At 41.1% G+C, this 72,089-nt stretch overlaps 1 protein-coding gene across 1 annotated transcript; it reads left to right on the forward strand.

The window, feature by feature from the left end:
- The first annotated feature begins 14,515 nt into the window (after positions 1-14,515).
- Positions 14,516-55,668, forward strand: LOC129838557 (deoxyribose-phosphate aldolase-like). The gene is made up of 9 exons (XM_055905612.1): positions 14,516-14,661; positions 15,762-15,859; positions 16,557-16,704; positions 17,905-18,000; positions 18,550-18,684; positions 50,046-50,174; positions 53,410-53,522; positions 53,756-53,905; positions 55,244-55,668. The coding sequence occupies exons 1-9, from the start codon at positions 14,631-14,633 to the stop codon at positions 55,298-55,300; spliced, it is 957 nt and encodes a 318-aa protein (XP_055761587.1). The 5' UTR covers positions 14,516-14,630; the 3' UTR covers positions 55,301-55,668.
- The last annotated feature ends 16,421 nt before the right edge of the window (positions 55,669-72,089 follow it).

Genomic DNA, 72,089 nt, shown 5'->3' on the forward strand with positions numbered 1-72,089 from the left:
ATGAATGTGTGTGTGCGTTTATGAATATGTGAGCGGTGGGAGGGCGGAGGTCACATGGGCGGCCGTAAGAGGGATGGCAGTCTGACTGTTTATTCTGTGACAGTGGTCTACTGAGTCACACACGGGCGGGCGGAGGCGGTGGTGACTCACATCGCTGTCCCCAAGCTCGCGTGCTGCGGCAGGACAGTGGCCAGGGGAACACAGTCATCGAGGAACAATTTCCCCTCTCTCTCTCCTTCCTTCTCCTCTCTCTCTCTCTCTCTCTCTCTCTCTCTCTCTCTCTCTCTCTCTCTCTCTCTCTCTCTCTCTCTCTCTCTCTCTCTCTCTCTCTCTCTCTCTCTCTCTCTCTCTCTCTCTCTCTCTCTCTCTCTCTCTCATAGACACACTATCTTGGCAGGACCTCAGAAAAAAGTAATCGAGGAACAATTTCTACTCTCCCTCTTTAGCTACATCTCTCTCTCTCTCGTTCCTTCTCTCCCTGTGAGTCATTTTGGTTTCAGTTTGCCCCCTGCTCCCCTCCCCTCTCCTCTCCTCCCCTCCCCTCCTCACTCCTTCCTTCCCCTCCCCTCTGATCCTCCTTGGCTGTGTAAATGACCTCATGTTAATGAAGTCCAGACTTGGACTGAGCCCCAAATTCCCTATATAGTGCACTAGTTTTAACCTGAGTCCGGTGGGTCCTGGTCTAAAGTAGTGCACTACATAGGGAATAGGGTGCCATTTGGGATGCCCCCATAATGGGTAAAGAGAACCGTGGCAGCAGAACCTCCCCCTGCAGTCGGTGCATTAAACCAGCCCTGTGGACTATGTGTGTGTGTGTGTGTGTGTGTGTGTGTGTGTGTGTGTGTGTGTGTGTGTGTGTGTGTGTGTGTGTGTGTGTGTGTGTGTGTGTGTGTGTGTGTGTGTGTGTGTGTGTGTGTGTGTGTGTGTGTGTGTGTGTGTGTGTGTGTGTGTGTGTGTGTGTGAGTGTGTGTGTGTGTATGTATGTATGTGTGTGTATGTGTATGTGTGTATGTGCGCGTGCGTGTGACCAGCCTCTAAACAGAGTAACTGTGCACCATTCACATTTCTGTCTGAATCATAGACAGGCGTGCTAGTCACAAATGCCTCCGCACATTCTCTGGCAGCTCCACCGCCATGAGTCAACGGGACTTTCTGAGCCCCCTGGGCTGTGTCCCAAACGGCATCTTATTCCCTATACAGAGCACTACTTTAGGCCAGAGCCTGGTGAAACGTCGTGCACTACATAGGGGTCAGGGTGCCATCTGAGACACGATGGATCAGGTCGGAGGTCATCTGAAGTCCGACTGTTTCTTTACTTCAGTATAAGTCTGTTATTACGTGTTCAGATGCTAACATGTCCAGTCAGTCAGCATATATAAGCACAATGACACAATTTTATAACATGTTCTACTTTGTTCTACAGGTGTGTGATTCTCACCATCTCACCTGAGGACAACAACATAAGTAGTTTTACAGGAGGTTTGTTTATTAATACAGGAGAGAGGATGTGTATTAAGTTGTTTTACAGGAGGTTTGTTTATTAATACAGGAGAGAGGATGTGTATTAAGTTGTTTTACAGGAGGTTTGTTTATTAATACAGGAGAGAGGATGTATTAAGTTGTTTTGTAAAACAACTTAATACACATCCTCTCGCCTGTATTAATAAACAAACCTCCTGTAAAACTACTTATGTTGTTGTCCTCAGGTGAGATGGTGAGAATCACACACCTGTAGAACAAAGTAGAACATGTTATAAAATTGTGTCATTGTGCTTATATATGCTGACTGACTGGACATGTTAGCATCTGAACACGTAATAACAGACTTATACTGAAGTAAAGAAACAGTCGGACTTCAGATGACCTCCGACCTGATCCAGCGTTGCCTGATGGGAGGAAATGTAATATTGCCTGATGGGAGGAAATGTATATCACGGAAATAAACAGGCGGTTGGCCTACAATGCTGACTGAGGATGAAGAGCAGAGCAATGCTTTTTCATTGTCATTCTACAGAAATAGAAAGATATTTGTTTTCGTCTGGGATTCTTCCGTATTGCACTTTGTGACATCGGCTGATGTAAAAACAATGGGGCTTTATAAATACATTTGATTGATTGTTTGTTTATATTGACGTTGTTAATATAATTTTACAGCCAAGCTGGACTGTTATGGACCATCTGTCGGGCGCCATTTTTAGCAGCTCCCCCTGCGCCACTATCCAAGGTGGCTTAGCAGTTCAGACGTCTTTTTCTGTTCCGTATTGTTCGTGTCCTGTATATATATATATTTACACCTCTCTTCACTTATCTTTTATTTATTTTATTATCCAAGAACTCAACTACAAAAGCTTTCCTGCAAAAGCGTTCCTGCAACCCGCTTCACCAATTACTAAAAAGTAATATTTACCTCAAACTGAAAATCCATCGTGGAAGCCAGCCAGGGGCTAATTCAGAAGCTAGCCTGAAAGCTAACCAGTAGCTACTCCGATAGCTAGCCAGAAGCTAATCTGTAGCTGCCCCGAAATTAGCCGGTTTGCTGGCTAGCGTTGGTTTTCAGCTGCCCTCGTGTTGTGGTCATCAGCTATTCCTCTAGCTCGATAATCTACCGGCACTTTTGTGCAACGCGACTCGGACCGGAGCATTCCGGGACTTTTCTTCTCTCTCAGTTTCCCCGGATTCCAGCCGCAGGCTCTGGTCACTTGCACCTTGACTTCGCAGCTAGCTAGCTGCAAACCGTGTGACGATTGGCTTACGTCGACCCCGGAGCATACTCAAATCATCCTGGAGCTAGCCAGCTGAGGAGTTCCATCACCATCCGGACACGTTTCTTTTGTTGCTGCTGCAGATACGGAACCCCACCGGGCCTTCACGTCTGACTGCCGACGTTATCTGCCCGAGGGATTTATCCAACTGGCACCTCCGTCCCGACGTTACCTGAACGCTCACCTGAGGCCCGCTAATCGTTAGCTGTCTTATCGGCTGCTACCTGAATAAGCATACCGGACAACTATTATTTTTTTATTTTTATTTATTTATTTATATTTTTTTTTCTCCTTGGGTCACTATATCTATTCTGCCAATTTGGATTGATCCCCTCTTCCACACGGAACCCCACTACACGGAACCCCACTAACTTACCGACGGAAACGCACGAGGTATCTACAAACAGACCTCCATCCCATGCTGCTACCGAGAGCCACATACCCGGCCAGCTGTCTGGATCGCCACGACCCCAACCAACCTCTACTCACTGGACCCTTATTGATCACCCGATTAAGCATGCCTCTCCTTAATGTAAATATGCCTTGTCCATTGCTGTTCTGGTTAATGTTTATTGGCTTATTTCACTGTAGAGATTCTAGCCCTGTTCACTATACCATATCCAACCTCTCAGTTCCACCACCCACATATGCGATGACATCACCTGGTTTCAATGATGTTTCTAGAGACAATATCTCTCTCATCATCACTCAATACCTAGGTCTACCTCCACTGTATTCACATCCTACCATACCTTTGTCTGTACATTATTCCTTTAAACTATTTTATCGCCCCCAGAAACCTCCTCTTACTCTCTGCTCCAGTAGCTCTAGGCGACCAATTCTCATAGCTTTTAGCCGTACCCTTATCCTACTCCTCCTCTGTTCCTCTGGTGATGTAGAGGTGAATCCAGGCCCTGCAGTACCTGGCTCCACTCCTATTCCCCAGGCGCTCTCTTTTGATGACTTCTGTAACCGTAATAGCCTTGGCTTCATGCATGTTAACATTAGAAGCCTCCTCCCTAAGTTTGTTTTGTTCACTGCTTTAGCACACTCTGCCAACCCGGATGTTTTAGCCGTGTCTGAATCCTGGCTTAGAAAGACCACCAAAAACTCAGATATTTTCATCCCCAATTACAAGATTTTCAGACAAGATAGAACGGCCAAAGGGGGCGGTGTTGCAATCTACTGCAAAGACTGCCTGCAGAGTTCTGTCTTACTATCCAGGTCTGTTCCCAAACAATTTGAACTTCTACTTTTAAAAATCCACCTCTCTAAAAACAAGTCTCTCACCGTTGCCGCCTGCTATAGACCACCCTCTGCCCCCAGCTGTGCTCTGGACACTATATGTGAACTGATTGCCCCCCATCTATCTTCAGAGTTCGTGCTGCTAGGCGACCTAAATTTGAACATGCTCAAAACCCCAGCCACCCTACAATCTAAGCTTGATGCCCTCAATCTCACACAAATTATCAATGAACCTACCAGGTACCACCCCAATTCCGTAAACTCGGGTACCCTCATAGATATCATCCTAACAAACTTGCCCTCCAAATACACCTCTGCTGTTTTCAACCAAGATCTCAGCGATCACTGCCTCATTGCCTGTATCCGTAATGGGTCAGCGGTCAAACGACCTCCACTCATCACTGTCAAACGCTCCCTGAAACACTTCAGCGAGCAGGCCTTTCTAATCGACCTGGCCGGGGTATCCTGGAAGGATATCGATCTCATCCCGTCAGTAGAGGATGCCTGGTCATTTTTTAAAAATGCCTTCCTCACCATCTTGAATAAGCATGCCCCATTCAAGAAATTTAGAACCAGGAACAGATATAGCCCTTGGTTCTCTCCTGACCTGACTGCCCTTAACCAACAGAAAAACATCCTATGGCGTTCTGCATTAGCATCGAACAGCCCCCGTGATATGCAACTTTTCAGGGAAGCCAGAAACCAATATACACAGGCAGTTAGAACAGCCAAGGCTAGCTTTTTCAAGCAGAAATTTGCTTCCTGCAACACAAATTCAAAAAAGTTCTGGGACACCGTAAAGTCCATGGAGAATAAGAACACCTCCTCCCAGCTTCCAACCACTCTGAAGATAGGAAACACTGTCACCACCGACAAATCCACTATAATTGAGAATTTCAATAAGCATTTTTCCACGGCTGGCCATGCTTTCCATCTGGCTGCCCCTACCCCGGACAACAGCACTGCCCTCCCCTCTGCTACTCGCCCAAGCTTCCCCCATTTCTCTTTCTCCCAAATACAGTCAGCTGATGTCCTAAATGAGCTGCAAAATCTGGACCCTTACAAATCAGCCGGGCTAGATAATCTGGACCCTTTCTTTCTAAAACTATCTGCTGAAATTGTTGCCACCCCTATTACTAGCCTCTTCAACCTCTCTTTCGTGTCGTCCGAGATCCCCAAAGATTGGAAAGCAGCTGCGGTTATCCCCCTCTTCAAAGGGGGGGACACCCTTGACCCTAACTGCTACAGACCTATATCTATCCTACCCTGCCTTTCTAAGGTCTTCGAAAGCCAAGTCAACAAACAGATTACCGACCATTTCGAATCCCACCACACCTTCTCCGCTATGCAATCTGGTTTCAGAGCTGGTCATGGGTGCACCTCAGCCACGCTCAAGGTCATAAACGACATCGTAACCGCCATCGATAGGAAACAATACTGTGCAGCCGTATTCATTGACCTGGCCAAGGCTTTTGACTCTGTCAATCACCACATCCTCATTGGCAGACTCGACAGCCTTGGTTTCTCTAATGATTGCCTCGCCTGGTTCACCAACTACTTCTCTGATCGAGTTCAGTGTGTCAAATCGGAGGGTCTGTTGTCCGGGCCTCTGGCAGTCTCTATGGGGGTGCCACAGGGTTCAATTCTTGGACCGACTCTCTTCTCTGTATACATCAATGATGTCGCTCTTGCTGCTGGTGATTCTCTGATCCACCTCTACGCAGACGACACTATTCTGTATACTTCTGGCCCTTCTTTTGACACTGTGTTAACAACTCTCCAGGCGAGCTTCAATGCCATACAACTCTCCTTCCGTGGCCTCCAACTGCTCTTAAATACAAGTAAAACCAAATGCATGCTCTTCAACCGATCGCTGCCTGCCCCTGCCCGCCTGTCCAACATCACTACTTTGGACGGTTCTGACTTAGAATATGTGGACAACTACAAATACCTAGGTGTCTGGTTAGACTGTAAACTCTCCTTCCAGACTCACATCAAACATCTCCAATCCAAAGTCAAATCTAGAATTGGCTTCCTATTCCGCAACAAAGCATCCTTTACTCATGCTGCCAAACATACCCTTGTAAAACTGACCATCCTACCAATCCTCGACTTCGGTGATGTCATTTACAAAATAGCCTCCAAAACCCTACTCAATAAATTGGATGCAGTCTATCACAGTGCCATCCGTTTTGTCACCAAAGCCCCATATACTACCCACCACTGCGACCTGTACACTCTCGTTGGCTGGCCCTCGCTTCATACTCGTCGCCAAACCCACTGGTTCCAGGTCATCTACAAGACCCTGCTAGGTAAAGTCCCCCCTTATCTCTGCTCGCTGGTCACCATAGCAGCACCTATCTGTAGCACGCGCTCCAGCAGGTATATCTCTCTAGTCACCCCCAAAACCAATTCTTCCTTTGGACGCCTCTCCTTCCAGTTCTCTGCTGCCAATGACTGGAACGAACTACAAAAATCTCTGAAATTGGAAACACCTATCTCCCTCACTAGCTTTAAGCACCAGCTGTCAGAGCAGCTCATAGATTACTGCACCTGTACATAACCCATCTACAATTTAGCCCAAACAACTACCTCTTTACCTACTGTATTTATTTTATTAATTTATTTTGCTCCTTTGCACCCCATTATTTTCTGTCTCTACTTTGCACTTTCTTCCGCTGCAAACCAACCATTCCAGGTTTTTTTTTTAGTTTTATTTTACTTGCTGTGTTGTATTCACTTCACCTCCATGGCCTTTTATATTTTTATTTATTTATTTTATTTATTTATACATATATTTGTTTGCCTTCACCTCCCTTATCTCACCTCACTTGCTCACATTGTATATAGACTTATTTTTTTTTCACTGTATTATTGACTATATGTTTGTTTTACTCCATGTGTAACTATGTGTTGTTGTATGTGTCGAACTGCTTTGCTTTATCTTGGCCAGGTCGCAATTGTAAATGAGAACGTGTTCTCAATTTGCCTACCTGGTTAAATAAAGGTTAAATAAAATAAAAAAAATAAAAAAAGGGAATCGACCTTGTGGATTTGCAATGTAAAGTCTGTGTAAACTCTTACCAAAATCGTTGCTGGATGGCACTCTGGCTTGAGCTCCCCGAAGTGGGAAGAAAATGTGCCAACATGCGGTGGTAAAATGGCATTGCTGCTTCAACTTTATTTCAGTTCATTGCCAGGTGATCGTGTCTCGCAATTGCACAGGGTTGGATGAAATGTAACAATCAACCATGTTGTGTGCTACATTTGACATTTTTGTAATTTAGCAGACGCTCTTTTCCAGAGCGACTTATAGTCAGTACATTCATCTTCAGATAGCTAGGTGGGACAACCACATATCACAGTCATAGTCAGTACATTCATCTCCAGATAGCTAGGTGGGACAACCACATATCACAGTCATAGTCAGTACATTCATCTTCAGATAGCTAGGTGGGACAACCACATATCACAGTCATAGTCAGTACATTCATCTCCAGATAGCTAGGTGGGACAACCACATATCACAGTCATAGTCAGTACATTCATCTCCAGATAGCTAGGTGGGACAACCACATATTTATAGTCAGTACATTCATCTCCAGATAGCTAGGTGGGACAACAACATATCACAGTCATAGTCAGTACATTCATCTACAGAAAGCTAGGTGGGACAACCACATATCACAGTCATAGTCAGTACATTCATCTACAGAAAGATAGGTGGGACAACCACATATCACAGTCATAGTCAGTACATTCATCTACAGATAGCTAGGTGGGACAACCACATATCACAGTCATAGTCAGTACATTCATCTTCAGATAGCTAGGTGAGACAACCACATATCACAGTCATAGTCAGTACATTCATCTCCAGATAGCTAGGTGGGACAACCACATATCACAGTCATAGTCAGTACATTCATCTCCAGATAGCTAGGTGGGACAACCACATATCACAGTCATAGTCAGTACATTCATCTCCAGATAGCTAGGTGAGACAACCACATATCACAGTCATAGTCAGTACATTCATCTCCAGATAGCTAGGTGAGACAACCACATATCACAGTCATAGTCAGTACATTCATCTCCAGATAGCTAGGTGGGACAACCACATATCACAGTCATAGTAGGTACATTTATCCTCAATAACATTGCTGTAAGTAGAGTCAGAGCTAGAATGGGGGATGGGATGGGGGTGGGGGTCAAGTGCTGTTTAGGTGTATTTGTTTATTAGATTTTTTGGGGTGGGGGGGTCGAGGTGAGGAGAAGGATTATTTAAGACACTCTTTGAAGAGGGTGGGTTTCAGATGGTTTTTGAAGATGGGCAGGGACTCTGCCGACCCTGTTTCAGGGGGAAGCTGGTTCCACCATTGGGGTGACAGGTCAGAGAAGAGCTTGGACTGGGCTGATAGGGAGCTGCCCTCCCGTACGGGTGGCCAAGAGACCTGAGGTGGCAGAACGGAAATCTCGGGCTCTGTGTTAAGGGTCTTACATGGTTTAATATTGTCACAATCAGTGGTGTCAAATTGTGCTACATTATTCTAGATATATTTTTCTGCAGTCGTTGAGAAATAATTATCTTTTAATTTGGAAAAATGTATTGACTGGCTAATTGATATGGACTGTCCGCGTAAAACTCCAATACCGTGCTTGTACTACCATCTAGCGGCCACAATGGAGTACTGCACCAAAAACAACAACTTGTTGCCAAATGAACACAGAACAGCCAATTCAGTCATCGAAATCTTTGTAAAACATATGAATATATATATTGATGAATGAAACGGTGTATGTTAATTTTGTTAGTATGCAGACATAAGTCGTTTTTAATGATGAGGTGTGTTGTGTTTCAGACAGTGGTGAGTGAGTTTTGATGAGGTGCTCTGTGATTCTAACAGTGTTGAGTGAGTTTTGATGAGGTGGTCTGTGTTTCAGACAGTGGTGAGTGAGTTGTGATGAGGTGCTCTGTGATTCTAACAGTGGTGAGTGAGTTGTGATGAGGTGCTCTGTGATTCTAACAGTGGTGAGTGAGTTTTGATGGGGTGGTCTGTGATTCTAACAGTGGTGAGTGAGTTTTGATGAGGTGCTCTGTGTTTCAGACAGTGGTGAGTGAGTTTTGATGAGGTGCTCTGTGTTTCAGACAGTGGTGAGTGAGTTTTGATGAGGTGCTCTGTGATTCTAACAGTGGTGAGTGAGTTTTGATGAGGTGGTCTGTGTTTCTGACAGTGGTGAGTGAGTTTTGATGAGGTGGTCTGTGTTTCTGACAGTGGTGAGTGAGTTTTGATGAGGTGCTCTGTGATTCTAACAGTGGTGAGTGAGTTTTGATGAGGTGCTCTGTGATTCTAACAGTGGTGAGTGAGTTTTGATGAGGTGCTCTGTGTTTCAGACAGTGGTGAGTGAGTTTTGATGAGGTGGTCTGTGTTTCTAACAGTGATGAGGTGCTCTGTGATTCTAACAGTGGTGAGTGATTTTGATGAGGTGCTCTGTGATTCTAACAGTGGTGAGTGAGTTTTGATGAGGTGGTCTGTGTTTCTGACAGTGGTGAGTGAGTTTTGATGAGGTGGTCTGTGATTCTAACAGTGATGAGGTGGTCTGTGATTCTAACAGTGATGAGGTGGTCTGTGTTTCAGACAGTGGTGAGTGAGTTTTGATGAGGTGGTCTGTGATTCTAACAGTGGTGAGTGAGTTTTGATGAGGTGCTCTGTGATTCAGACAGTGGTGAGTGAGTTTTGATGAGGTGGTCTATGATTCTAACAGTGATGAGGTGGTCTGTGATTCTAACAGTGATGAGGTGGTCTGTGTTTCAGACAGTGGTGAGTGAGTTTTGATGAGGTGGTCTGTGTTTCTAACAGTGATGAGGTGCTCTGTGATTCTAACAGTGGTGAGTGAGTTTTGATGAGGTGCTCTGTGATTCTAACAGTGGTGAGTGAGTTTTGATGAGGTGGTCTGTGTTTCTGACAGTGGTGAGTGAGTTTTGATGAGGTGGTCTGTGATTCTAACAGTGATGAGGTGGTCTGTGATTCTAACAGTGATGAGGTGGTCTGTGTTTCAGACAGTGGTGAGTGAGTTTTGATGAGGTGGTCTGTGATTCTAACAGTGGTGAGTGAGTTTTGATGAGGTGCTCTGTGATTCAGACAGTGGTGAGTGAGTTTTGATGAGGTGGTCTATGATTCTAACAGTGATGAGGTGGTCTGTGATTCTAACAGTGATGAGGTGGTCTGTGTTTCAGACAGTGGTGAGTGAGTTTTGATGAGGTGGTCTGTGATTTTAACAGTGGTGAGTGACTTTTGATGAGGTGCTCTGTGATTCTAACAGTGGTGAGTGAGTTTTGATGAGGTGCTCTGTGATTCTAACAGTGGTGAGTGAGTCAATGGTGATGCATCTAAAAAAGGACCACACACAAGTACCTCACCACAACTAAATCACGTCCTGTGGCGCTCTCTCATGCCCCAGAATCAGAACCAGACAGCTATAAACAGAATCAGAACCAGACAGTTATAAACAGAATCAGAACCAGACAGTTATAAACAAAATCAGAACCAGACAGTTAGAATCAGAACCAGACAGTTAGAAACAGAATCAGAACCAGACAGTTAGAAACAGAATCAGAACCAGACAGTTAGAAACTGAATCAGAACCAGACAGTTAGAATCAGAACCAGACAGTTAGAAACAGAATCAGAACCAGACAGTTAGAATCATAACCAGACTGTTATAAACAGAATCAGAACCAGACAGTTAGAAACCGAATCAGAACCAGACAGTTAGAATCAGAACCAGACAGTTAGAAACAGAATCAGAACCAGACAGTTAGAATCAGAACCAGACAGTTAGAAACAGAATCAGAACCAGACAGTTAGAATCATAACCAGACTGTTATAAACAGAATCAGAACCAGACTGTTATAAACAGAATCAGAACCAGACAGTTAGAATCAGAACCAGACAGTTAGAAACAGAATCAGAACCAGACAGTTAGAATCATAACCAGACTGTTAGAAACAGAATCAGAACCAGACAGTTAGAAACCGAATAAGAACCAGACAGTTATAAACAGAATGAGAACCAGACAGCTAGAAACAGAATCAGAACCAGACAGCTAGAAACAGAATCAGAACCAGACAGCTAGAAACAGAATCAGAACCAGACAGTTAGAAACAGGGAGACTAAGGAAATAAGAAACTTTATACAATTTAATAGATTTTCACAAAAGACTATAAAACATCACAAGGTCTCCTAACATATGGCCGCTCCATAATATTGTGGGCCGGTGCCATGGCAACAGGGTTGGTGGTGGAATGCTTGGGAGCCAGCACAGGACTCCAGCACTCCCCTCCCAAGTCACAGCATGCACACACACACACACACACACACACACACACACACGCACACGCACACGCACACGCACACGCACACGCACACGCACACGCACACACGCACACACGCACACGCGCACACGCACGCACGCACGCCCGCACGCCCGCACGCACGCACGCACGCACATACACACACACATACACACACACACACACACACACACACACACACAATCCTGTTTTATACCTGCGGAAGGCAGCAATTACTAAAGCAGGTGAAGCTTCTCTGAGGTCAGGTCTCACTAGTCTAACAAGAAGATGCAGAGAGGCAGGACGTTTACACACACACACACACACACACACACACACACACACACACACACACACACACACACACACACACACACACACACACACACACACACACACACAGACAAACACACACACACACACAGACACAGACACAGACACACACACACACACACACACACACACACACACACACACACACACACACACACACACACACACACACACACACACACACACACACACACACACACACACACACACACACACACACACACACACACACACACACACACACACACACACACACACACACACAGGACTACAGGACTACAGGAGAGAGCGGAGAGAACAGTCCACATCGACCAAGCATCAGTGGAGAGTGTCAAAAGCTTCAAGATCCTTGGAGTGACAGACTGACGGACTGACGGAGTGACGGACTGACGGAGTGACGGACTGACGGAGTGACGGACTGACGGACTGACGGAGTGACGGACTGACGGAGTGACGGAGTGACGGACTGACGGACTGACGGACTGACTATACACATTATCCTATATAACTACTGTCTATACACATTATCCTATATAACTACTGTCTATACACATTATCCTATATAACTACTGTCTATACACATTATCCTATATAACTACTGTCTATACACATTATCCTATATAACTACTGCTGTACACACCTTTTCTATCAATATACTGTCCATACTGTCTATACAACTATATATGTATATATATATTTATACATATTTATATCATTATTTGTATATTTATCTATATTATTATATGTATATATATATATTTACATCATTATATGTATATATATTTACATCATTATTTGTATATATATTTACATCATTATATATATATAATTATATTATTATTTGTATATATATTTATATTATTATATGTATATATATATATTTATATTATTATTTGTATATATATTTATATTATTATTTTTATATATATTTACATCATTATTTGTATATATATTTATATCATTATTTGTATATATATTTATATCATTATTTGTATATATATATTTACATCATTATATGTATATACAGTTGGCCGTCGGAAGTTTACATACATTTGGAGTCATTAAAACTCGTTTTTCAACCACTCCACAAATTTCTTGTTAACAAACTATAGTTTTGGCAAGTCGGTTAGGACATCTACTTTGTGCACGACACAAGTAATTTTTCCAACAACAGTTTACAGACAGATTATTTCACTGATAATTCACTGTATCACAATTCCAGTGGGTCAGAAGTTTACATACACTAAGATGTCTGTGCCTTTAAACAGCTTGGAAAAGTCCAGAAAATGATGTCATGGCTTTAGAAGCTTCTGGTAGGCTAATTGACATTATTTGAGTCAATTGGAGGTGTACCTGTGGATGTATTTCAAGGCCTACCTTCAAACTCAGTGCCTCTTTGCATGACATCATTGGAAAATCAAAAGAAATCAGCCAAGACCTCAGAAAAAAAATTGTAGACCTCCACAAGTCTGGTTCATCCTTGGGAGCAATTTCCAAACAATAGTACGCAAGTATAAACACCAATTCAATTCATATCAAGGGGCTTTATTGTCATGGGAAACATGTGTAACAAAGCAAGTGAAGTAGATAACATACAAAAGTGAAATAAACAATAAAAATGAACAGTCAACATTACACTCACAGAAGTTCCAAAATAATAAAGACATTATAAATGTCATATTATGTCTATATACAGTGTTGTAACGATGTGCAAATGGTTAAAGTTCAAATCTCTCTCTCTCACCCTCTCTCTCACCCTCTCTCTCTCTCTCTCTCTCTCTCTCTCTCTCTCTCTCTCTCTCTCTCTCTCTCTCTCTCTCTCTCTCTCTCTCTCTCTCCTCTCTCTCTCTCTCTCTCTCTCTCTCTCTCTCTCTCTCTCTCTCTCTCACCCTCTCTCTCCTTTCCTCCCCTTCTCTCTGTCCCTTCCCCCGCTCTCTCTCTCTCTCTCTCTCTCTCTCTCTCTCTCTCTCTCTCTCTCTCTCTCTCTCTCTCTCTCTCTCTCTCTCTCTCTCTCTCTCTCTCTCTCTCTCTCTCTCGCTCTCTGTAGGCCTGTCAAGTCTCCTTTCATCATCTTAATTACTGATTGAGTCACTGATTACCGAGCCCAATGAGATGCCTACCAGTGTCTGTTATGGCAATAAAGCGTTCACTCCTGCTTCCTCTCAGATCTGACTCCAGGTCAGGTCTGAGTCTCAAATAGCATCCTATTCCCTTTCACAGTGGGTCCTGGTCAAAAGTAGTGCACTGTATAGAGAACAGAGTGCCATTTAGAATGGGGACGCATCCCAGACCAGGTTTGGTTTTCATTCATAGCCTACATACTGCCTCTGAGTGGGCCCACAGACTGTTGGCATCTTGGCAGACTGGCTGCTCTGTAGAAATGCATGGTGTCGGTCAGTGTGGGTAAAAAGTCTCAACTTGTTGCATAGTATTCTGGTCATGTTGGGGGTTTGGCAACGGTTGAAGGATGTCACGTCTAGGCAGGAACAAAAAAAAATGTGGTTAGTGAGCCTTGCAATAAATGTGTACAGCATTTGGAATATTATCCAGGATCTTACATGAAGGACTAAGAAATAGCCTGAAATCGATTGCTTTGATTTTTTTTATATTTAAAAAAATAAATAATTGAAGGGATCAGTTATTGACACAATAAGTACAAAATGTATAAGTAGAACTTTTGGTTAAAACATTCTTATGAATTTTTTAAAAATTATAATTGAAAATATGTCACTCATCTTTTTTAATTGTGGAGGATCCTTCAAATGTACATCTTTCGACGCCATTTCGAGCTGAACCGTGATTGGTGGATTGAGGGGGGCGGTAACTATACATTAAGGAAGAGGTCCTTGGATTGTAAACTCTGCTGGTAGCAAATTAGCTTGCTAGGTGAATCTGATGGAAAAATAACAGAGTTTGGTCGTTAAATCAGCGTTAACCATGTCTGCAAGAAACCCGGGAATGCCCCTTGGTAAGACTCGCTTCTTTATTGTGGGAAATACATGTTTATCCTGAAACATTAGTAAAATCCAGTGAAATAGCTATCGATTGTGTTAGCATGTGCAGCTAGCCAGTATCAACTTTAGCTACTACCATAGAGGGTGTGTTTTATGTTTAGGACATTCTTGATAGTTTTGACTGTGACACTTAGGCCTAACAGGAAGAGTTTGGTTTCAAACACATGTAAGAAGTAACGTTACCGCTCTCGTGTATTACAGTCACTGCACAGTTTGCCTGTCAACTTGTTTAATATATATGTCTAACCTTAGTTAAGTAACATGCAGAGATTAGAGATACTGTATCGTGTCTAGTGAACACTAAAGATAGTAGCTAGTTAACGTTACATGCAGAGATCAGAGATAATTTATCGTGTCTAGTGAACACTAAAGATAGTAGCTAGTTAACGTTACATGCAGAGATCAGAGATAATTTATCGTGTCTAGTCAACAGTGAACACTAAAGTTAGTAGCTAGTTAACGTTACATGCTGGGATCAGAGATATTTTATCGTGTCTAGTGAACAGTGAACACTAAAGATAGTAGCTAGTTAACGTTACATGCAGGGATCAGAGATATTTTATCGTGTCTAGTGAACAGTGAACACTAAAGATAGTAGCTAGTTAACGTTACATGCAGGGATCAGAGATATTTTATCGTGTCTAGTGAACACTAAAGATAGTAGCTAGTTAACGTTACATGCTGAATTACTGAATGTTGGTGGTCTTGACTCATGATGTCCTGGATAATATGTTTCACATGACACTCAGTGCAGCCAGGGTGAATCATGTGACTATCAGTGATCTCTTGTTGTCTGACTGTACTAAGATCCCGGAAAACATTTCGATACAGTTAACAACGTAACCATCAGTTAACTGCTGTAAGCCTACTTGATATTCAGTAGATATCTGAACAGAATAGTGGATTCAGTGAGAACCTACTTATACCTCAATATAAACTAAAATGGAAACGTTGTGGACAGCGACCACATACCAACTAAAGTGTTTCTTATCAACCTTCCATATTGTGTGTGTGTGTGTGTGTGTGTGGGGGTGGGTGGGTGGGTGTGTGTCAGACCTGGAGTGGGTGTCCAGGGTGCGGGTGAACACCCAGGCAGTGCTGAAGAGAGCTCAGCAGATCCAGGGACGCAACAAGAACAAGAAACAGTGGCAGGTAGGAGCTTTGGGGCTAGCTTTGTGTGTGTGTGGGTGGGTGTGTGGGTGGGTGTGTGGGTGGGTGGGTGGGTGGGTGGGTGGGTGGGTGGGTGGGTGTGTAATACCTTCATCTCCAATGCTTTCCTATAAGTCTCATAAGACACACAAGATGAACGGATAAAGTGATGATCAGTTTGTATCCTACTATTAGAATCAGGATATGCAGTATTCTCAGTTTGTATCCTACTATTAGAATAAGGATATGCAGTATTCTCAGTCTGTATCCTACTATTAGAATAAGTATATGCAGTATTCTCAGTTTGTATCCTACTATTAGAATAAGTATATGCAGTATTCTCAGTTTGTATCCTACTATTAGAATAAGGATATACAGTATTCTCAGTTTGTATCCTACTATTAGAATAAGTATATACAGTATTCTCAGTTTGTATCCTACTATTAGAATAAGTATATACAGTATTCTCAGTTTGTATCCTACTATTAGAATAAGTATATACTGTATTCTCAGTTTGTATCCTACTATTAGAATAAGTATATGCAGTATGTCTGGTGTGGTTTTGTATGTTATCCAGTGTTGAAGTGTTGTCCACACCAACCGCTTGTATTGAGAACAAACAGTTAAACAACCACCGGTATGAGTTGACATCTGGCTCTGTGTTACAACATTACCCGTAATGCTCTCTGTCTGTCGCCAGGCGGCGTGGCTTCTGCGGGCGGTCACCTGTATTGACCTGACGACCCTGGCTGGTGACGACACGCCCGGCAACGTCCACCGGCTGTGTATGAAGGCTACCCAGCCTGTACGCAACGACCTGCTGAAGAGCATGGACATGCAGGACAAAGGTAGTGGGATGGGTGTCTGTCATACTACTTATTGAGCCACTAGAGGGCGACATGCTCCTTATTTAGTCACTAGAGGGCGACATGCTCCTTATTTAGCCACTAGAGGGCGACATGCTTCTTATTTAGCCACTAGAGGGCGACATGCTCCTTATTTTGCCCACTAGAGGGCGACATGCTCCTTATTTTGCCCACTAGAGGGCGACATGCTCCTTATTTTGCCCACTAGAGGGCGACATGCTCCTTATTTTGCCCACTAGAGGGCGACATGCTCCTTATTTTGCCCACTAGAGGGCGACATGCTCCTTATTTTGCCCACTAGAGGGCGACATGCTCCTTATTTTGCCCACTAGAGGGCGACATGCTCCTTATTTTGCCCACTAGAGGGCGACATGCTCCTTATTAAGCCACTAGAGGGCGACATGCTCCTTATTTTGCCCACTAGAGGGCGACATGCTCCTTATTTTGCCCACTAGAGGGCGACGTGCTCCTTATTTTGCCCACTAGAGGGCGACGTGCTCCTTATTTAGCCACTAGAGGGCGACGTGCTCCTTATTTAGCCACTAGAGGGCGACGTGCTCCTTATTTAGCCCACTAGAGGGCGACGTGCTCCTTATTTAGCCACTAGAGGGCGTCGTGCTCCTTATTTTGCCCACTAGAGGGCGACGTGCTCCTTATTTACCCACTAGAGGGCGACGTGCTCCTTATTTAGCCACTAGAGGGCGACGTGCTCCTTATTTAGCCACTAGAGGGCGACGTGCTCCTTATTTATCCACTAGAGGGCGACGTGCTCCTTATTTTGCCCAGTAGAGGGCGACGTGCTCCTTATTTTGCCCACTAGAGGGCGACATACTCTTATGTTCCACACGATAGGCCTATCTTTGGTGTTGGCAAAGAGTGAAGAGTAGCTATATGTTCTGGTTGTATCTGTGTATCTAGGTGTGACTACTGCAGCAGTGTGCGTGTCTGTCTCAGTTAGCTAAGAGGTGTATGTAACTATATGTACTGGTTGTATCTGTGTATCTAGGTGTGACTACTGCAGCAGTGTGCGTATCTGTCTCAGTTAGCTAAGAGGTGTATGTAACTAAATGTACTGGTTGTATCTGTGTATCTAGGTGTGACTACTGCAGCAGTGTTTGTATCTGTCTCAGTTAGCTAAGAGGTGTATGTAACTATATGTACTGGTTGTATCTGTGTATCTAGGTGTGACTACTGCAGCAGTGTGCGTGTACCCGTCTCGTGTGGCTGATGCTGTGAAGTCACTGAAAGCAGCCAACTCCAGCCTACCTGTCGCCTCAGGTAAGAGAGAGAGGAGGAAGTCTACCTCCGTATCATTCCGTAGTTGGACAGTCCAGGTCTATGTTGTCACTTCCATCATCCTCTAATTGGTTGTGTGTTTCTTTGTTATTTTGATTTATTGATCGATTCATATATGTAATAATAAACTGGGAGGTTTGAGCCCTGAATGCTGATTGGCTGACAACCATGGTATATCAGACCGTATACCACGGGTGTGACCAAACATGTATTTTTACTGCTCTAATTACATTGGTAACCAGTTTATAATAGCAAAAAGGCACCTCAGGGGTTTGTGATATATGACCAATATACCACGGCTAAGGGCTGTGTCCAGGCACTCAGCGTTGCGTCGTGCTTTAGAAAACCCCTTAGACGTGGTATATTGGCCATATACCACACCTCCTCGGGCCTTACTGCTTAATTATAACACATAAACGGCTCATACAGCCACAACACGAATGAAATAACAAATTACATGGAAAAACTATAGATAGTGACTCAACAAAGCCACTGTCTTCTCTCTGTCCATCCTGCTGCTCCTCTCCTCAGTGGCGACAGGCTTCCCTGCGGGCCAGACCTCTCTGAAGACCAGGCTGGAGGAGGTCCGTATGGCTGTAGAGGATGGAGCTATGGAGATAGATATAGTGATTAACAGGACTCTGGCCCTCACTGGACAGTGGGAAGGTATGGTATATATTATTATAGACACTCAACCAGACACTTTATTAGGTACATCTGGCTAGTACCGGTGTTGGAACACCCGTTGCTTCCTGAACAGCCTGTTACATACATACAGTCAGCTGGAACATGTAAACATACAGTCAACTGGAACATGTAAACATACAGTCAACTGGAACATGTAAACATAGTCAACTGGAACATGTAAACATACAGTCAACTGGAACATGTAAACATATACAGTCAACTGGAACATGTAAACATACAGTCAACTGGAACATGTAAACATACAGTCAACTGGAACATGTAAACATACAGTCAACTGGAACATGTAAACATATACAGTCAACTGGAACATGTAAACATACAGTCAACTGGAACATGTAAACATACAGTCAGCTGGAACATGTAAACATACAGTCAGCTGGAACATGTAAACATACAGTCAACTGGAACATGTAAACATACAGTCAACTGGAACATGTAAACATACAGTCAACTGGAACATGTAAACATACAGTCAGCTGGAACATGTAAACATACAGTCAACTGGAACATGTAAACATACAGTCAACTGGAACATGTAAACATACAGTCAACTGGAACATGTAAACATACAGTCAACTGGAACATGTAAACATACAGTCAACTGGAACATGTAAACATACAGTCAACTGGAACATGTAAACATACAGTCAACTGGAACATGTAAACATACAGTCAGCTGGAACATGTAAACATACAGTCAACTGGAACATGTAAACATACAGTCAGCTGGAACATGTAAACATACAGTCAGCTGGAACATGTAAACATACAGTCAGCTGGAACATGTAAACATACAGTCAGCTGGAACATGTAAACATACAGTCAACTGGAACATGTAAACATACAGTCAACTGGAACATGTAAACATATACAGTCAACTGGAACATGTAAACATATACAGTCAACTGGAACATGTAAACATACAGTCAGCTGGAACATGTAAACATACAGTCAACTGGAACATGTAAACATATACAGTCAACTGGAACATGTAAACATACAGTCAGCTGGAACATGTAAACATACAGTCAACTGGAACATGTAAACATATACAGTCAACTGGAACATGTAAACATACAGTCAACTGGAACATGTAAACATATACAGTCAACTGGAACATGTAAACATACAGTCAACTGGAACATGTAAACATACAGTCAACTGGAACATGTAAACATACAGTCAACTGGAACATGTAAACATACAGTCAGCTGGAACATGTAAACATACAGTCAACTGGAACATGTAAACATACAGTCAGCTGGAACATGTAAACATACAGTCAGCTGGAACATGTAAACATACAGTCAGCTGGAACATGTAAACATACAGTCAGCTGGAACATGTAAACATACAGTCAGCTGGAACATGTAAACATATACAGTCAGCTGGAACATGTAAACATACAGTCAACTGGAACATGTAAACATACAGTCAGCTGGAACATGTAAACATACAGTCAGCTGGAACATGTAAACATACAGTCAACTGGAACATGTAAACATACAGTCAACTGGAACATGTAAACATACAGTCAACTGGAACATGTAAACATACAGTCAGCTGGAACATGTAAACATACAGTCAACTGGAACATGTAAACATACAGTCAACTGGAACATGTAAACATAGTCAACTGGAACATGTAAACATAGTCAACTGGAACATGTAAACATACAGTCAACTGGAACATGTAAACATATACAGTCAACTGGAACATGTAAACATACAGTCAACTGGAACATGTAAACATATACAGTCAACTGGAACATGTAAACATATACAGTCAACTGGAACATGTAAACATACAGTCAACTGGAACATGTAAACATACAGTCAGCTGGAACATGTAAACATACAGTCAGCTGGAACATGTAAACATACAGTCAGCTGGAACATGTAAACATACAGTCAGCTGGAACATGTAAACATACAGTCAGCTGGAACATGTAAACATACAGTCAACTGGAACATGTAAACATACAGTCAGCTGGAACATGTAAACATACAGTCAGCTGGAACATGTAAACATACAGTCAGCTGGAACATGTAAACATACAGTCAGCTGGAACATGTAAACATACAGTCAGCTGGAACATGTAAACATACAGTCAGCTGGAACATGTAAACATACAGTCAGCTGGAACATGTAAACATACAGTCAGCTGGAACATGTAAACATACAGTCAGCTGGAACATGTAAACATACAGTCAGCTGGAACATGTAAACATATACAGTCAGCTGGAACATGTAAACATATACAGTCAGCTGGAACATGTAAACATATACAGTCAGCTGGAACATGTAAACATATACAGTCAGCTGGAACATGTAAACATATACAGTCAGCTGGAACATGTAAACATATACAGTCAGCTGGAACATGTAAACATATACAGTCAGCTGGAACATGTAAACATACAGTCAGCTGGAACATGTAAACATACAGTCAGCTGGAACATGTAAACATACAGTCAGCTGGAACATGTAAACATACAGTCAGCTGGAACATGTAAACATATACAGTCAGCTGGAACATGTAAACATACAGTCAGCTGGAACATGTAAACATACAGTCAGCTGGAACATGTAAACATACAGTCAGCTGGAACATGTAAACATACAGTCAGCTGGAACATGTAAACATATACAGTCAGCTGGAACATGTAAACATATACAGTCAGCTGGAACATGTAAACATATACAGTCAGCTGGAACATGTAAACATACAGTCAGTCAACTGGAACATGTAAACATATACAGTCAGTCAACTGGAACATGTAAACATATACAGTCAGCTGGAATATGTAAACATATACAGTAAGCTGGAACATGTAAACATACAGTCAGCTGGAACATGTAAACATATACAGTCAGTCAACTGGAACATGTAAACATATACAGTCAGCTGGAACATGTAAACATATACAGTCAGCTGGAACATGTAAACATATACAGTCAGCTGGAACATGTAAACATATACAGTCAGCTGGAACATGTAAACATACAGTCAGCTGGAACATGTAAACATACAGTCAGCTGGAACATGTAAACATACAGTCAGTCAACTGGAACATGTAAACATACAGTCAGTCAACTGGAACATGTAAACATACAGTCAGCTGGAATATGTAAACATATACAGTCAGCTGGAACATGTAAACATACAGTCAGTCAACTGGAACATGTAAACATATACAGTCAGTCAACTGGAACATGTAAACATATACAGTCAGCTGGAATATGTAAACATATACAGTCAGCTGGAACATGTAAACATACAGTCAGCTGGAACATGTAAACATATACAGTCAGTCAACTGGAACATGTAAACATATACAGTCAGCTGGAACATGTAAACATATACAGTCAGCTGGAACATGTAAACATATACAGTCAGCTGGAACATGTAAACATATACAGTCAGCTGGAACATGTAAACATATACAGTCAGCTGGAACATGTAAACATACAGTCAGCTGGAACATGTAAACATACAGTCAGCTGGAACATGTAAACATACAGTCAGTCAACTGGAACATGTAAACATACAGTCAGTCAACTGGAACATGTAAACATACAGTCAGCTGGAATATGTAAACATATACAGTCAGCTGGAACATGTAAACATATACAGTCAGCTGGAACATGTAAACATATACAGTCAGCTGGAACATGTAAACATATACAGTCAGCTGGAACATGTAAACATATACAGTCAGCTGGAACATGTAAACATACAGTCAACTGGAACATGTAAACATACAGTCAACTGGAACATGTAAACATACAGTCAGTCAACTGGAACATGTAAGCATACAGTCAGTCAACTGGAACATGTAAACATACAGTCAGTCAACTGGAACATGTAAACATACAGTCAGTCAACTGGAACATGTAAACATACAGTCAGCTGGAATATGTAAACATATACAGTCAGCTGGAACATGTAAACATACAGTCAACTGGAACATGTAAACATACAGTCAGCTGGAACATGTAAACATATACAGTCAGCTGGAACATGTAAACATATACAGTCAGCTGGAACATGTAAACATATACAGTCAGCTGGAACATGTAAACATATACAGTCAGCTGGAACATGTAAACATATACAGTCAGCTGGAATATGTAAACATATACAGTCAGCTGGAACATGTAAACATATACAGTCAGCTGTAACATGTAAACATATACAGTCAGCTGGAACATGTAAACATACAGTCAACTGGAACATGTAAACATATACAGTCAGCTGGAACATGTAAACATATACAGTCAGCTGGAACATGTAAACATATACAGTCAACTGGAACATGTAAACATACAGTCAACTGGAACATGTAAACATACAGTCAGTCAACTGGAACATGTAAACATACAGTCAGCTGGAATATGTAAACATATACAGTCAGCTGGAACATGTAAACATACAGTCAGCTGGAACATGTAAACATATACAGTCAGTCAACTGGAACATGTAAACATATACAGTCAGCTGGAACATGTAAACATATACAGTCAGCTGGAACATGTAAACATATACAGTCAGCTGGAACATGTAAACATATACAGTCAGCTGGAACATGTAAACATATACAGTCAGCTGGAACATGTAAACATATACAGTCAGCTGGAACATGTAAACATATACAGTCAGCTGGAACATGTAAACATATACAGTCAGCTGGAACATGTAAACATATACAGTCAGCTGGAACATGTAAACATATACAGTCAGCTGGAACATGTAAACATACAGTCAGCTGGAACATGTAAACATACAGTCAGCTGGAACATGTAAACATATACAGTCAGCTGGAACATGTAAACATACAGTCAGTCAACTGGAACATGTAAACATACAGTCAGCTGGAATATGTAAACATATACAGTCAGCTGGAACATGTAAACATACAGTCAGCTGGAATATGTAAACATATACAGTCAGCTGGAACATGTAAACATACAGTCAGCTGGAACATGTAAACATATACAGTCAGTCAACTGGAACATGTAAACATATACAGTCAGTCAACTGGAACATGTAAACATATACAGTCAGCTGGAACATGTAAACATATACAGTCAGCTGGAACATGTAAACATATACAGTCAGCTGGAACATGTAAACATATACAGTCAGCTGGAACATGTAAACATATACAGTCAGCTGGAACATGTAAACATATACAGTCAGCTGGAACATGTAAACATATACAGTCAGCTGGAACATGTAAACATATACAGTCAGCTGGAACATGTAAACATATACAGTCAGCTGGAACATGTAAACATACAGTCAGCTGGAACATGTAAACATACAGTCAGCTGGAACATGTAAACATACAGTCAGTCAACTGGAACATGTAAACATACAGTCAGCTGGAATATGTAAACATATACAGTCAGCTGGAACATGTAAACATACAGTCAGCTGGAACATGTAAACATATACAGTCAGTCAACTGGAACATGTAAACATATACAGTCAGCTGGAACATGTAAACATATACAGTCAGCTGGAACATGTAAACATATACAGTCAGCTGGAACATGTAAACATATACAGTCAGCTGGAACATGTAAACATATACAGTCAGCTGGAACATGTAAACATATACAGTCAGCTGGAACATGTAAACATATACAGTCAGCTGGAACATGTAAACATATACAGTCAGCTGGAACATGTAAACATACAGTCAACTGGAACATGTAAACATACAGTCAACTGGAACATGTAAACATACAGTCAGTCAACTGGAACATGTAAACATACAGTCAGTCAACTGGAACATGTAAACATACAGTCAGCTGGAACATGTAAACATACAGTCAATCAACTGGAACATGTAAACATACAGTCAGTCAACTGGAACATGTAAACATACAGTCAACTGGAACATGTAAACATATACAGTCAACTGGAACATGTAAACATACAGTCAACTGGAACATGTAAACATACAGTCAACTGGAACATGTAAACATACAGTCAACTGGAACATGTAAACATACAGTCAGCTGGAACATGTAAACATACAGTCAACTGGAACATGTAAACATACAGTCAACTGGAACATGTAAACATACAGTCAGCTGGAACATGTAAACATACAGTCAGCTGGAACATGTAAACATACAGTCAGCTGGAACATGTAAACATACAGTCAACTGGAACATGTAAACATATACAGTCAGCTGGAACATGTAAACATACAGTCAACTGGAACATGTAAACATACAGTCAGCTGGAACATGTAAACATACAGTCAGCTGGAACATGTAAACATACAGTCAACTGGAACATGTAAACATACAGTCAACTGGAACATGTAAACATACAGTCAGCTGGAACATGTAAACATACAGTCAACTGGAACATGTAAACATACAGTCAACTGGAACATGTAAACATAGTCAACTGGAACATGTAAACATACAGTCAACTGGAACATGTAAACATATACAGTCAACTGGAACATGTAAACATACAGTCAACTGGAACATGTAAACATACAGTCAACTGGAACATGTAAACATACAGTCAACTGGAACATGTAAACATACAGTCAGCTGGAACATGTAAACATACAGTCAGCTGGAACATGTAAACATACAGTCAACTGGAACATGTAAACATAGTCAGCTGGAACATGTAAACATAGTCAGCTGGAACATGTAAACATACAGTCAACTGGAACATGTAAACATACAGTCAACTGGAACATGTAAACATACAGTCAACTGGAACATGTAAACATACAGTCAACTGGAACATGTAAACATACAGTCAGCTGGAACATGTAAACATACAGTCAACTGGAACATGTAAACATACAGTCAGCTGGAACATGTAAACATACAGTCAACTGGAACATGTAAACATACAGTCAACTGGAACATGTAAACATATACAGTCAACTGGAACATGTAAACATATACAGTCAACTGGAACATGTAAACATACAGTCAGCTGGAACATGTAAACATACAGTCAACTGGAACATGTAAACATATACAGTCAACTGGAACATGTAAACATACAGTCAGCTGGAACATGTAAACATACAGTCAGCTGGAACATGTAAACATACAGTCAACTGGAACATGTAAACATATACAGTCAACTGGAACATGTAAACATACAGTCAACTGGAACATGTAAACATATACAGTCAACTGGAACATGTAAACATACAGTCAACTGGAACATGTAAACATACAGTCAACTGGAACATGTAAACATACAGTCAACTGGAACATGTAAACATACAGTCAGCTGGAACATGTAAACATACAGTCAACTGGAACATGTAAACATACAGTCAACTGGAACATGTAAACATACAGTCAGCTGGAACATGTAAACATACAGTCAGCTGGAACATGTAAACATACAGTCAGCTGGAACATGTAAACATACAGTCAACTGGAACATGTAAACATATACAGTCAGCTGGAACATGTAAACATACAGTCAACTGGAACATGTAAACATACAGTCAGCTGGAACATGTAAACATACAGTCAGCTGGAACATGTAAACATACAGTCAACTGGAACATGTAAACATACAGTCAACTGGAACATGTAAACATACAGTCAACTGGAACATGTAAACATACAGTCAACTGGAACATGTAAACATACAGTCAACTGGAACATGTAAACATACAGTCAACTGGAACATGTAAACATACAGTCAACTGGAACATGTAAACATACAGTCAGCTGGAACATGTAAACATACAGTCAACTGGAACATGTAAACATATACAGTCAGCTGGAACATGTAAACATATACAGTCAGCTGGAACATGTAAACATATACAGTCAGCTGGAACATGTAAACATATACAGTCAGCTGGAACATGTAAACATATACAGTCAACTGGAACATGTAAACATACAGTCAACTGGAACATGTAAACATACAGTCAACTGGAACATGTAAACATACAGTCAACTGGAACATGTAAACATACAGTCAGCTGGAACATGTAAACATACAGTCAACTGGAACATGTAAACATACAGTCAACTGGAACATGTAAACATACAGTCAGCTGGAACATGTAAACATACAGTCAACTGGAACATGTAAACATACAGTCAACTGGAACATGTAAACATACAGTCAGCTGGAACATGTAAACATACAGTCAGCTGGAACATGTAAACATACAGTCAGCTGGAACATGTAAACATACAGTCAACTGGAACATGTAAACATATACAGTCAGCTGGAACATGTAAACATACAGTCAACTGGAACATGTAAACATACAGTCAGCTGGAACATGTAAACATACAGTCAGCTGGAACATGTAAACATACAGTCAACTGGAACATGTAAACATACAGTCAACTGGAACATGTAAACATACAGTCAACTGGAACATGTAAACATACAGTCAACTGGAACATGTAAACATACAGTCAACTGGAACATGTAAACATACAGTCAACTGGAACATGTAAACATACAGTCAACTGGAACATGTAAACATACAGTCAGCTGGAACATGTAAACATACAGTCAACTGGAACATGTAAACATATACAGTCAGCTGGAACATGTAAACATATACAGTCAGCTGGAACATGTAAACATATACAGTCAGCTGGAACATGTAAACATATACAGTCAGCTGGAACATGTAAACATATACAGTCAACTGGAACATGTAAACATACAGTCAACTGGAACATGTAAACATACAGTCAACTGGAACATGTAAACATACAGTCAACTGGAACATGTAAACATACAGTCAGCTGGAACATGTAAACATACAGTCAACTGGAACATGTAAACAAATACAGTCAGCTGGAACATGTAAACATATACAGTCAGCTGGAACATGTAAACATACAGTCAACTGGAACATGTAAACATACAGTCAGCTGGAACATGTAAACATACAGTCAGCTGGAACATGTAAACATACAGTCAACTGGAACATGTAAACATACAGTCAACTGGAACATGTAAACATACAGTCAACTGGAACATGTAAACATACAGTCAACTGGAACATGTAAACATACAGTCAACTGGAACATGTAAACATACAGTCAGCTGGAACATGTAAACATACAGTCAACTGGAACATGTAAACATACAGTCAGCTGGAACATGTAAACATACAGTCAACTGGAACATGTAAACATACAGTCAACTGGAACATGTAAACATACAGTCAGCTGGAACATGTAAACATACAGTCAGCTGGAACATGTAAACATACAGTCAGCTGGAACATGTAAACATACAGTCAACTGGAACATGTAAACATATACAGTCAGCTGGAACATGTAAACATACAGTCAACTGGAACATGTAAACATACAGTCAGCTGGAACATGTAAACATACAGTCAGCTGGAACATGTAAACATACAGTCAACTGGAACATGTAAACATACAGTCAACTGGAACATGTAAACATACAGTCAACTGGAACATGTAAACATACAGTCAACTGGAACATGTAAACATACAGTCAACTGGAACATGTAAACATACAGTCAACTGGAACATGTAAACATACAGTCAACTGGAACATGTAAACATACAGTCAGCTGGAACATGTAAACATACAGTCAACTGGAACATGTAAACATATACAGTCAGCTGGAACATGTAAACATATACAGTCAGCTGGAACATGTAAACATATACAGTCAGCTGGAACATGTAAACATATACAGTCAGCTGGAACATGTAAACATATACAGTCAACTGGAACATGTAAACATACAGTCAACTGGAACATGTAAACATACAGTCAACTGGAACATGTAAACATACAGTCAACTGGAACATGTAAACATACAGTCAGCTGGAACATGTAAACATACAGTCAACTGGAACATGTAAACAAATACAGTCAGCTGGAACATGTAAACATATACAGTCAACTGGAACATGTAAACTTACAGTCAGCTGGAACATGTAAACATAGTCAGCTGGAACATGTAAACATACAGTCAACTGGAACATGTAAACATACAGTCAGCTGGAACATGTGAACATACAGTCAGCTGGAACATGTAAACATACAGTCAGCTGGAACATGTAAACATACAGTCAGCTGGAACATGTAAACATACAGTCAGCTGGAACATGTAAACATACAGTCAGCTGGAACATGTAAACATACAGTCAGCTGGAACATGTAAACATACAGTCAGCTGGAACATGTAAACATACAGTCAGCTGGAACATGTAAACATATACAGTCAGCTGGAACATGTAAACATATACAGTCAGCTGGAACATGTAAACATATACAGTCAGCTGGAACATGTAAACATATACAGTCAGCTGGAACATGTAAACATATACAGTCAGCTGGAACATGTAAACATATACAGTCAGCTGGAACATGTAAACATACAGTCAACTGGAACATGTAAACATACAGTCAGCTGGAACATGTAAACATACAGTCAGCTGGAACATGTAAACATACAGTCAACTGGAACATGTAAACATACAGTCAACTGGAACATGTAAACATACAGTCAACTGGAACATGTAAACACAGTCAACTGGAACATGTAAACATACAGTCAACTGGAACATGTAAACATACAGTCAACTGGAACATGTAAACATACAGTCAACTGGAACATGTAAACATACAGTCAGCTGGAACATGTAAACATACAGTCAACTGGAACATGTAAACATATACAGTCAGCTGGAACATGTAAACATATACAGTCAGCTGGAACATGTAAACATATACAGTCAGCTGGAACATGTAAACATATACAGTCAGCTGGAACATGTAAACATATACAGTCAACTGGAACATGTAAACATACAGTCAACTGGAACATGTAAACATACAGTCAACTGGAACATGTAAACATACAGTCAACTGGAACATGTAAACATACAGTCAGCTGGAACATGTAAACATACAGTCAACTGGAACATGTAAACATACAGTCAACTGGAACATGTAAACATACAGTCAGCTGGAACATGTAAACATACAGTCAACTGGAACATGTAAACATACAGTCAACTGGAACATGTAAACATACAGTCAACTGGAACATGTAAACATACAGTCAACTGGAACATGTAAACATACAGTCAACTGGAACATGTAAACATACAGTCAGCTGGAACATGTAAACATACAGTCAACTGGAACATGTAAACATATACAGTCAGCTGGAACATGTAAACATATACAGTCAGCTGGAACATGTAAACATATACAGTCAGCTGGAACATGTAAACATATACAGTCAACTGGAACATGTAAACATACAGTCAACTGGAACATGTAAACATACAGTCAACTGGAACATGTAAACATACAGTCAACTGGAACATGTAAACATACAGTCAGCTGGAACATGTAAACATACAGTCAACTGGAACATGTAAACAAATACAGTCAGCTGGAACATGTAAACATATACAGTCAACTGGAACATGTAAACTTACAGTCAGCTGGAACATGTAAACATAGTCAGCTGGAACATGTAAACATACAGTCAACTGGAACATGTAAACATACAGTCAGCTGGAACATGTGAACATACAGTCAGCTGGAACATGTAAACATACAGTCAGCTGGAACATGTAAACATACAGTCAGCTGGAACATGTAAACATACAGTCAGCTGGAACATGTAAACATACAGTCAGCTGGAACATGTAAACATACAGTCAGCTGGAACATGTAAACATACAGTCAGCTGGAACATGTAAACATACAGTCAGCTGGAACATGTAAACATATACAGTCAGCTGGAACATGTAAACATATACAGTCAGCTGGAACATGTAAACATATACAGTCAGCTGGAACATGTAAACATATACAGTCAGCTGGAACATGTAAACATATACAGTCAGCTGGAACATGTAAACATATACAGTCAGCTGGAACATGTAAACATATACAGTCAGCTGGAACATGTAAACATATACAGTCAGCTGGAACATGTAAACATATACAGTCAGCTGGAACATGTAAACATACAGTCAGTCAACTGGAACATGTAAACATACAGTCAGTCAACTGGAACATGTAAACATACAGTCAGCTGGAATATGTAAACATATACAGTCAGCTGGAACATGTAAACATACAGTCAGCTGGAACATGTAAACATATACAGTCAGTCAACTGGAACATGTAAACATATACAGTCAGCTGGAACATGTAAACATATACAGTCAGCTGGAACATGTAAACATATACAGTCAGCTGGAACATGTAAACATATACAGTCAGCTGGAACATGTAAACATATACAGTCAGCTGGAACATGTAAACATACAGTCAACTGGAACATGTAAACATACAGTCAACTGGAACATGTAAACATACAGTCAGCTGGAACATGTAAACATATACAGTCAGTCAACTGGAACATGTAAACATATACAGTCAGTCAACTGGAACATGTAAACATATACAGTCAGCTGGAACATGTAAACATATACAGTCAGCTGGAACATGTAAACATATACAGTCAGCTGGAACATGTAAACATACAGTCAGCTGGAACATGTAAACATACAGTCAGCTGGAACATGTAAACATACAGTCAGCTGGAACATGTAAACATATACAGTCAGCTGGAACATGTAAACATACAGTCAGTCAACTGGAACATGTAAACATACAGTCAGTCAACTGGAACATGTAAACATACAGTCAGCTGGAATATGTAAACATATACAGTCAGCTGGAACATGTAAACATACAGTCAGCTGGAACATGTAAACATATACAGTCAGTCAACTGGAACATGTAAACATATACCGTCAGCTGGAACATGTAAACATATACAGTCAGCTGGAACATGTAAACATATACAGTCAGCTGGAACATGTAAACATATACAGTCAGCTGGAACATGTAAACATATACAGTCAGCTGGAACATGTAAACATACAGTCAACTGGAACATGTAAACATACAGTCAACTGGAACATGTAAACATACAGTCAGTCAACTGGAACATGTAAGCATACAGTCAGTCAACTGGAACATGTAAACATACAGTCAGTCAACTGGAACATGTAAACATACAGTCAGTCAACTGGAACATGTAAACATACAGTCAGCTGGAATATGTAAACATATACAGTCAGCTGGAACATGTAAACATACAGTCAGCTGGAACATGTAAACATACAGTCAGCTGGAACATGTAAACATATACAGTCAGCTGGAACATGTAAACATATACAGTCAGCTGGAACATGTAAACATATACAGTCAGCTGGAACATGTAAACATATACAGTCAGCTGGAACATGTAAACATATACAGTCAGCTGGAATATGTAAACATATACAGTCAGCTGGAACATGTAAACATATACAGTCAGCTGGAACATGTAAACATACAGTCAACTGGAACATGTAAACATATACAGTCAGCTGGAACATGTAAACATATACAGTCAGCTGGAACATGTAAACATATACAGTCAACTGGAACATGTAAACATACAGTCAACTGGAACATGTAAACATACAGTCAACTGGAACATGTAAACATACAGTCAGTCAACTGGAACATGTAAACATACAGTCAGCTGGAATATGTAAACATATACAGTCAGCTGGAATATGTAAACATATACAGTCAGCTGGAATATGTAAACATATACAGTCAGCTGGAACATGTAAACATACAGTCAGCTGGAACATGTAAACATATACAGTCAGTCAACTGGAACATGTAAACATATACAGTCAGCTGGAACATGTAAACATATACAGTCAGCTGGAACATGTAAACATATACAGTCAGCTGGAACATGTAAACATATACAGTCAGCTGGAACATGTAAACATATACAGTCAGCTGGAACATGTAAACATATACAGTCAGCTGGAACATGTAAACATATACAGTCAGCTGGAACATGTAAACATATACAGTCAGCTGGAACATGTAAACATACAGTCAGCTGGAACATGTAAACATACAGTCAGTCAACTGGAACATGTAAACATACAGTCAGCTGGAATATGTAAACATATACAGTCAGCTGGAACATGTAAACATACAGTCAACTGGAACATGTAAACAAATACAGTCAGCTGGAACATGTAAACATATACAGTCAGCTGGAACATGTAAACATACAGTCAACTGGAACATGTAAACATACAGTCAGCTGGAACATGTAAACATACAGTCAGCTGGAACATGTAAACATACAGTCAACTGGAACATGTAAACATACAGTCAACTGGAACATGTAAACATACAGTCAACTGGAACATGTAAACATACAGTCAACTGGAACATGTAAACATACAGTCAACTGGAACATGTAAACATACAGTCAACTGGAACATGTAAACATACAGTCAACTGGAACATGTAAACATACAGTCAGCTGGAACATGTAAACATACAGTCAACTGGAACATGTAAACATATACAGTCAGCTGGAACATGTAAACATATACAGTCAGCTGGAACATGTAAACATATACAGTCAGCTGGAACATGTAAACATATACAGTCAGCTGGAACATGTAAACATATACAGTCAACTGGAACATGTAAACATACAGTCAACTGGAACATGTAAACATACAGTCAACTGGAACATGTAAACATACAGTCAACTGGAACATGTAAACATACAGTCAGCTGGAACATGTAAACATACAGTCAACTGGAACATGTAAACATACAGTCAGCTGGAACATGTAAACATACAGTCAACTGGAACATGTAAACATACAGTCAACTGGAACATGTAAACATACAGTCAGCTGGAACATGTAAACATACAGTCAACTGGAACATGTAAACATATACAGTCAACTGGAACATGTAAACATACAGTCAACTGGAACATGTAAACATACAGTCAACTGGAACATGTAAACATATACAGTCAACTGGAACATGTAAACATACAGTCAACTGGAACATGTAAACATACAGTCAACTGGAACATGTAAACATACAGTCAGCTGGAACATGTAAACATACAGTCAACTGGAACATGTAAACATACAGTCAGCTGGAACATGTAAACATACAGTCAGCTGGAACATGTAAACATACAGTCAGCTGGAACATGTAAACATACAGTCAGCTGGAACATGTAAACATACAGTCAGCTGGAACATGTAAACATATACAGTCAGCTGGAACATGTAAACATACAGTCAACTGGAACATGTAAACATACAGTCAGCTGGAACATGTAAACATACAGTCAGCTGGAACATGTAAACATACAGTCAACTGGAACATGTAAACATACAGTCAACTGGAACATGTAAACATACAGTCAACTGGAACATGTAAACATACAGTCAGCTGGAACATGTAAACATACAGTCAACTGGAACATGTAAACATACAGTCAACTGGAACATGTAAACATAGTCAACTGGAACATGTAAACATAGTCAACTGGAACATGTAAACATACAGTCAACTGGAACATGTAAACATATACAGTCAACTGGAACATGTAAACATACAGTCAACTGGAACATGTAAACATATACAGTCAACTGGAACATGTAAACATATACAGTCAACTGGAACATGTAAACATACAGTCAACTGGAACATGTAAACATACAGTCAGCTGGAACATGTAAACATACAGTCAGCTGGAACATGTAAACATACAGTCAGCTGGAACATGTAAACATACAGTCAGCTGGAACATGTAAACATACAGTCAACTGGAACATGTAAACATACAGTCAGCTGGAACATGTAAACATACAGTCAGCTGGAACATGTAAACATACAGTCAGCTGGAACATGTAAACATACAGTCAGCTGGAACATGTAAACATACAGTCAGCTGGAACATGTAAACATACAGTCAGCTGGAACATGTAAACATACAGTCAGCTGGAACATGTAAACATACAGTCAGCTGGAACATGTAAACATACAGTCAGCTGGAACATGTAAACATACAGTCAGCTGGAACATGTAAACATATACAGTCAGCTGGAACATGTAAACATATACAGTCAGCTGGAACATGTAAACATATACAGTCAGCTGGAACATGTAAACATATACAGTCAGCTGGAACATGTAAACATATACAGTCAGCTGGAACATGTAAACATATACAGTCAGCTGGAACATGTAAACATATACAGTCAGCTGGAACATGTAAACATACAGTCAGCTGGAACATGTAAACATACAGTCAGCTGGAACATGTAAACATACAGTCAGCTGGAACATGTAAACATACAGTCAGCTGGAACATGTAAACATATACAGTCAGCTGGAACATGTAAACATACAGTCAGCTGGAACATGTAAACATACAGTCAGCTGGAACATGTAAACATACAGTCAGCTGGAACATGTAAACATACAGTCAGCTGGAACATGTAAACATATACAGTCAGCTGGAACATGTAAACATATACAGTCAGCTGGAACATGTAAACATATACAGTCAGCTGGAACATGTAAACATACAGTCAGTCAACTGGAACATGTAAACATATACAGTCAGTCAACTGGAACATGTAAACATATACAGTCAGCTGGAATATGTAAACATATACAGTCAGCTGGAACATGTAAACATACAGTCAGCTGGAACATGTAAACATATACAGTCAGTCAACTGGAACATGTAAACATATACAGTCAGCTGGAACATGTAAACATATACAGTCAGCTGGAACATGTAAACATATACAGTCAGCTGGAACATGTAAACATATACAGTCAGCTGGAACATGTAAACATACAGTCAGCTGGAACATGTAAACATACAGTCAGCTGGAACATGTAAACATACAGTCAGTCAACTGGAACATGTAAACATACAGTCAGTCAACTGGAACATGTAAACATACAGTCAGCTGGAATATGTAAACATATACAGTCAGCTGGAACATGTAAACATACAGTCAGTCAACTGGAACATGTAAACATATACAGTCAGTCAACTGGAACATGTAAACATATACAGTCAGCTGGAATATGTAAACATATACAGTCAGCTGGAACATGTAAACATACAGTCAGCTGGAACATGTAAACATATACAGTCAGTCAACTGGAACATGTAAACATATACAGTCAGCTGGAACATGTAAACATATACAGTCAGCTGGAACATGTAAACATATACAGTCAGCTGGAACATGTAAACATATACAGTCAGCTGGAACATGTAAACATATACAGTCAGCTGGAACATGTAAACATACAGTCAGCTGGAACATGTAAACATACAGTCAGCTGGAACATGTAAACATACAGTCAGTCAACTGGAACATGTAAACATACAGTCAGTCAACTGGAACATGTAAACATACAGTCAGCTGGAATATGTAAACATATACAGTCAGCTGGAACATGTAAACATATACAGTCAGCTGGAACATGTAAACATATACAGTCAGCTGGAACATGTAAACATATACAGTCAGCTGGAACATGTAAACATATACAGTCAGCTGGAACATGTAAACATACAGTCAACTGGAACATGTAAACATACAGTCAACTGGAACATGTAAACATACAGTCAGTCAACTGGAACATGTAAGCATACAGTCAGTCAACTGGAACATGTAAACATACAGTCAGTCAACTGGAACATGTAAACATACAGTCAGTCAACTGGAACATGTAAACATACAGTCAGCTGGAATATGTAAACATATACAGTCAGCTGGAACATGTAAACATACAGTCAACTGGAACATGTAAACATACAGTCAGCTGGAACATGTAAACATATACAGTCAGCTGGAACATGTAAACATATACAGTCAGCTGGAACATGTAAACATATACAGTCAGCTGGAACATGTAAACATATACAGTCAGCTGGAACATGTAAACATATACAGTCAGCTGGAATATGTAAACATATACAGTCAGCTGGAACATGTAAACATATACAGTCAGCTGTAACATGTAAACATATACAGTCAGCTGGAACATGTAAACATACAGTCAACTGGAACATGTAAACATATACAGTCAGCTGGAACATGTAAACATATACAGTCAGCTGGAACATGTAAACATATACAGTCAACTGGAACATGTAAACATACAGTCAACTGGAACATGTAAACATACAGTCAGTCAACTGGAACATGTAAACATACAGTCAGCTGGAATATGTAAACATATACAGTCAGCTGGAACATGTAAACATACAGTCAGCTGGAACATGTAAACATATACAGTCAGTCAACTGGAACATGTAAACATATACAGTCAGCTGGAACATGTAAACATATACAGTCAGCTGGAACATGTAAACATATACAGTCAGCTGGAACATGTAAACATATACAGTCAGCTGGAACATGTAAACATATACAGTCAGCTGGAACATGTAAACATATACAGTCAGCTGGAACATGTAAACATATACAGTCAGCTGGAACATGTAAACATATACAGTCAGCTGGAACATGTAAACATATACAGTCAGCTGGAACATGTAAACATATACAGTCAGCTGGAACATGTAAACATACAGTCAGCTGGAACATGTAAACATACAGTCAGCTGGAACATGTAAACATATACAGTCAGCTGGAACATGTAAACATACAGTCAGTCAACTGGAACATGTAAACATACAGTCAGCTGGAATATGTAAACATATACAGTCAGCTGGAACATGTAAACATACAGTCAGCTGGAATATGTAAACATATACAGTCAGCTGGAACATGTAAACATACAGTCAGCTGGAACATGTAAACATATACAGTCAGTCAACTGGAACATGTAAACATATACAGTCAGTCAACTGGAACATGTAAACATATACAGTCAGCTGGAACATGTAAACATATACAGTCAGCTGGAACATGTAAACATATACAGTCAGCTGGAACATGTAAACATATACAGTCAGCTGGAACATGTAAACATATACAGTCAGCTGGAACATGTAAACATATACAGTCAGCTGGAACATGTAAACATATACAGTCAGCTGGAACATGTAAACATATACAGTCAGCTGGAACATGTAAACATATACAGTCAGCTGGAACATGTAAACATACAGTCAGCTGGAACATGTAAACATACAGTCAGCTGGAACATGTAAACATACAGTCAGTCAACTGGAACATGTAAACATACAGTCAGCTGGAATATGTAAACATATACAGTCAGCTGGAACATGTAAACATACAGTCAGCTGGAACATGTAAACATATACAGTCAGTCAACTGGAACATGTAAACATATACAGTCAGCTGGAACATGTAAACATATACAGTCAGCTGGAACATGTAAACATATACAGTCAGCTGGAACATGTAAACATATACAGTCAGCTGGAACATGTAAACATATACAGTCAGCTGGAACATGTAAACATATACAGTCAGCTGGAACATGTAAACATATACAGTCAGCTGGAACATGTAAACATATACAGTCAGCTGGAACATGTAAACATACAGTCAACTGGAACATGTAAACATACAGTCAACTGGAACATGTAAACATACAGTCAGTCAACTGGAACATGTAAACATACAGTCAGTCAACTGGAACATGTAAACATACAGTCAGCTGGAACATGTAAACATACAGTCAATCAACTGGAACATGTAAACATACAGTCAGTCAACTGGAACATGTAAACATACAGTCAACTGGAACATGTAAACATATACAGTCAACTGGAACATGTAAACATACAGTCAACTGGAACATGTAAACATACAGTCAACTGGAACATGTAAACATACAGTCAACTGGAACATGTAAACATACAGTCAGCTGGAACATGTAAACATACAGTCAACTGGAACATGTAAACATACAGTCAACTGGAACATGTAAACATACAGTCAGCTGGAACATGTAAACATACAGTCAGCTGGAACATGTAAACATACAGTCAGCTGGAACATGTAAACATACAGTCAACTGGAACATGTAAACATATACAGTCAGCTGGAACATGTAAACATACAGTCAACTGGAACATGTAAACATACAGTCAGCTGGAACATGTAAACATACAGTCAGCTGGAACATGTAAACATACAGTCAACTGGAACATGTAAACATACAGTCAACTGGAACATGTAAACATACAGTCAGCTGGAACATGTAAACATACAGTCAACTGGAACATGTAAACATACAGTCAACTGGAACATGTAAACATAGTCAACTGGAACATGTAAACATACAGTCAACTGGAACATGTAAACATATACAGTCAACTGGAACATGTAAACATACAGTCAACTGGAACATGTAAACATACAGTCAACTGGAACATGTAAACATACAGTCAACTGGAACATGTAAACATACAGTCAGCTGGAACATGTAAACATACAGTCAGCTGGAACATGTAAACATACAGTCAACTGGAACATGTAAACATAGTCAGCTGGAACATGTAAACATAGTCAGCTGGAACATGTAAACATACAGTCAACTGGAACATGTAAACATACAGTCAACTGGAACATGTAAACATACAGTCAACTGGAACATGTAAACATACAGTCAACTGGAACATGTAAACATACAGTCAGCTGGAACATGTAAACATACAGTCAACTGGAACATGTAAACATACAGTCAGCTGGAACATGTAAACATACAGTCAACTGGAACATGTAAACATACAGTCAACTGGAACATGTAAACATATACAGTCAACTGGAACATGTAAACATATACAGTCAACTGGAACATGTAAACATACAGTCAGCTGGAACATGTAAACATACAGTCAACTGGAACATGTAAACATATACAGTCAACTGGAACATGTAAACATACAGTCAGCTGGAACATGTAAACATACAGTCAGCTGGAACATGTAAACATACAGTCAACTGGAACATGTAAACATATACAGTCAACTGGAACATGTAAACATACAGTCAACTGGAACATGTAAACATATACAGTCAACTGGAACATGTAAACATACAGTCAACTGGAACATGTAAACATACAGTCAACTGGAACATGTAAACATACAGTCAACTGGAACATGTAAACATACAGTCAGCTGGAACATGTAAACATACAGTCAACTGGAACATGTAAACATACAGTCAACTGGAACATGTAAACATACAGTCAGCTGGAACATGTAAACATACAGTCAGCTGGAACATGTAAACATACAGTCAGCTGGAACATGTAAACATACAGTCAACTGGAACATGTAAACATATACAGTCAGCTGGAACATGTAAACATACAGTCAACTGGAACATGTAAACATACAGTCAGCTGGAACATGTAAACATACAGTCAGCTGGAACATGTAAACATACAGTCAACTGGAACATGTAAACATACAGTCAACTGGAACATGTAAACATACAGTCAACTGGAACATGTAAACATACAGTCAACTGGAACATGTAAACATACAGTCAACTGGAACATGTAAACATACAGTCAACTGGAACATGTAAACATACAGTCAACTGGAACATGTAAACATACAGTCAGCTGGAACATGTAAACATACAGTCAACTGGAACATGTAAACATATACAGTCAGCTGGAACATGTAAACATATACAGTCAGCTGGAACATGTAAACATATACAGTCAGCTGGAACATGTAAACATATACAGTCAGCTGGAACATGTAAACATATACAGTCAACTGGAACATGTAAACATACAGTCAACTGGAACATGTAAACATACAGTCAACTGGAACATGTAAACATACAGTCAACTGGAACATGTAAACATACAGTCAGCTGGAACATGTAAACATACAGTCAACTGGAACATGTAAACATACAGTCAACTGGAACATGTAAACATACAGTCAGCTGGAACATGTAAACATACAGTCAACTGGAACATGTAAACATACAGTCAACTGGAACATGTAAACATACAGTCAGCTGGAACATGTAAACATACAGTCAGCTGGAACATGTAAACATACAGTCAGCTGGAACATGTAAACATACAGTCAACTGGAACATGTAAACATATACAGTCAGCTGGAACATGTAAACATACAGTCAACTGGAACATGTAAACATACAGTCAGCTGGAACATGTAAACATACAGTCAGCTGGAACATGTAAACATACAGTCAACTGGAACATGTAAACATACAGTCAACTGGAACATGTAAACATACAGTCAACTGGAACATGTAAACATACAGTCAACTGGAACATGTAAACATACAGTCAACTGGAACATGTAAACATACAGTCAACTGGAACATGTAAACATACAGTCAACTGGAACATGTAAACATACAGTCAGCTGGAACATGTAAACATACAGTCAACTGGAACATGTAAACATATACAGTCAGCTGGAACATGTAAACATATACAGTCAGCTGGAACATGTAAACATATACAGTCAGCTGGAACATGTAAACATATACAGTCAGCTGGAACATGTAAACATATACAGTCAACTGGAACATGTAAACATACAGTCAACTGGAACATGTAAACATACAGTCAACTGGAACATGTAAACATACAGTCAACTGGAACATGTAAACATACAGTCAGCTGGAACATGTAAACATACAGTCAACTGGAACATGTAAACAAATACAGTCAGCTGGAACATGTAAACATATACAGTCAGCTGGAACATGTAAACATACAGTCAACTGGAACATGTAAACATACAGTCAGCTGGAACATGTAAACATACAGTCAGCTGGAACATGTAAACATACAGTCAACTGGAACATGTAAACATACAGTCAACTGGAACATGTAAACATACAGTCAACTGGAACATGTAAACATACAGTCAACTGGAACATGTAAACATACAGTCAACTGGAACATGTAAACATACAGTCAACTGGAACATGTAAACATACAGTCAACTGGAACATGTAAACATACAGTCAGCTGGAACATGTAAACATACAGTCAACTGGAACATGTAAACATATACAGTCAGCTGGAACATGTAAACATATACAGTCAGCTGGAACATGTAAACATATACAGTCAGCTGGAACATGTAAACATATACAGTCAGCTGGAACATGTAAACATATACAGTCAACTGGAACATGTAAACATACAGTCAACTGGAACATGTAAACATACAGTCAACTGGAACATGTAAACATACAGTCAACTGGAACATGTAAACATACAGTCAGCTGGAACATGTAAACATACAGTCAACTGGAACATGTAAACATACAGTCAGCTGGAACATGTAAACATACAGTCAACTGGAACATGTAAACATACAGTCAACTGGAACATGTAAACATACAGTCAGCTGGAACATGTAAACATACAGTCAGCTGGAACATGTAAACATACAGTCAGCTGGAACATGTAAACATACAGTCAACTGGAACATGTAAACATATACAGTCAGCTGGAACATGTAAACATACAGTCAACTGGAACATGTAAACATACAGTCAGCTGGAACATGTAAACATACAGTCAGCTGGAACATGTAAACATACAGTCAACTGGAACATGTAAACATACAGTCAACTGGAACATGTAAACATACAGTCAACTGGAACATGTAAACATACAGTCAACTGGAACATGTAAACATACAGTCAACTGGAACATGTAAACATACAGTCAACTGGAACATGTAAACATACAGTCAACTGGAACATGTAAACATACAGTCAGCTGGAACATGTAAACATACAGTCAACTGGAACATGTAAACATATACAGTCAGCTGGAACATGTAAACATATACAGTCAGCTGGAACATGTAAACATATACAGTCAGCTGGAACATGTAAACATATACAGTCAGCTGGAACATGTAAACATATACAGTCAACTGGAACATGTAAACATACAGTCAACTGGAACATGTAAACATACAGTCAACTGGAACATGTAAACATACAGTCAACTGGAACATGTAAACATACAGTCAGCTGGAACATGTAAACATACAGTCAACTGGAACATGTAAACAAATACAGTCAGCTGGAACATGTAAACATATACAGTCAACTGGAACATGTAAACTTACAGTCAGCTGGAACATGTAAACATAGTCAGCTGGAACATGTAAACATACAGTCAACTGGAACATGTAAACATACAGTCAGCTGGAACATGTGAACATACAGTCAGCTGGAACATGTAAACATACAGTCAGCTGGAACATGTAAACATACAGTCAGCTGGAACATGTAAACATACAGTCAGCTGGAACATGTAAACATACAGTCAGCTGGAACATGTAAACATACAGTCAGCTGGAACATGTAAACATACAGTCAGCTGGAACATGTAAACATACAGTCAGCTGGAACATGTAAACATATACAGTCAGCTGGAACATGTAAACATATACAGTCAGCTGGAACATGTAAACATATACAGTCAGCTGGAACATGTAAACATATACAGTCAGCTGGAACATGTAAACATATACAGTCAGCTGGAACATGTAAACATATACAGTCAGCTGGAACATGTAAACATACAGTCAACTGGAACATGTAAACATACAGTCAGCTGGAACATGTAAACATACAGTCAGCTGGAACATGTAAACATACAGTCAACTGGAACATGTAAACATACAGTCAACTGGAACATGTAAACATACAGTCAACTGGAACATGTAAACATACAGTCAACTGGAACATGTAAACATACAGTCAACTGGAACATGTAAACATACAGTCAACTGGAACATGTAAACATACAGTCAACTGGAACATGTAAACATACAGTCAGCTGGAACATGTAAACATACAGTCAACTGGAACATGTAAACATATACAGTCAGCTGGAACATGTAAACATATACAGTCAGCTGGAACATGTAAACATATACAGTCAGCTGGAACATGTAAACATATACAGTCAGCTGGAACATGTAAACATATACAGTCAACTGGAACATGTAAACATACAGTCAACTGGAACATGTAAACATACAGTCAACTGGAACATGTAAACATACAGTCAACTGGAACATGTAAACATACAGTCAGCTGGAACATGTAAACATACAGTCAACTGGAACATGTAAACATACAGTCAACTGGAACATGTAAACATACAGTCAGCTGGAACATGTAAACATACAGTCAACTGGAACATGTAAACATACAGTCAACTGGAACATGTAAACATACAGTCAACTGGAACATGTAAACATACAGTCAACTGGAACATGTAAACATACAGTCAACTGGAACATGTAAACATACAGTCAGCTGGAACATGTAAACATACAGTCAACTGGAACATGTAAACATATACAGTCAGCTGGAACATGTAAACATATACAGTCAGCTGGAACATGTAAACATATACAGTCAGCTGGAACATGTAAACATATACAGTCAACTGGAACATGTAAACATACAGTCAACTGGAACATGTAAACATACAGTCAACTGGAACATGTAAACATACAGTCAACTGGAACATGTAAACATACAGTCAGCTGGAACATGTAAACATACAGTCAACTGGAACATGTAAACAAATACAGTCAGCTGGAACATGTAAACATATACAGTCAACTGGAACATGTAAACTTACAGTCAGCTGGAACATGTAAACATAGTCAGCTGGAACATGTAAACATACAGTCAACTGGAACATGTAAACATACAGTCAGCTGGAACATGTGAACATACAGTCAGCTGGAACATGTAAACATACAGTCAGCTGGAACATGTAAACATACAGTCAGCTGGAACATGTAAACATACAGTCAGCTGGAACATGTAAACATACAGTCAGCTGGAACATGTAAACATACAGTCAGCTGGAACATGTAAACATACAGTCAGCTGGAACATGTAAACATACAGTCAGCTGGAACATGTAAACATATACAGTCAGCTGGAACATGTAAACATATACAGTCAGCTGGAACATGTAAACATATACAGTCAGCTGGAACATGTAAACATATACAGTCAGCTGGAACATGTAAACATATACAGTCAGCTGGAACATGTAAACATATACAGTCAGCTGGAACATGTAAACATATACAGTCAGCTGGAACATGTAAACATATACAGTCAGCTGGAACATGTAAACATATACAGTCAGCTGGAACATGTAAACATACAGTCAGTCAACTGGAACATGTAAACATACAGTCAGTCAACTGGAACATGTAAACATACAGTCAGCTGGAATATGTAAACATATACAGTCAGCTGGAACATGTAAACATACAGTCAGCTGGAACATGTAAACATATACAGTCAGTCAACTGGAACATGTAAACATATACAGTCAGCTGGAACATGTAAACATATACAGTCAGCTGGAACATGTAAACATATACAGTCAGCTGGAACATGTAAACATATACAGTCAGCTGGAACATGTAAACATATACAGTCAGCTGGAACATGTAAACATACAGTCAACTGGAACATGTAAACATACAGTCAACTGGAACATGTAAACATACAGTCAGCTGGAACATGTAAACATATACAGTCAGTCAACTGGAACATGTAAACATATACAGTCAGTCAACTGGAACATGTAAACATATACAGTCAGTCAACTGGAACATGTAAACATATACAGTCAGCTGGAACATGTAAACATATACAGTCAGCTGGAACATGTAAACATACAGTCAGCTGGAACATGTAAACATACAGTCAGCTGGAACATGTAAACATACAGTCAGCTGGAACATGTAAACATATACAGTCAGCTGGAACATGTAAACATATACAGTCAGTCAACTGGAACATGTAAACATACAGTCAGTCAACTGGAACATGTAAACATACAGTCAGCTGGAATATGTAAACATATACAGTCAGCTGGAACATGTAAACATGCAGTCAGCTGGAACATGTAAACATATACAGTCAGTCAACTGGAACATGTAAACATATACCGTCAGCTGGAACATGTAAACATATACAGTCAGCTGGAACATGTAAACATATACAGTCAGCTGGAACATGTAAACATATACAGTCAGCTGGAACATGTAAACATATACAGTCAGCTGGAACATGTAAACATACAGTCAACTGGAACATGTAAACATACAGTCAACTGGAACATGTAAACATACAGTCAGTCAACTGGAACATGTAAGCATACAGTCAGTCAACTGGAACATGTAAACATACAGTCAGTCAACTGGAACATGTAAACATACAGTCAGTCAACTGGAACATGTAAACATACAGTCAGCTGGAATATGTAAACATATACAGTCAGCTGGAACATGTAAACATACAGTCAGCTGGAACATGTAAACATACAGTCAGCTGGAACATGTAAACATATACAGTCAGCTGGAACATGTAAACATATACAGTCAGCTGGAACATGTAAACATATACAGTCAGCTGGAACATGTAAACATATACAGTCAGCTGGAACATGTAAACATATACAGTCAGCTGGAATATGTAAACATATACAGTCAGCTGGAACATGTAAACATATACAGTCAGCTGGAACATGTAAACATACAGTCAACTGGAACATGTAAACATATACAGTCAGCTGGAACATGTAAACATATACAGTCAGCTGGAACATGTAAACATATACAGTCAACTGGAACATGTAAACATACAGTCAACTGGAACATGTAAACATACAGTCAACTGGAACATGTAAACATACAGTCAGTCAACTGGAACATGTAAACATACAGTCAGCTGGAATATGTAAACATATACAGTCAGCTGGAATATGTAAACATATACAGTCAGCTGGAATATGTAAACATATACAGTCAGCTGGAACATGTAAACATACAGTCAGCTGGAACATGTAAACATATACAGTCAGTCAACTGGAACATGTAAACATATACAGTCAGCTGGAACATGTAAACATATACAGTCAGCTGGAACATGTAAACATATACAGTCAGCTGGAACATGTAAACATATACAGTCAGCTGGAACATGTAAACATATACAGTCAGCTGGAACATGTAAACATATACAGTCAGCTGGAACATGTAAACATATACAGTCAGCTGGAACATGTAAACATATACAGTCAGCTGGAACATGTAAACATACAGTCAGCTGGAACATGTAAACATACAGTCAGTCAACTGGAACATGTAAACATACAGTCAGCTGGAATATGTAAACATATACAGTCAGCTGGAACATGTAAACATACAGTCAGCTGGAACATGTAAACATATACAGTCAGTCAGCTGGAACATGTAAACATATACAGTCAGTCAGCTGGAACATGTAAACATATACAGTCAGCTGGAACATGTAAACATATACAGTCAGCTGGAACATGTAAACATATACAGTCAGCTGGAACATGTAAACATATACAGTCAGCTGGAACATGTAAACATATACAGTCAGCTGGAACATGTAAACATATACAGTCAGCTGGAACATGTAAACATACAGTCAACTGGAACATGTAAACATACAGTCAACTGGAACATGTAAACATACAGTCAGTCAACTGGAACATGTAAACATACAGTCAGTCAACTGGAACATGTAAACATACAGTCAGCTGGAACATGTAAACATACAGTCAGTCAACTGGAACATGTAAACATACAGTCAATCAACTGGAACATGTAAACATACAGTCAGTCAACTGGAACATGTAAACATACAGTCAGTCAACTGGAACATGTAAACATACAGTCAGCTGGAATATGTAAACATATACAGTCAGCTGGAATATGTAAACATATACAGTCAGCTGGAACATGTAAACATACAGTCAACTGGAACATGTAAACATACAGTCAGCTGGAACATGTAAACATATACAGTCAGCTGGAACATGTAAACATATACAGTCAGCTGGAACATGTAAACATATACAGTCAGCTGGAACATGTAAACATATACAGTCAGCTGGAATATGTAAACATATACAGTCAGCTGGAACATGTAAACATATACAGTCAGCTGGAACATGTAAACATATACAGTCAACTGGAACATGTAAACATATACAGTCAGCTGGAACATGTAAACATATACAGTCAGCTGGAACATGTAAACATATACAGTCAACTGGAACATGTAAACATACAGTCAACTGGAACATGTAAACATACAGTCAGTCAACTGGAACATGTAAACATACAGTCAGTCAACTGGAACATGTAAACATACAGTCAGCTGGAATATGTAAACATATACAGTCAGCTGGAACATGTAAACATACAGTCAACTGGAACATGTAAACATACAGTCAGCTGGAACATGTAAACATATACAGTCAGCTGGAACATGTAAACATATACAGTCAGCTGGAACATGTAAACATATACAGTCAGCTGGAACATGTAAACATATACAGTCAACTGGAACATATACAGTCAGCTGGAACATGTAAACATGTACAGTCAGCTGGAACATGTAAACATGTACAGTCAGCTGGAACATGTAAACATACAGTCAGCTGGAACATGTAAACATATACAGTCAGCTGGAACATGTAAACATATACAGTCAGCTGGAACATGTAAACATATACAGTCAGCTGGAACATGTAAACATATACAGTCAGCTGGAACATGTAAACATATACAGTCAGCTGGAACATGTAAACATATACAGTCAGCTGGAACATGTAAACATACAGTCAACTGGAACATGTAAACATACAGTCAACTGGAACATGTAAACATACAGTCAACTGGAACATGTAAACATACAGTCAGTCAACTGGAACATGTAAGCATACAGTCAGTCAACTGGAACATGTAAACATACAGTCAGTCAACTGGAACATGTAAACATACAGTCAGTCAACTGGAACATGTAAACATACAGTCAGTCAACTGGAACATGTAAACATACAGTCAGTCAACTGGAACATGTAAACATACAGTCAGTCAACTGGAACATGTAAACATACAGTCAGTCAACTGGAACATGTAAACATACAGTCAGTCAACTGGAACATGTAAACATACAGTCAGTCAACTGGAACATGTAAACATACAGTCAGTCAACTGGAACATGTAAGCATACAGTCAGTCAACTGGAACATGTAAGCATACAGTCAGTCAACTGGAACATGTAAGCATACAGTCAGTCAACTGGAACATGTAAACATACAGTCAGTCAACTGGAACATGTAAACATACAGTCAGTCAACTGGAACATGTAAACATACAGTCAGTCAACTGGAACATGTAAACATACAGTCAGTCAACTGGAACATGTAAACATACAGTCAGCTGGAATATGTAAACATACAATCAACTGGAATATGTAAACATACAATCAACTGGAACATGTAAACATAGTCAGTCAACTGGAACATGTAAACATAGTCAGTCAACTGGAACATGTAAACATAGTCAGTCAACTGGAACATGTAAACATATAAAAGTTTGTGGTCACTTAGAAATGTCCTTTTTTTTGTCCATTAAAATAACATCAAATTGATCAAATATACAGTGTACATATACCCTTTTGCAATTGTTAATGTTGTAAATGACTATTGTAGCTGGAAACAGCAGATTTTTTTATGGAATATCTACGTAGGTGTACAGAGGTCCATTATCAGCAACCATCACTCCTGTGTTCCAATGGCACGTTGTGTTAGCTAATCCAAGTTTATCATTTTAAAAGACTAATTGATCATTAGAAAACCCTTTTGCCTTTATGTTAGCACTGCTGAAAACTGTTGTTCTGATTAAAGAAGCAATAAAACTGGCCTTTAGACTAGTTGAGTATCTGGAGCATCAGCATTTGTGGGTTCGATTACAGGCTCAAAATAGCCAGAAACAAAGAACTTTCTTCTGAAACTCATCAGTCTATTCTTGTTCTGAGAAATGAAGGCTTTTCCATGCGAGAAATTGCCAAGACACTGAAGATCTCGTACAACGCTGTCTACTACTCCCTTCACAGAACAGCACAAACTGAATCTAACCAGAATAGAAAGAGGAGTGGGAGGCCCCGGTGCACAACTGAGCAAGAGGACACGTACATTAGAGTGTCTAGTTTGAGAAACGGATGCCTCAAGTCCTCAACTGGCAGGTGTTGATGAATGATGTTGCAGTGGCGGTATGAACTATGATGTTGCTATGGCAGTATGAGCTATGGTGTTGCTATGACAGTATGAGCTATGATGTTGCTATGGCAGTATGAACTATGATGTTGCTATGGCAGTATGAGCTATGGCTTTGCTATGGCAGTATGAGCTATGGTGTTGCTATGGCAGTGTGAGCTATGGTGTTGCTATGACAGTGAAGGTGTGTGGTGGAGTGTCTCTCCTCAGTAAAGTTTCCATTTCAATCCCCTCTGTCTCCTCAGTAAAGTTTCCATTTCAACCCCCTCTGTCTCTCCTCAGCCGTGTACGATGAGGTGTGTCAGTTCAGAGAGGCCTGTGGGGAGGCTCACATGAAGTCCATCCTGGCTATAGGAGAGCTGGGGACCTACACCAACGTCTACAAGGCTAGTCTGGTGGCTATGATGGCTGGTGAGTGTTCCCTCTCTCTCACACGTACACACAGGGTGCTATTATATGCACTTGAGATCCAACTCACATTTTTCTCTCGTTGATGAATGGTTTGTGAGAATCAGAGTTGAATGCTCTCATCTCTCCTGTGAATCAGGCCCAGTGATATTGTTTTACACATGGTGCAGTTTGTCACGTTCTCCTGTGGGGGGCGCTGTTGTTCAGGCTGTACTCTCTGTCTCTGTACTTAGCTAACCTGATGAACACTCTCTCTCTCTCTCTGTCTCTCTTTTTCTCTCGCACACACACACACACACCCTGAACTGTACACTTAGCTACCCGTCACATAATAAGCCTGATTACTGTACCAAATTGTCAGCCGGTCCGATAGAGATCATTATTAAAATACATTGCTTTTGTCTCAGCGCTTGCTCCTTAATCTCCCCTTGTTCTATAAATTGCGTATGAGATTCCAGAAATTGAATGATAATTTTGCCTATTAATCTATGACGGCGGCTATTTTACTCCGCCACACACACACACACACTCTGCCTGCTTGCCCACGCTAGCCAAATGAAACGAGCGTCATTACCGCCATCCTGGTTTAATAACCTCTATCAATTATCAGCTCATTAACATCCCCCATAACCAATGTACAGAATTACTCCTCCGTCTGAGTGGGGGATGAGGAGAGAGGGAAAGATGGTGAGAGAGGGTTTTGACGAAGAGCGAGAGAGAGCGAGAGAGAGCGAGAGAGAGCGAGAGAGAGAGAGAGAGAGCGAGAGAGAGAGCGAGAGAGAGAGAGAGAGAGCGAGAGAGCGAGAGAGAGAGAGAGAGAGAGAGAGAGAGAGAGAGAGAGAGAGAGAGAGAGAGAGAGAGAGAGAGAGAGAGAGAGAGAGAGACTCTGACTAAAAATACATAGTACATGTCTGTAAAATATTCTAGTAATGTAAAAACACATAGTACATGTCTGTAATGCAGTGTAACGTGTTCATCAGTGTCGTAATGAGCTGTCGTTAGAGACTAGGGGGAGGAGGGATGGAGGGAAAGAAGGAGAGGAGGAGAATAGAGGGATGGTGCTGTTTCTTACCAGGGTTTGTGGTTCATCTATTAAAAGCCTGTCATTTCAGCTTCTATTTTTATCCAGAAAGCTGATAAGACATAATTGTCTCAGAAGGAAAGGAAGGGGATAAATGTAAGGATGGGAGGGAGGGAAGGGAAGGGGATAAATGAAGGGTTATATTGATGAGGCAGCAGCACATACCCTCTGTTAGCCCTGTCACAGTGTCACAGACACCATATGTTCTCCTCTCGCTGGGAGCAGAGCGGCCCTCACTGGAGACGCTGGGAGCAGAGCGGCCCTCACTGGAGACGCTGGGAGCAGAGTGTCCCTCACTGTAATGTCTCTGGAGACCCTGGGAGCAGAGCGGCCCTCAATTGAGACCCTGGGAGCAGAGCAGCCCTCTCTGGAGACCCTGGGAGCAGAGCAGCCCTCACTGGAGACCCTGGGAGCAGAGCAGCCCTCACTGTAATGTCACTGGAGGCCCTGGGAGCAGAGCGGCCCTCACTGTAATGTCTCTGGAGACCCTGGGAGCAGAGCGGCCCTCACTGGAGACCCTGGGAGCAGAGCGGCCCTCAGTGGAGGCCCTGGGAGCAGAGCAGCCCTCACTGGAGACCCTGGGAGCAGAGCAGCCCTCACTGTAATGTCACTGGAGGCCCTGGGAGCAGAGCGGCCCTCACTGTAATGTCTCTGGAGACCCTGGGAGCAGAGCGGCCCTCACTGGAGACCCTGGGAGCAGAGTGGCCCTCAGTGGAGGCCCTGGGAGCAGAGCGGCCCTCAGTGGAGGCCCTGGGAGCAGAGCAGCCCTCACTGGAGACCCTGGGAGCAGAGCAGCCCTCACTGTAATGTCACTGGAGGCCCTGGGAGCAGAGCGGCCCTCACTGTAATGTCTCTGGAGACCCTGGGAGCAGAGCGGCCCTCACTGGAGACCCTGTGAGCAGAGCGGCCCTCACTGGAGACCCTGAGAGCAGAGCAGCCCTCACTGTAATATCCTGTTTCGGTCAGAGATACTTTAGAACTAGTTGTACCTTTTATACTGTAGTAGTATCATATTGTATTTTAATCCAGTCTGATGACATCTCAAAATGTCCTATTTTTATTCAAAATGTATTTCTAGAATTTCTAGAATGTTAAATGTGTGTACTGTATTGTAGGTCATCTGTATGTCTAGTTTCCTATTTCTATAGCTCATCCTGCTTGGATGGGATCTTTCTGGAATTGTAGAAAGGTGAAAAGCTGAATAGATTCCATATTGATGTCTAGAAGGAATTGTCATGGTGACAATAACATGAAATTGTCCATCAGATGTTATCTTGCATGTTATTCACTGCATTCTGAAAGTATTCAGACCCCTTGACTTTTTCCACATTTTGTTACGTTACAACCTTATTCTAAAATGGATTACATTTTTTCACATCATCAAACTTCACACAATACCCCATAATGACATCACAATACCCCATAATGACATCACAATACCCCATAATGACATCACAATACCCCATAATGACAAAGCAAAAACTGTTTTGTATAAATATTTACAGAAAATATATGAAATATCACATTTACAGAAGTATTCAGACCCTTTACTCAGTACTTTGTTGAAGCACCTTTGGCAGCGATTACAGCTTCGAGTCTTCTTGGGTACGACGTTACAAGCTTGGCACTCCTGTATTTGGGGAGTTTTTCCCATTCTTCTCTGCAGATCCTCTCAACCTCTGTCAGGTGCTGCAGAGATATTTTCAGGTATCTAGTCTGGGATCTGGCTGGACCAGCAAACATTTCTAAAAACCTGTTTCGCTTTGTCATTACGGGGTACTGTGATGTCATTACGGGGTACTGTGATGTCATTACGGGGTACTGTGATGTCATTACGGGGTACTGTGATGTCATTACGGGGTACTGTGATGTCATTACGGGGTACTGTGATGTCATTACGGGGTACTGTGATGTCATTACGGGGTACTGTGATGTCATTACGGGGTACTGTGATGTCATTACGGGGTACTGTGATGTCATTACGGGGTACTGTGTGAAGGTTGATGAGGATTTAGTTTTTTACATTTTAACATAACGAAATGTGTATGAAGACCAGGGTTCTGAATACTTCACCCAATGCGCTGAACATTAAGGTCAGTTGATGAAATGAGGTCGTCTTTTTAACCACGTGTGTGTGTGTGTTTTGTGTAACAACAGGGTCGGACTTCATCAAGACGTCGACAGGGAAGGAGTCTGTCAACGCTACCTACCCTGTCGCCATAGTGATGGTCAGAGCCATCCGGGACTACTTCCTGAAAACTGGACATAAGGTATGGCTCTTAGTGTGTGTGTGCTTTTCTTTAAGAGTCCGTTCAGTCAAGTTAGCTGAATTACCTCCGTTCCAATCAACGCCGGTCAACATCAGATATATGTAGTTACCTAAAATGGATATAAATAAACAACGTTTCCTGTTGGAATGGCCCAGAATCCCTCGTGAAGTTGTACTGTTGCCTCACTGACACACAGCTGTTGTTCCCGTGTCCTGTGACTTGTACACCCCTAGGTTGGTTTTAAGCCTGCCGGTGGGATCCGTACTGCCAAGGAGTCGCTGGTGTGGCTGACTCTGATGAAGGAAGAGCTGGGAGACGAGTGGCTGAGCCCTGGCCTGTTTAGACTGGGGGCTAGTAGCCTGCTGGCTGACATAGAGAGACAGGTACACACACACACACACACACACACACACACACACACACACACACACACACACACACACACACACACACACACACGCCTCTAGACTGGGGGCTAGTAGCCTGCTGGCTGACGTAGAGAGACAGGTACACACACACACACGCCTGTTTAGACTGGGGGCTAGTAGCCTGCTGGCTGACATAGAGAGACAGGTACACACACACACACCTCTTTAGACTGGGGGCTAGTAGCCTGCTGGCTGACATAGAGAGACAGGTACACACACACACGCCTGTTTAGACTGGGGGCTAGTAGCCTGCTGGCTGACATAGAGAGACAGGTACACACACACACCTCTTTAGACTGGGGGCTAGTAGCCTGCTGGCTGACATAGAGAGACAGGTACACACACCTCTTTAGACTGGGGGCTAGTAGCCTGCTGGCTGACATAGAGAGACAGGTACACACACCTCTTTAGACTGGGGGCTAGTAGCCTGCTGGCTGACATAGAGAGACAGGTACACACACACACACCTCTTTAGACTGGGGGCTAGTAGCCTGCTGGCTGACATAGAGAGACAGGTACACACACACACACGCCTGTTTAGACTGGGGGCTAGTAGCCTGCTGGCTGACATAGAGAGACAGGTACACACACACACACACACACACACACACACAGCACCCAGACACACACACACACACAGCACCCAGACACACACACACATACAACACCCAGAGACACACACACACATACAGCACCCAGAGACACACACACACATACAGCACCCAGAGACACACACACACACACAGCACCCAGACACACACACACACACACAGCACCCAGACACACACACACATACAGCACCCAGAGACACACACACACACACACAGCACCCAGACACACACACACATACAGCACCCAGAGACACACACACACACACAGCACCCAGACACACACACACATACAGCACCCAGAGACACACACACACACACACACAGCACCCAGACACACACACACACACACACAGCACCCAGACACACACACACATACAGCACCCAGAGACACACACACACACACAGCACCCAGAGACACACACACACACTCACTCACTCCCTTCCAACACGCGTCCCATAACGTGAGGCGATTAGTGCTGAGAGTGGAAAGGCTTGGTACTGTAGGACACCATAATGGTTTAGTTTGTCCATTAGTCATGACCTTTAACCCTGTACATGTCAGTGTTCCAGACCTCCTAACAACAGGGTCATATTTAAATGGTCCGCTCTATCTAACCTAGTGTTTGTACCTGTCATCCTCTTTCATCTTCCGTTTTATTTCCTGTTTCTCTCTTTTCTCCAGATCTACCATTACGTGACTGGACGCTACGCAGCCTATCACCAGATGCCCATGGCCTGAAACCATGGTTACCATTTCCAAAGTGACCAATCCGAAACCTCACCGAACCAGCCTATCGCTGTGCAGATTGCGTCCAGGTTCCTGGAAGAGGTCTCTGTACATGTCAGGAATGTGTTGATTTGAGAAGACGATCAGATCAAGTGAAGGAAAGAGAACCTGCCATTTTACTGTATACAATACTTCTGGTATATCTGCCATTTTACTGTATACAGTACTTCTGGTATATCTGCCATTTTACTGTATACAGTACTTCTGGTATTTCTGCCATTTTACTGTTTACAGTACTTCTGGTATATCTGCCATTTTACTGTATACAGTACTTCTGGTATATCTGCCATTTTACTGTATACAGTACTTCTGGTATATCTGCCATTTTACTGTATACCGTACTTCTGGTATCTGCCATTTTACTGTATACAGTACTTCTGGTATATCTGCCATTTTACTATATACAGTATTTCTGGAATATCTGCCATTTTACTGTATACAATACTTCTGGTATATCTGCCATTTTACTGTATACAGTACTTCTGGTATATCTGCCATTTTACTGTATACAGTACTTCTGGTATATCTGCCATTTTACTGTATACAGTACTTCTGGTATATCTGCCATTTTACTGTATACAGTACTTCTGGTATATCTGCCATTTTACTGTATACCGTACTTCTGGTATCTGCCATTTTACTGTATACAGTACTTCTGGTATATCTGCCATTTTACTGTATACAGTACTTCTGGTATATCTGCCATTTTACTGTATACAGTACTTCTGGTATATCTGCCATTTTACTGAATACAGTACTTCTGGTATATCTGCCATTTTACTGTATACCGTACTTCTGGTATATCTGCCATTTTACTATATACAGTATTTCTGGAATATCTGCCATTTTACTGTATACAATACTTCTGGTATATCTGCCATTTTACTGTATACAGTACTTCTGGTATATCTGCCATTTTACTATATACCAGACAGACTTCTGTAATATCTTACTCTTTGTGCCTTGAGCCAGTTAGCCAGTATTGTTTCATCTAGTCCCCATCCAAACAATGTGAAACTATGATGCTGTATGATTTGAGTGTTGATGAGTCAGTCTTAATGATCCATTAAATTGTAGTTGTTTTCAGAGTACTATATTATACACAATATAAAGATCTTGATTCCGTTTTCTATTACTGTTGTCGTTGTAATGAAAGATTGCCACCCATTCTAATAATGTCTGTCTGGACATCTTGTTGAAGGTCTTGAGGTGTGATTAAAGACCATCAAACATTATGGATTGTTATTCACAGGAGATAAAGTAAGACAACTGTATTGTGCATTAGGTTCTTACAAAATGGAAATTGGTCTTTGGAGCTCTGACCTACAGCTCTGACCTACAGCTCTGACTAACAGGGTAACTGTAATACACCACTACAGTTTCTCTTTCTGAGGACGTCGTCGATATTAACGGACAAACAGCTTTAGGGTCTGTGTGCCCTTTATCATGGTATCCTCAGTATATAACCTTTATGGTATCCTCAGTATATAACCTTTATCATGGTATCCTCTGTGTATAACCTTTATCATGGTATCCTCAGTATATGACCTTTATCATGGTATCCTCAGTATTTAACCTTTATCATGGTATCCTCAGTTTATAACCTTTATCATGGTATCCTCAGTATTTAACCTTTATCATGGTATCCTCAGTATATAACCTTTATCATGGTATCCTCAGTATTTAACCTTTATCATGGTATCCTCAGTATTTAACCTTTATCATGGTATCCTCAGTATATCACCTTTATCATGGTATCCTCAGTATTTAACCTTTATCATGGTATCCTCAGTATTTAACCTTTATCATGGTATCCTCAGTATTTAACCTTTATCATGGTATCCTCAGTATATAACCTTTATCATGGTATCCTCAGTATTGAACCTTTATCATGGTATCCTCAGTATATAACCTTTATCGCGGTATCCTCAGTGTATAACCTTTATCGCGGTATCCTCAGTATATAACCTTTTATCACGGTATCCTCAGTATATAACCTTTATCACGGTATCCACAGTATATAACCTTTATCATGGTATCCTCAGTATATAACCTTTATCATGGTATCCTCAGTATATAACCTTTATCATGGTATCCTCAGTATATAACCTTTATCATGGTATCCTCAGTTTATAACCTTTATCATGGTATCCTCAGTGTATAACCTTTATCATGGTATCCTCAGTATATAACCTTTATCGCGGTATCCTCAGTGTATAACCTTTATCACAGTATCCTCAGTATATAATCAGCTCAGTCTATTCATGTGAACAGTTTAGGACGCTCCACCTGTCTCGTGGCGTTCCTGCCTGTGTGCTGAAAATGTTCAGGACCGTTCTTCTGGTCTAATTTCATTAGCTGGGAGCTCAGTGAACAAAGAGAGGTTTAATGAGGGGTTAAGTGGAGTTGAAATGATCTGATTGAAACAGTTCTCAGTTTTGGACGCAGCTTCGTTTTGAAGACGGAAAACTTTCTTCCTCTTTCTTCCCGCTCTTCTCTTCTTCTTTAAGGAAGATATGCCGGGTATACCTTGACGAGAACAGAGGAGAGGATCAAGGAAATAACATCATTAATTGTGTAATGGGGATGTAAGTCTTGAGAGGGAGTGGAGAAGTCTGTCTAAAGAGGAATTGAGTCTGTTGAGAGAGAGGGAGGAGTGTCTAAAGAGGAATTGAGTCTGTTGAGGAGAGAGAGAGAGTGAGTCTGTCTAAAGAGGGAGGGAGAGAGTAAAGGAGAAGGGATTGAGTCTGAGGGAGAGAGTAAAGGAGAAGGGATTGAGTCTGTTGAGGGAGAGAGTAAAGGAGACGGGCTGGAGTCTGTTTAAAGAGGGAGGGAGAGAGTAAAGGAGAAGGGGTTGAGTCTGTTGAGAGAGGGAGGGAGAGAGTAAAGGAGAAGGGCTTGAGTCTGTCTAAAGAGGAAGGGAGAGAGTAAAGGAGAAGGGATTGAGTCTGTTTAAAGAGGGAGGGAGAGAGTAAAGGAGAAGGGATTGAGTCTGTTGAGAGAGGGAGGGAGAGAGTAAAGAAGGGATTGAGTCTGTCTAAAGAGGGAGGGAGAGAGTAAAGGAGAAGGGATTGAGTCTGTCTAAAGAGGGAGGGAGAGAGTAAAGGAGAAGGGATTGAGTCTGTCTAAAGAGGGAGGGAGAGAGTAAAGGAGAAGGGATTGAGTCTGTTGAGAGAGTAAAGGAGAAGGGATTGAGTCTGTCTAAAGAGGGAGGGAGAGAGTAAAGGAGAAGGGATTGAGTCTGTCTAAAGAGGGAGGGAGAGAGTAAAGGAGAAGGGATTGAGTCTGTTGAGAGAGGGAGGGAGAGAGTAAAGGAGAAGGGATTGAGTCTGTCTAAAGAGGGAGGGAGAGAGTAAAGGAGAAGGGATTGAGTCTAAAGAGGGAGGGAGGGAGAAGGGATTGAGTCTGTTTAAAGAGGGAGGGAGAGAGTAAAGGAGAAGGGATTTGAGTCTCTAAAGAGGGAGGGAGGGAGTAAAGGAGAAGGGATTGAGTCTGAGAGAGGGAGGGAGAGAGTAAAGGAGAAGGGATTGAGTCTAAAGAGGGAGGGAGGGAGTAAAGGAGAAGGGATTGAGTCTGAGAGAAGGAGGGAGAGAGTAAAGGAGAAGGGATTGAGTCTCTAAAGAGGGAGGGAGGGAGTAAAGGAGAAGGGATTGAGTCTGAGAGAGGGAGGGAGAGAGTAAAGGAGAAGGGATTGAGTCTATCTAAAGAGGGAGGGAGAGAGTAAAGGAGAAGGGATTGAGTCTAAAGAGGGAGGGAGGGAGTAAAGGAGAAGGGATTGAGTCTGTCTAAAGAGGGAGTAAAGGAGAAGGGATTGAGTCTGAGAGAGGGAGGGAGAGAGTAAAGGAGAAGGGATTGAGTCTGTCTAAAGAGGGAGTAAAGGAGAAGGGATTGAGTCTGTTTAAAGAGGGAGGGAGAGAGTAAAGGAGAAGGGATTGAGTCTGTCTAAAGAGGGAGGGAGAGAGTAAAGGAGAAGGGATTGAGTCTGTTTAAAGAGGGAGGGAGAGAGTAAAGGAGAAGGGATTGAGTCTGTTGAGAGAGGGAGGGAGAGAGTAAAGGAGAAGGGATTGAGTCTGTCTAAAGAGGGAGGGAGAGAGTAAAGGAGAAGGGATTGAGTCTGTCTAAAGAGGGAGGGAGAGAGTAAAGGAGAAGGGATTGAGTCTAAAGAGGGAGGGAGGGAGTAAAGGAGAAGGGATTGAGTCTCTAAAGAGGGAGGGAGGGAGTAAAGGAGAAGGGATTGAGTCTGTCTAAAGAGGGAGGGAGAGAGTAAAGGAGAAGGGATTGAGTCTCTAAAGAGGGAGGGAGGGAGTAAAGGAGAAGGGATTGAGTCTGAGAGAGGGAGGGAGAGAGTAAAGGAGAAGGGATTGAGTCTGTCTAAAGAGGGAGGGAGAGAGTAAAGGAGAAGGGATTGAGTCTGAGAGAGGGAGGGAGAGAGTAAAGGAGAAGGGATTGAGTCTGTCTAAAGAGGGAGGGAGAGAGTAAAGGAGAAGGGATTGAGTCTGTTTAAAGAGGGAGGGAGAGAGTAAAGGAGAAGGGATCGAGAGGAAAACTCAGGGGGAAGGAAGAGTGTCGTGAGCACAGCAAGGGTTGGGTTTGGGATCAGGGCATGATGGGATATTTCCATTGTAAGTATACAAAGCCTCACGTTTTAACTAATTAGAAAACGTTTTAGATAAATGGTTGTGGCTTGGCAGAAAGTCTGGTTTCTCTGTTACAGGATGAGGTCATATTGAATTCAGAGTGGCTGAGGATGAGTGGCTGAGGATGAGTGGCTGAGGATGAGTGACTGAGGATGAGGGGAGAAGAATGAGTGGCTGAGGATGAGGGGAGGAGGATGAGTGGCTGAGGATGAGTGACTGAGGATGAGTGGCTGAGGATGAGGGGAGGAGAATGAGTGGCTGAGGATGAGTGGCTGAGGATGAGGGGAGGAGGATGAGTGGCTGAGGATGAGTGACTGAGGATGAGTGGCTGAGGATGAGGGGAGGAGAATGAGTGGCTGAGGATGAGTGGCTGAGGATGAGGGGAGGAGGATGAGTGGCTGAGGATGAGTGGATAAGGATGAGTGGCTGAGTATGAGTGGCTGAGGACGAGTGGATGAGGGGAGAAGGACGAGTGGCTGAGGACGAGTGGATGAGGGGAGGAGGATGAGTTGCTGAGGACGAGTGGATGAGGGGAGAAGGACGAGTGGCTGAGGACGAGTGGATGAGGGGAGAAGGACGAGTGGCTGAGGACGAGTGGATGAGGGGAGGAGGATGAGTGGCTGAGGACGAGTGGATGAGGGGAGGAGGATGAGTTGCTGAGGACGAGTGGATGAGGGGAGAAGGACGAGTGGCTGAGGACGAGTGGATGAGGGCAGGAGGATGAGTGGCTGAGGGGAGGAGGACGAGTGGCTGAGGACGAGTGGTTGAGGGGAGAAGGATGAGTGGCTGCGGTTCTGGATTTTCTTGAACCGTAACACTTGGCTATTGATGCAGAGGTTTCTGCACATGTGCAGGATCTATTTTTTTAATGTATCTGCTGCCCAAAGCTTCTGCTCAGTGTTCCCCACTGCTCCACTCTGCTGTCTAGACAGCTTCTGCTCAGTGTCCCCACTGCTCCACTCTGCTGTCTAGATAGCTTCTGCTCAGCGTTCCCCACTGCTCCACTCTGCTGTCTAGATAGCTTCTGCTCAGTGTTCCCCACTGCTCCACTCTGCTGTCTAGATAGCTTCTGCTCGGTGTTCCCCACTGCTCCACTCTGCTGTCTAGATAGCTTCTGCTCAGTGTTCCCCACTGCCCCACTCTGCTGCCTAGATAGCTTCTGCTCAGTGTTTCCCACTGCTCCACTCTGCTGCCTAGATAGCTTCTGCTCAGTGTTCCCCACTGCTCCACTCTGCTGTCTAGATAGCTTCTGCTCAGTGTTCCCCACTGCTCCACTCTGCTGTCTAGATAGCTTCTGCTCAGTGTCCCCCCTGCTCCACTCTGCTGCCTAGATAGCTTCTGCTCAGTGTTCCCCGCTGCTCCACTCTGCTGTCTAGATAGCTTCTGCTCAGTGTTCCCCGCTGCTCCACTCTGCTGCCTAGATAGCTTCTGCTCAGTGTTCCCCACTGCTCCACTCTGCTGTCAAGATAGCTTCTGCTCAGTGTTCCCCGCTGCTCCACTCTGCTGCCTTGATAGCTTCTGTTCAGTGTTCCCCGCTGCTCCACTCTGCTGCCTAGATAGCTTCTGCTCAGTGTTCCCCACTGCTCCACTCTGCTGTCTAGACAGCTTCTGCTCAGTGTTCCCCGCTGCTCCACTCTGCTGCCTAGATAGCTTCTGCTCAGTGTTCCACTCTGCTGTCTAGATAGCTTCTGCTCAGTGTTCCCCGCTGCTCCACTCTGCTGTCTAGATAGCTTCTGCTCAGTGTTCCCCACTGCTCCACTCTGCTGTCTAGATAGCTTCTGCTCAGTGTCCCCCACTGCTCCACTCTCATGCCTGTCTAAAGCAGAATAACTATGTAGATTATCATCACCAATAGGAGATACAATTTGATTTGATTTGAGACAGTCTAAAGCAGAATAACTATGTAGATTATCATCACCAATATGAGACAGTCTAAAGCAGTAACTATGTAGATTATCATCACCAATAGGAGACAGTCTAAAGCAGAATAACTACGTAGATTATCATCACCAATAGGAGGCAGTCTAAAGCAGAATAACTATGTCGATTATCATCACCAATAGGAGACAGTCTAAAGCAGAATAACTACGTAGATTATCATCACCAATAGGAGGCAGTCTAAAGCAGAATAACTATGTTGATTATCATCACCAATAGGAGACAGTCTAAAGCAGAATAACTATGTAGATTATCATCACCAATATGAGACAGTCTAAAGCAGTAACTATGTAGATTATCATCACCAATAGGAGACAGTCTAAAGCAGAATAACTACGTAGATTATCATCACCAATAGGAGGCAGTCTAAAGCAGAATAACTATGTCGATTATCATCACCAATAGGAGACAGTCTAAAGCAGAATAACTACGTAGATTATCATCACCAATAGGAGGCAGTCTAAAGCAGAATAACTATGTTGATTATCATCACCAATAGGAGACAGTCTAAAGCAGAATAACTATGTAGATTATCATCATCAATAGGAGACAGTCTAAAGCAGAATAACTACGTAGATTATCATCACCAATAGGAGGCAGTCTAAAGCAGAATAACTATGTCGATTATCATCACCAATAGGAGACAGTCTAAAGCAGAATAACTATGTAGATTATCATCACCAATAGGAGACAGTAACTATGTAGATTATCATCACCAAAAGGAGACAGTCTAAAGCAGAATCACTATGTAGATTATCATCACCAATAGGAGACATTCTAAAGCAGAATAACTATGTAGATTATCATCACCAATAGGAGACAGTCTAAAGCAGAATAACTATATAGATTATCATCACCAATAGGAGACAGTCTAAAGCAGAATAACTATGTAGATTATCATCACCAATAGGAGACAGTAACTATGTAGATTATCATCACCAAAAGGAGACAGTCTAAAGCAGAATCACTATGTAGATTATCATCACCAATAGGAGACATTCTAAAGCAGAATAACTATGTTGATTATCATCACCAATAGGAGACAGTCTACAGCAGAATAACTATATAGATTATCATCACCAATAGGAGACAGTCTAAAGCAGAATAACTATGTAGATTATCATCACCAATAGGAGACAGTCTTAAGCAGTAACTATGTAGATTATCATCACCAATAGGAGACAGTCTAAAGCAGTAACTATGTAGATTATCAACACCAATAGGAGACAAGTCTAAAGCAGAATAACTATGTAGATTATCATCACCAATAGGAGACAGTCTAAAGCAGAGTAACTATGTAGATTATCATCACCAATAGGAGACATTCTAAAGCAGAATAACTATGTTGATTATCATCACCAATAGGAGACAGTCTAAAGCAGAATAACTATATAGATTATCATCACCAATAGGAGACAGTCTAAAGCAGAATAACTATGTAGATTATCATCACCAATAGGAGACAGTCTAAAGCAGTAACTATGTAGATTATCATCACCAATAGGAGACAGTCTAAAGCAGTAACTATGTAGATTATCAACACCAATAGGAGACAAGTCTAAAGCAGAATAACTATGTAGATTATCATCACCAATAGGAGACAGTCTAAAGCAGAGTAACTATGTAGATTATCATCACCAATAGGAGACATTCTAAAGCAGAATAACTATGTTGATTATCATCACCAATAGGAGACAGTCTAAAGCAGAATAACTATATAGATTATCATCACCAATAGGAGACAGTCTAAAGCAGAATAACTATGTAGATTATCATCACCAATAGGAGACAGTCTAAAGCAGTAACTATGTAGATTATCATCACCAATAGGAGACAGTCTAAAGCAGTAACTATGTAGATTATCAACACCAATAGGAGACAAGTCTAAAGCAGAATAACTATGTAGATTATCATCACCAATAGGAGACAGTCTAAAGCAGAGTAACTATGTAGATTATCATCACCAATAGGAGACAGTCTAAAGCAGTAACTATGTAGATTATCATCACCAATAGGAGACAGTCTAAAGCAGTAACTATGTAGATTATCAACACCAATAGGAGACAGTCTAAAGCAGAGTAACTATGTAGATTATCATCACCAATAGGAGGCAGTCTAAAGCAGTAGTTGAATAATAGCGTGCCGGGCGATGTAAAACTAACTCGCCCGTTGTCAGACTCTTCCGGTCCTGATAAACAAGCTAGGCAGCCTAGAACGTTTTGCTGCCCAGAGGTGGAACAGGTAGTCAGCCTAGAACGTTCTGCTGCCCAGAGGTGGAACAGGTAGTCTGCCTAGAACGTTCGGCTGCCCAGAGGTGGAACAGGAAGTCAGCCTAGAACGTTCGGCTGCCCAGAGGTGGAACAGGTAGTCTGCCTAGAACATTCTCCTGCCCAGAGGTGGAACAGGTAGTCTGCCTAGAATGTTCTGCTGTCCAGAGGTGGAACAGGTAGTCAGCCTAGAACGTTCTCCTGCCCAGAGGTGGAACAGGTAGTCTGCCTAGAATGTGCTGCTGTCCAGAGGTGGAACAGGTAGTCAGCCTAGAACGTTCGGCTGCCCAGAGGTGGAACAGCTAGTCTGCCTAGAACGTTTGGCTGCCCAGAGGTGGAACAGCTAGTCAGCCTAGAACGTTCGGCTGCCCAGAGGTTGGAACAGCTAGTCAGCCTCCTTGTACGGTAGCCTACTTGCGTGATCATTGAGAAGCGAAATAGCAGTTAGTCGGGCCTGTTTGTAGTTAAATGCAGATTGTGTTTTTGCCCCATTGTAGGGAGTTACATGTCGCTATCTAGGCAGCATATCGAGCGACTGCAGACGGAGAAGTTTGTATAGCCTTCGATATGTACTTCTGGGGGATACACTCGTTCACAACACAGCAGGGTTTATTTATTTCAACTGTTCAGAAATATGAGAAAGACCGGCTACGTCATTATGGTTCAGAGGGTAAAGAGAGAAGCGTTAAGGGAAATAGAGTGTGAGCAGACGCTACGTGTATAAAATAACAAGCTGAACGTAATCTGGATCCTAGGCTTTGAGAAAGAGAATTCCGAGGGGACGGGCAGGGGGGAAAAATCTCCGTGTCCGCAGCCATGGCCTGTTGTGATGAGGCTCTGTATCTGCAGCCATGGCCTGTTGTGATGAGGCTCTGTATCTGCAGCCATGGCCTGTTGTGATGAGGCTCTGTATCTGCAGCCATGGCCTGTTGTGATGAGGCTCTGTGTCCGCAGCCATGGCCTGTTGTGATGAGGCTCCGTATCTGCAGCCATGGCCTGTTGTGATGAGGCTCTGTGTCTGCAGCCATGGCCTGTTGTGATGAGGCTCTGTATCCGCAGCCATGGCCTGTTGTGATGAGGCTCTGTATCTGCAGCCATGGCCTGTTGTGATGAGGCTCCGTATCTGCAGCCATGGCCTGTTGTGATGAGGCTCTGTGTCTGCAGCCATGGCCTGTTGTGATGAGGCTCTGTATCCGCAGCCATGGCCTGTTGTGATGAGGCTCTGTATCTGCAGCCATGGCCTGTTGCGATGAGGCTCTGTATCTGCAGCCATGGCCTGTTGCGATGAGGCTCTGTATCTGCAGCCATGGCCTGTTGTGATGAGGCTCCGTATCTGCAGCCATGGCCTGTTGTGATGAGGCTCTGTATCCGCAGCCATGACCTGTTGTGATGAGGCTCTGTATCTGCAGCCATGGCCTGTTGTGATGAGGCTCTGTATCTGCAGCCATGGCCTGTTGTGATGAGGCTCTGTATCCGCAGCCATGGCCTGTTGTGATGAGGCTCCGTATCTGCAGCCATGGCCTGTTGTGATGAGGCTCTGTATCTGCAGCCATGGCCTGTTGTGATGAGGCTCTGTATCTGCAGCCATGACCTGTTGTGATGAGGCTCTGTATCTGCAGCCATGGCCTGTTGTGATGAGGCTCTGTATCTGCAGCCATGGCCTGTTGTGATGAGGCTCTGTATCCGCAGCCATGTTCTGTTGTGATGAGGCTCTGTATCCGCAGCCATGTTCTGTTGTGATGAGGCTCCGTGTCTGCAGCCATGGCCTGTTGTGATGAGGCTCTGTATCTGCAGCCATGGCCTGTTGTGATGAGGCTCTGTATCTGCAGCCATGGCCTGTTGTGATGAGGCTCTGTATCTGCAGCCATGGCCTGTTGTGATGAGGCTCTGTATCTGCAGCCATGGCCTGTTGTGATGAGGCTCTGTATCTGCAGCCATGGCCTGTTGTGATGAGGCTCTGTATCTGCAGCCATGGCCTGTTGTGATGAGGCTCTGTATCTGCAGCCATGACCTGTTGTGATGAGGCTCTGTATCTGCAGCCATGGCCTGTTGTGATGAGGCTCTGTATCTGCAGCCATGGCCTGTTGTGATGAGGCTCTGTATCCGCAGCCATGTTCTGTTGTGATGAGGCTCTGTATCCGCAGCCATGTTCTGTTGTGATGAGGCTCCGTGTCTGCAGCCATGGCCTGTTGTGATGAGGCTCTGTATCTGCAGCCATGGCCTGTTGTGATGAGGCTCTGTATCTGCAGCCATGGCCTGTTGTGATGAGGCTCCGTATCTGCAGCCATGTTCTGTTGTGATGAGGCTCCGTGTCTGCAGCCATGGCCTGTTGTGATTTGGGGTGAAGTATGTCCTCATTCTGATGAGGGAATAATGCACTTGGTGGATAATATCAATTTTTAAATGATTTGATTAAGTTTGATAAAATGGCGGACATTAATTCCAGGTTAGCTATATATGAAGACAGGCTGGGTTCTTCTTATAGTCTCAGACATGCAGCTCTGGGGAAGGACAAGGCTAGGTGGTTAGGTGTATGAGTTAGAGTGATGAAGAGGAGGACATTAGTTACAGGTTTAAAGTTTACAGCTCTATATGATGAGAGAGCTTTGGTTCTCCTTTTAGATTCTCCGGCATGCTAACGCTAAGTACATGACAGTTAGAATGATAAAGTAGCCATGTCTCTGCTCCTCTCCTCCTCCTCCCCGAGCCTGATGCAGCGCTAGGTCTGTGAGGTGGAATCGGCTCTCCTCTGGAAGACAGAAAGTCGGTTCTCCTTTTAGCCCTGGCCAGAGCTAGGCTAGATATGAGTTATAATACGCCGTGTAGAGCTAGGCTAGATATGAGTTATAATACGCTATGTAACGCTAGGCTAGATATGAGTTATAATACGCCATGTAGAGCTAGGCTAGATATGAGTTATAATACGCCATGTAGAGCTAGGCTAGATATGAGTTATAATACGCCGTGTAGAGCTAGGCTAGATATGAGTTATAATACGCTATGTAACGCTAGGCTAGATATGAGTTATAATACGCCGTGTAGAGCTAGCTAGATATGAGTTGTAATACGCCATGTAGAGCTAGGCTAGATATGAGATGTAATACGCCATGCAGAGCTAGGCTAGATATGAGTTATAATACACCGTGTAGAGCTAGCTAGATATGAGTTGTAATACGCCGTGTAGAGCTAGCTAGATATGAGTTGTAATACGCCGTGTAGAGCTAGGCTAGATATGAGTTATAATACGCTATGTAACGCTAGGCTAGATATGAGTTATAATACGCCGTGTAGAGCTAGCTAGATATGAGTTATAATACGCCATGTAGAGCTAGGCTAGATATGAGTTATAATACGCCATGTAGAGCTAGGCTAGATATGAGTTATAATACGCCGTGTAGAGCTAGCTACATATAAGTTATAATACGCCATGTAGAGCTAGGCTAGATATGAGTTGTAATACGCCGTGTAGAGCTAGCTAGATATGAGTTATAATACGCCATGTAGAGCTAGGCTAGATATGAGTTGTAATACGCCGTGTAGAGCTAGGCTAGATATGAGTTATAATACACCATGCAGCACTAGACTAGATATGAGTTATAATACACCATGCAGCACTAGACTAGATATGAGTTATAATACACCATGCAGCACTAGACTAGATATGAGTTAGAAGCCATGCAGCACTAGACTAGATATGAGTTATAATACACCATGCAGCACTAGACTAGATATGAGTTATAATACACCATGCAGCACTAGACTAGATATGAGTTATAATACACCATGCAGCACTAGACTAGATATGAGTTATAATACGCCATGCAGCACTAGACTAGATATGAGTTATAATACGCCATGCAGCACTAGACTAGATATGAGTTATAATACGCCATGCAGCACTAGACTAGATATGAGTTAGAAGCCATGCAGCACTAGACTAGATATGAGTTATAATACACCATGCAGCACTAGACTAGATATGAGTTATAATACACCATGCAGCACTAGACTAGATATGAGTTATAATACACCATGCAGCACTAGACTAGATATGAGTTATAATACACCATGCAGCACTAGACTAGATATGAGTTATAATACACCATGCAGCACTAGACTAGATATGAGTTATAATACACCATGCAGCACTAGACTAGATATGAGTTATAATACACCATGCAGCACTAGACTAGATATGAGTTATAATACACCATGCAGCACTAGACTAGATATGAGTTATAATACACCATGCAGCACTAGACTAGATATGAGTTATAATACACCATGCAGCACTAGACTAGATATGAGTTATAATACACCATGCAGCACTAGACTAGATATGAGTTATAATACACCATGCAGCACTAGACTAGATATGAGTTATAATACACCATGCAGCACTAGACTAGATATGAGTTATAATACACCATGCAGCACTAGACTAGATATGAGTTAGAAGCCATGCAGCACTAGACTAGATATGAGTTATAATACACCATGCAGCACTAGACTAGATATGAGTTATAATACACCATGCAGCACTAGACTAGATATGAGTTAGAAGCCATGCAGCACTAGGCTAGATATGAGTTATAATACACCATGCAGCACTAGACTAGATATGAGTTATAATACACCATGCAGCACTAGACTAGATATGAGTTATAATACACCATGCAGCACTAGACTAGATATGAGTTATAATACACCATGCAGCACTAGACTAGATATGAGTTATAATACACCATGCAGCACTAGACTAGATATGAGTTAGAAGCCATGCAGCACTAGACTAGATATGAGTTATAATACACCATGCAGCACTAGACTAGATATGAGTTATAATACACCATGCAGCACTAGACTAGATATGAGTTATAATACACCATGCAGCACTAGACTAGATATGAGTTATAATACACCATGCAGCACTAGACTAGATATGAGTTATAATACACCATGCAGCACTAGACTAGATATGAGTTATAATACACCATGCAGCACTAGACTAGATATGAGTTAGAAGCCATGCAGCACTAGACTAGATATGAGTTATAATACACCATGCAGCACTAGGCTAGATATGAGTTATAATACACCATGCAGCACTAGACTAGATATGAGTTATAATACACCATGCAGCACTAGACTAGATATGAGTTATAATACACCATGCAGCACTAGACTAGATATGAGTTATAATACACCATGCAGCACTAGACTAGATATGAGTTATAATACACCATGCAGCACTAGTCTAGATATGAGTTATAATACACCATGCAGCACTAGACTAGATATGAGTTATAATACACCATGCAGCACTAGACTAGATATGAGTTAGAAGCCATGCAGCACTAGACTAGATATGAGTTATAATACACCATGCAGCACTAGACTAGATATGAGTTATAATACACCATGCAGCACTAGACTAGATATGAGTTATAATACACCATGCAGCACTAGACTAGATATGAGTTAGAAGCCATGCAGCACTAGACTAGATATGAGTTATAATACACCATGCAGCACTAGACTAGATATGAGTTATAATACACCATGCAGCACTAGACTAGATATGAGTTATAATACACCATGCAGCACTAGACTAGATATGAGTTATAATACACCATGCAGCACTAGACTAGATATGAGTTATAATACACCATGCAGCACTAGACTAGATATGAGTTATAATACACCATGCAGCACTAGACTAGATATGAGTTATAATACACCATGCAGCACTAGACTAGATATGAGTTATAATACACCATGCAGCACTAGACTAGATATGAGTTATAATACACCATGCAGCACTAGACTAGATATGAGTTATAATACACCATGCAGCACTAGACTAGATATGAGTTATAATACACCATGCAGCACTAGACTAGATATGAGTTATAATACACCATGCAGCACTAGACTAGATATGAGTTATAATACACCATGCAGCACTAGACTAGATATGAGTTATAATACACCATGCAGCACTAGACTAGATATGAGTTATAATACACCATGCAGCACTAGACTAGATATGAGTTATAATACACCATGCAGCACTAGACTAGATATGAGTTATAATAAGCCATGCAGCACTAGACTAGATATGAGTTATAATACACCATGCAGCACTAGACTAGATATGAGTTATAATACACCATGCAGCACTAGACTAGATATGAGTTATAATACACCATGCAGCACTAGACTAGATATGAGTTATAATACACCATGCAGCACTAGACTAGATATGAGTTATAATACACCATGCAGCACTAGACTAGATATGAGTTATAATACACCATGCAGCACTAGACTAGATATGAGTTATAATACACCATGCAGCACTAGACTAGATATGAGTTATAATACACCATGCAGCACTAGACTAGATATGAGTTAGAAGCCATGCAGCACTAGACTAGATATGAGTTATAATACACCATGCAGCACTAGACTAGATATGAGTTATAATACACCATGCAGCACTAGACTAGATATGAGTTATAATACGCCATGCAGCACTAGACTAGATATGAGTTATAATACACCATGCAGCACTAGACTAGATATGAGTTATAATACACCATGCAGCACTAGACTAGATATGAGTTATAATACACCATGCAGCACTAGACTAGATATGAGTTATAATACACCATGCAGCACTAGACTAGATATGAGTTAGAAGCCATGCAGCACTAGACTAGATATGAGTTATAATACGCCATGCAGCACTAGACTAGATATGAGTTATAATACACCATGCAGCACTAGACTAGATATGAGTTAGAAGCCATGCAGCACTAGACTAGATATGAGTTATAATACACCATGCAGCACTAGACTAGATATGAGTTATAATACACCATGCAGCACTAGACTAGATATGAGTTATAATACACCATGCAGCACTAGACTAGATATGAGTTATAATACACCATGCAGCACTAGACTAGATATGAGTTATAATACACCATGCAGCACTAGACTAGATATGAGTTATAATACACCATGCAGCACTAGACTAGATATGAGTTAGAAGCCATGCAGCACTAGACTAGATATGAGTTATAATACGCCATGCAGCACTAGACTAGATATGAGTTATAATACACCATGCAGCACTAGACTAGATATGAGTTAGAAGCCATGCAGCACTAGACTAGATATGAGTTATAATACGCCATGCAGCACTAGACTAGATATGAGTTATAATACACCATGCAGCACTAGACTAGATATGAGTTAGAAGCCATGCAGCACTAGACTAGATATGAGTTATAATACACCATGCAGCACTAGACTAGATATGAGTTATAATACACCATGCAGCACTAGACTAGATATGAGTTATAATACACCATGCAGCACTAGACTAGATATGAGTTATAATACGCCATGCAGCACTAGACTAGATATGAGTTAGAAGCCATGCAGCACTAGACTAGATATGAGTTATAATACACCATGCAGCACTAGACTAGATATGAGTTATAATACACCATGCAGCACTAGACTAGATATGAGTTATAATACACCATGCAGCACTAGACTAGATATGAGTTATAATACACCATGCAGCACTAGACTAGATATGAGTTATAATACACCATGCAGCACTAGACTAGATATGAGTTATAATACACCATGCAGCACTAGACTAGATATGAGTTATAATACACCATGCAGCACTAGACTAGATATGAGTTATAATACACCATGCAGCACTAGACTAGATATGAGTTATAATACACCATGCAGCACTAGACTAGATATGAGTTATAATACACCATGCAGCACTAGACTAGATATGAGTTATAATACACCATGCAGCACTAGACTAGATATGAGTTATAATACACCATGCAGCACTAGACTAGA

The sequence above is a fragment of the Salvelinus fontinalis genome, chromosome 39 (genome assembly GCF_029448725.1).
Source record: "Salvelinus fontinalis isolate EN_2023a chromosome 39, ASM2944872v1, whole genome shotgun sequence".
Classification (NCBI taxonomy): domain Eukaryota; kingdom Metazoa; phylum Chordata; class Actinopteri; order Salmoniformes; family Salmonidae; genus Salvelinus; species Salvelinus fontinalis.

Bases quoted from the DNA above. Each gene is read 5' to 3' on its own strand.
- LOC129838557 (XM_055905612.1), top strand. From the start codon at position 14,631: ATGTCTGCAAGAAACCCGGGAATGCCCCTTG. The intron at 50,175-53,409 runs GTGAGTGTTCCC...GTGTAACAACAG, and splicing joins TCTGGTGGCTATGATGGCTG to GGTCGGACTTCATCAAGACG. The intron at 53,906-55,243 runs GTACACACACAC...TCTTTTCTCCAG, and splicing joins TGGCTGACATAGAGAGACAG to ATCTACCATTACGTGACTGG.